This window comes from Pan paniscus, chromosome 23 (assembly GCF_029289425.2).
Source record: "Pan paniscus chromosome 23, NHGRI_mPanPan1-v2.0_pri, whole genome shotgun sequence".
Lineage (NCBI taxonomy): Eukaryota > Metazoa > Chordata > Mammalia > Primates > Hominidae > Pan > Pan paniscus.
In genome coordinates this window covers 46,593,238-46,663,873 of record NC_085927.1, presented here as the reverse complement: position 1 = coordinate 46,663,873, position 70,636 = coordinate 46,593,238, and the positions used below count along the sequence as shown (strand labels likewise).

The window sequence follows — 70,636 nt, the reverse complement described above, 5'->3', positions numbered from 1 at the left end:
GTGCCAGGCACCGTGCTTAGCATTTCACTCATTTAATCTTCCTAGCTATCTCTGAAGTGTATACTATTATGATTCCCATTTTATAGATGAGCGCACTGAGGCTCAGAGAGGCTAAGGGCTTGCATAAACCCTTTAGGCTAGGAAGAGAAAAGATCAAAGTCTGAAAGTCGGGTCTTTTGAGCTCCGAAGCACGTGACCTGTGCTGCCTGCTTCATTCATTCATTCATTCATAGTTTAATTTACTATAAGATGATTATATTTATTGACTTATTGCCTATTTCTTTCTCCTCCACTAAGATGTCAGGTCCACTGAGCAGGAACTTTGTTTTTTTCAGTTCTAATCCCAGCACCTAGAATAGGGCCTGGCCCATAGTGGGAGAAAAAGAAAAGTGTATTTGGTTGAATGAATGAATGAATGAATGAACAAGTGCCCAGCTCTGGGCAGCACTGTGCAGTGATGAGGATGCATAACTGCTGTATGTAGTGGGAGATGATCTGCCAGCCAAGGTTGGGGATCTGTGGAGACTTGTCTGTAGCAGGTGCCAGGGAGCCCAAACCAGGGACTGCCTCTCTTCTCCGCTCTGTTTGTCCTTCTGAAGGTGAGTGATACTTATCAGTTTCTTGAAGATCCTGTACTGAAGGGAGGGGGTAGGAAGACAAAGTTCTAATAATAACCCTTTGCATTCCTGTCTCTGGGGCAACTACTTCCAGGAAGCTCAAAGGCTTTTATAGATGTGGTTGATTGATTCTCAAAGGCCACCCTAAAAGGCTGGTGCAGAGCTGACATGGGGAGGGCTTAAGGCTGAAAAGGAAAGAGAAGCTAGAAAAAGAGGTGAAGGGTGCCAAAAAAAAATCTTTGTTAAAGCACCTGCAGTTGCAAAGCCCAGGCATAATAAAAAGCAGACAAAGCAGACTATGTGGCAGGTGGCTTTTCAAACACTTCACCTTCACAACAGGTCTCCAGCTGGGAGCGGGTGTCAGCATCACCTGGAGGGCCTATGGCAACACAGATGGCTGTGCCAGACCCCAGGAGTTTCTGATTCCTTAGGTGGAGCCCACACTTTTGCATTTCTTACAAGTTAGCAGATGGTGCTAATGATCTGGCGAACCACACTTAGAGCACCACTGCCTTACAATAATCCTAGGAAGTAGATGCCGTCACTATCCCCATTTTGCAAGTGGAGAAACTGAGGCATCGTGAGAAGTGACATGCCCAGGGTCTCTCTGTAGCAGAGCTAGAACTGAGGCTCGGTGGTCCAGCCAGGACCCTCTGCCATCCTGCCTCACACGAGCATGTGTCCCCAGCCTGGGCCTTCCAAACTCAATACCTGCCCCCGCAGAGTGTGTTGACCAACAGGAATCGAGGTTAGCATTCATCCCCACTTCCTGTGTGCCAAGTACAGCACACAGGCCTTACATCTTTTAACTCATTCAAACCTCCCAACAGCTCTACAAGATATCTTTGTTACTGATACATACAAGGAATCTGAGGCCCAGGGAAGCAGAGCGACTTGCTGTGAAGCCTCAGGGCCCTCTTCAAATCTTGACTCCTAATATCTTGCTGCAGAGAAGATCCGCATGCCCCGTGTGCACACGTGCCTGCACGCAGTCCTAGTTACATTCTTCCTGAAACCCATTCCCGGCAATGGATCCACTGCCCTCTGCTTTAAGTGTGTCTCAACTCAAGAGTTTGGGGTTTGCATTTTGCTTCTGTTGCTGAAACATGTAGTCATCATTATTGCCTAACCTTGCAACCCCCCCACCCCTCGCCACTCACTCACATGCCTGAAGGAATTTGCCTTTTCTGCTTCCCTCTGGCAAAATCTGTTCCCTTTTATCCTTAAGTAGCCTATTTACCGTGAGAGGTAGAGTGGTAGCATAAGGCCTCGGGCTGTGGTGGAGCACCTGATTCAGGAAGAAATTAGAAAGCCAAATGCTGGGGATCAGCCGTGGGAATGGCTGTATCTTTTCCTCTCTCAGGACATCCATTCCCACACCTGGAAAGTGGGGAGAAAAATACACACCTTACAGGGCTGTTGCTCGAATGAAGAGAATGTTCTAGAAATGATTCCTTTCCTCTTATTTTACGGGAATGTTTTGCTCGTAAGCCACCCAAAACCTTTTAAAAGTGGTGGAATCTCAATCCTCAACAGAAAGGAAATTGAGTCTAAAGCAGGAGAAAAGTGAGAGAGATAGAAGGAGAATTTGCCGGTCTCCCTGTAATTCTAGCCCTCCGGCCTCTATGGGGTTTTGATTTCTAAGTAGGACAGGATGCTCATATCAAGGCAAGCCCAGGGTTTTGAGGGCAGAGCCCTAAGGTGCACAATGCTTTGTCCCATCTCATTGCACCCTGGTACCAGCTCAATGAGGTCTAGGGGACACTGTGATCCCCACTGAGAGACTTGAAAACTGAGGCCCCGTAGACAGTAAGTGCCAAAGTCACATAGAAGTCCTTGGCCCAACGGGACCCGGGTCTCCTGACTCCACCACTCCCTCCCCTAAGCTGAGCTGAGACGTTTTAGTTATAAATGGCTTCTGTGCTTAGCAATCTGCTCTTTTTATTCCCGTGTGGACTTTCCCTAGCTCTGGCCTTATGCTGCACTAGAAAAGATTTAGCAAGGGGAGAGGAAGCAGCCTTCCTTACATAACTGGCCTCTTGTGAAAGGGAGCAGCTGCTTGGTGGAAAAAGACATTCCCCTCCACGCAACCCTCTCCTTCTACCTCTGGGGGTTGCAGCTTGAGTCAGAACCAGGACCATTTAACTCCAACCTTTGAGGAAGAGACGCACCCTGGCCCCAGCTACGCCTGTTAGAATCTTCCTAGCTGAGTGACACAGTGACACTCAGCCTCAGTTTCTCTGTAAACAAAATGAAGATAAGAGAGCCGACGAGGATGAAATGGAATAATGCACCGTGCGGTGCCTGGCACAGAGTGAGCCCCAGAACTGTTGACGCGGCCTCCTTGTGGCTGTCTGGCTTGACCCGGAGTGACTCTGCCTCCCAGTTCTCCGGGATGGGAAGGTGATCCCTGTTTGAGATACCAATTTATAAGAAACCGAGCCCGGGAGCTATTTAGAGGTGAGGTGATAAACCAGTAAACCAGGAGGCCGGCTCCTTCATCCCGGTCATCACGACAGAGGGAGGGAAAGAGCCTTCCAGCCGCTGACTCAATGGCCGGCTCAGTTTCGCTTTGGGCCATCGGCGTGTGTTGGTCTCACCTGTCAATAGCTTCTAAATTTGTCCAATCCCCGAGGCCTTGGACTGGGACAGACCTAATTAGGCTAATTTCAGTTTCCTAAGGGAAAGAAAAGAACAGAATCCTCTAGTCCTCTGATCCTCCCTCTGCTGCCTCCTTCCCACCCCCATCCCTACCGTCTTCCTCATTTGTCGCTTTCTGGTTGGACAATGATGACATCTGCAAGCTGGCCCCAGAGGGTCTTGGGCGAGGATTTAGACTGTAAAAGTACTGCTGTCCTTGCATGTCTTAGAAGACAATGACCATTCTGGATGCCTCCAAAGGAAGACTGTCTCTTCTACCTGTCAACACTAAGAGTTGATTTAGTCGCATTCCCACTGTGTGCCAGGCACTGTGCTGGGCACTCCTTCTCCATTATCTTATGGAGCCCTTACCATAACCCTATAAGGAGATAGTCCCAGTATCCCCATTTTATAGATGAGGAAACTGAGGATCAGGAACTAAGTTGCCATGGATGGATGTGCCGGAGGTGGGATGCTAGCTCTGATGGGATAGATGGGTCGGAAACTTGTACCAGGTCAGCTGGCTGCTCTTTAGGCTTTCCGTGCCCTCTGTTTATATCTTCCTTGTCTTGCTTAGTTTCAGGACTTTCGTAGTTAATGTTATGTCAAAGCTCCAACCTGTGTCTGTTGTGCTGGGGAGATCCACACGGGAGGCGGAACTAACACTTATAAACCAGTTACTGTGTGTCAGGCGTACTACCCCATCTGGTCTTTCTAATAGCCATCCAAACAGGCATTATTATACCCACTTTACAAATGAGAAAGCTGAGCCTCAGAGAGCTAAAGTAGTGACTGATGGCCACCTAGCCAGATAGTGATGGAACAAGATTCAGATGTAGGTCCAGGGTTGCTGGATGATTGTAGGTAGGTGCCAGGGTGGAGGCAGGAAATGCTGGGATCATGGAGACAAACAATGGCAACAAGAACAACGATGATGCTAACAAATACCAGTTACAATACCATTTAGAGCCTCCTGCTTCTGCCGGGCAGCAACCAGGCGTTTATAGGCTTGGTTTCAAAGTGGCTCGAAGTACAGAAACACCTTGGTTGCAACACCACCAGATACCAAGAGCTTGCTATGCATCAGGCCTGTGACCGAGAGCTTCAGTGCTGGCTCCTCTGAACAACTTAAGGAAGTGGGCACTATCATGAGCTCCATTTGACAGGTGAGGCGAAGCATCTAGTTGAAGGTCACAGGAACAAGAAATGGGAGCTGGGAGTTACCCCCAGCTTGCTTGCTCCAAACACCATGTGACAGCTGGAAAGGCGTCTTCTAGACCCAACACTCACTCATAAGAAAAGCAAGACCAGGGAGGATGAGGCATCTTGTCCGGGGACAGCAGCAGATGGCAAAGCCAAGACTAGAACCCGACCATTCAAAGCTACATTCCCCATCCTGGGATCCTACCTACCACCAATTCAGCTGACCTAGAGTTTACAGGATCTTTGTGTAGTCTTTGTTGGTTTGTTTGTTCGTTTGTTTTTGAGACGGAGTCTTGCTCTGTCACCCAGGCTGGAGTGCAGTGGTGCGATCTCAGCTCACTGCAATCTCCACCTCCTGGGTTCAAGCCATTCTCCTGCCTCAGCCTCCTGAGTACCTGGGATTACAGGCGCGCGCCACCATGCCTGGCTGACTTTTGTATTTTTAGTAGAGACGGGGTTTCACCATGTTGGTCAAGCTGGTCTCGAACTCCTGACCTTGTGATCTGCCCACCTCGGCCTCCCAAAGTGCTGGGATTACAGGCATGAGCCACTGCACCCGGCCAGTCATTTGTTTTTCTTTAAGGAGAGACCTGGGCATTTTAGAGGAAGGGTTTGGCTAGGAGACCTGTTCGTTAATTGGCTGGCTCCTAAGAGCTCAGCCCTGAGGCAGATAGGAAAGGCACGGAAGGGGTGGCTCCTGCCCTCAATTTATCTACAAAGTCCCCTGTTGAAGGTTCTGAGGGGATAAAATTAGAATTCCTTGTTCTCTGCTGAAGGCCAGCGCATGTGGCTACTGTGATGTCCTGGCTGCTTGAGAACAGATTGCCGGGTGGGCAGAGGGGCTGATTTAAGAGGCTTTCAAAAACCCCACAGCTCCAAAGTAGCTCCCAAAGTCTGGCTCCAAAATGTCTGACTTTCCGTCACCGGAGAGTCCCTCATTGGTGTCCCTGGGTCCCCGTCACACCAGCTGCACCAAATCCCGTCTAGTGCGAAGGTGACCAACGGGCTATTTACCGATGAGCAGCCTGAGAGCCCATAATTTCCAGAGTGAGGATGAAGGGGTCAGGGCAGGCTGGAAAACAGAGATGACCAGCTTCCCCTCTTGACAATCTCTCCATGAGCAGGCGGTGTTGGACAGGCTCATGCATCCTTTATCCCAGGACAGAGAAACTCAGTGCCCCCAAACAGGGAATGCCAGTGCTGGATGAAATGACAGGTTGAAGCTGTAGAGGGTTCATGCTTCTGCCTGAGCTGGGACACTAGCCCTCTCAGGAGTAGCCTCTCCACATTCATGTAACAGGTTCCTGAGGCCGGAGGCCAAGTCCTGGCTCTGCCTCTTGTTTTCCACATGACCCTGACACCTCACCTTCCCAGCCTCCATTTCCCCATCTATAAAATTAGAATCCTCCCAGACTGTCATGTGAATTATATAAAGTAAGTCAGAACTTGTTGACCCCTAAGAAGGACTCGTGAGCTATCCCATCCATCCACCCAACCACCCACCCATCCATCCATCCATCAATCCATCCATCCATCCATCCATCCACCCACCCACCCATCCATCCATTCATCCTTCTCTCCCTTTATCCATCCCTCTATCCATCCATTCCTCATCCCTCCATCCATCCATCCACCTACTCCTCCATCCATCCCTCCATCCACCCATTCCTCATCCATCCATCCCTCCCTCCCTCCATCCATCCATCCATCTACCCCCCATCCATCCATCCCTCTATCCCTCCCTCCATCTGTCCATCCATCCCTCCATCCATCCACCCAGAGCTTATTTATGAGCACCTATTGTGTGCCAGGAACACTGTGGCTGCCAGGAGAACAGTGAACAAGAAAGAGAGAGGCTCCCTTGCCCTCTAGAGTTTGCATTCTAGTAGGGGGAGACTGACAAAAATAAGTGCATAAATAAGATCATTTCAGAGAGTGCCAAGGACTATGAAGTAAATAAAAAAGGACTAATGCGATGGGATGGTGATATTTGAGCTGGGACATGCGTCACTCTATACCAAGGTCAAAGTAGGTCGGAAACTACAGGGATGAAGAAGGAAGCCTAAGAGCATTTCTAGCTTGAATCATGTCTGCTGTGTGACCATGGTCAAGCTACTTAACTTTTGAGCCTCAGTTTCCCCATCTGTAAAATGCAAAGGTGTCTCTCCCATGGAGTAGTCATGAGGATTCAATGAGATAATATATGCAAAATGCTTCCCACATTGGCATTCGATAAATGTTAGTTACTAGCTATAATTAATAAAAGTACTGCTAATAAAAGACATATCAAAATAACCACCTGCCCCACCGAGGTCCTGGAAGATCACAGGCTCCTGGCTGAGAAAGCAAGAACTTTGACGCCTGCCCTATGGGAGGGATTCTGTACGAGTATTTGTTGTTTCGGTATTTATTTGAGACTCCATCCTTGGCACTGCTGTTACCACTCAGCCAGAGAGCCTGGAGATTTCAAAACCAGCTGGTGGACCCTCACTGTCTCCCACCCTGCATCCCCCATATCCAGGTCACCCACTTTTCCTATCCTAGGACAGCCTGGGGACAGGAAAGGATGATGTCTATTTCCTAAGTCAAACCTCAGGAAGGTGAGGCACCCAGGTACGTGTCCCTTCATCTAGCCAGGACCAGTGCCAGGTTCTTTCTTTCTTTCTTTTTTTTTTTTTTTTTTTTGTGAGATAGAGTCTCACTCTGTTACCAGGCTGGAGTGCAGTGGCACGATCTCGGCTCACTGCAACCTCTGCCTCCTGTGTTCAAGCAATCCTCCTGCCTCTGCCTCCCAAGTAGCTGGGACTACAGGTGTGCGCCACCACGTCCAGCTAATTTTTGTATTTTTAGTAGAGACAGGGTTTCACCGTGTTGGCCAGGATAGTCTCGATCTCTTGACCTCGTGATCCGCCCACCTCAGCCTCCCAAAGTGCTGGGATTACAGGAGTGAGCCACCGTGCCCAGCCCAGTGCCAGGTTATTTCTACAATACAGCATGTGTTGGTTTGGTTTTTGTGTGTGTGTGTGTTTTCACTTTTTTATTTTGAAATAATTGTAGATATACAGAAGAATTGCAACGATAGTATAGAGAGTCCTGTACACCCTTCACCCAGCTCCCCCGGTGTTAATATTTTACATAACCACAGTACAATGATGAAAACTAAGAAACTGATAGGTGGGGTTTTACATTTGTATTCCACACAAAGTCCAGGGAGGACGCAGCTCACCTCAAATGAGTCTCAGATACTTTTTGTGGCCTTTTTGAAGCCATTTCACGACCAGTTTTTTATTTGTCTCACCCAAGCAATTATTACTGGCCCCTCTCTTCACTCCACTGACAGATGAGGGAACCAAAACCCAGAGAGATACATTTTCCAGCAAATAGGGCCAGACTAAGCCTGGAAGCCCTAATTTTCAATCCCCAGCCTGTGCTCTCCCCACATCACAACACTCCATTTTCTTTTTTCTTTTCTTTTTTTTGTTTGTTTTGAGACAGAGTCTGACTCTATTGCCCAAGCTGGAGTGCAGTGGCACGATCTCGGCTCACTGCAACCTCTGCCTTCTGGGTTCAAGCAATTCTCCTGCCTCAGACTTTGGAGTAGCTGGGATTACAGGCGCCCGCCACCACACCTAGCTAATTTTTGCATTTTTAGTAGATACAGGGTTTTACCATGTTGGCCAGGCTGGTCTCAAACTCCTGACCTCAAGTGATTCACCTGCCTCGGCCTCCCAAAGTGCTGGGATTGCACGCGTGAGCCACTGTGCCCAGCCAATACAACACTGCATTTTCTAGGGCGATGGGCACTTGCCTGAGACCCTACACTCCCCAGCAGGCTGAGACATGGCATCTCAGAGACACGTAGTGGCACGTGGCAGCAAACTCCTTGTCCTCTCTCATCTCCTGGGGAGAAAAACAGCAGAGAAGTCCAGAAATCAGGACCCTGAGCCTCAGTTTCTTCATCTGTAGAACAGGAACAATGACAAAATGCACCAGACAGGATTATTGTCAGAGTCAAATAAGATATTGCATATAAAGTGTTTCGAATAGTGCCTGGCATATGATAAGCATTCAGAAAACTATTATTATTATTATTGCTATTGTTATTAGTGTAGTTATTATTAATGATTTTGGGTGTGGCATGGCATGATGAAGCAAAAGATATGGTAGGCCCATCATTTCCCACCTCACTTCACTCATCTGCTCATTCATTCATTTATTCATTCATTCATTTTCACACTTACGCTCTGGGGCTGCAGCAGAAGCAAGAACCCAGAGAGAGCACCACCCAGGGCCCCACAGTCAGGTGTGGACAGTCTCTCTTGCATCCCCGCCTCTGACTCACTTTCCTTGTCATTTTGTTCTGCAGAATTCTCCACTCTGGTGGCTGAAAGCTAAGAAGCACTGACTGCCCCTGGTCTTCCACCTCTCTGCCCTGAACACCCAATCTCGGCCCCTCTCGCCACCCTCCTGCATTTCTGTTCAGTTCGTTTATGTTATTTTTTACTCCCCCATCCCCTGTGGCCCTCTAATGACACCATTCTTCTGGAAAATGCTGGAGAAGCAATAAAGGTTGTACCAGTCAGACTCTGCTTGCTCAGGAAGACCCAGGCCTGGTCAGGCATTGGCTTTCCAGATGCATCTGGGCAGGGGGTGGGGGCTGGATTTCAACAGTTAGAAAAGTTGTGATAGGAGGGAATGGAAGGGAACAGTCTCTTTTCTGTTCTAAGTACTAAGCATGGAACTCTACAGAGGTTACCCACTTACTCCCTAAAACCACCCCATAAGGTAGGTGATGAAACTCCCATTCTCTGAAAAACTGAGTCTCAGAGAGGGGATGTGATGTGTCTAAGCCCACAAATACAGGATTTGTTAGTGTTGGGGTTTGAATGCAGGTCCGTGGATGGGTAGGTGGATGGATGGATGGATGGATGGATGGATGGATGGATGGATGGATGGATAGATGGATGGATGGGTGGGTAGCTGGGTGGGCGGATGGGTAAATGGATGGATGGGTGGGTGAATGGGTGGATGGATGGATGAATGGGTGAATGGGTGGGTGGATGGATGGATGGGTGGATGGGTATGTGGATGGATGGGTGGATAGGTGGGTGGATGGATGGATGGTGGATGAATGGATGGATGGATGGGTGGGTGGATGAATGGGTGGGTGGATGGGTGGGTGGATAGATGGATAGATGGATGGGTGAGTAGATGGGTGGGCAGATGGGTAAATGGATGGATGGGTGGGTGAATGGATGATGGATGAATGGGTGGATGGGTGGGGGGATGGATGGATGGATGGATGGATGAGTGGGTGGATGGATGGACAGACACATAGATGGATGGATACCATTAAGACTTTTTGTTACAAATGACAGAACCCCAACTCAAGTAACTTAAGCTAAGAAGGAAGGAAACAAAGGACTTGACTGGCTTATGTGCCTGAATAGTTAAGGGAAGGTCTTCAGGAACAGCTGGATCAAGGGACTCAAGTGATATCATCAGGACTAAGTCCCTCTTTTCCTCTCTCTGAGTACTGCTTTTCTTTGTGCTGAATTTGTTATCAGGAGGGCTCCCTTCATGATGGCAAGATTCCCCCAGCAACTCAAGGTGAACATTCAGCATTACCAGCAAAAACAAAAAAAGAACTTCTTGTTCCCAGCCACTCTATCAGAAGTCCCCAGATTTAGTCCCATTAATACTAGTAGCTAACGTTTACTGAGCACTTACTCTGTGCTGAGTCCTTTACAGGATTCCATCTGCACAACAGCACTGTGAAATGCATGCTATTATTACATCCCTTGTATAGATGAGGAAGCTAAGGCATGTAGAATTTAAATGTTGGCCAAAAGTCACACAGCCACCACGGGGAGGATCCAGGACCCCAACCCCAGCATCACCTCCAGAGCCTGTGTCCCTTCCTGAGTCAGACACAGAGGCCAGGAGGAGGGATCTTGATTGGAGACAGGTGGAGTTGGTCACACACAAGGCTCACGGCCTGAGAGTGGGAGAGGGGTGTCCCTGTGGAAATGAAAAGTGGGGACAGATGCTGGGGGTGAACATGGCCACGTCCCTACAGAATGGCTTCTGCTGTTCCCCAAGACAGCCCTGGGGAGGTTATTTTAGATTTCCCTGGGTGGAGAGGGGGCATTGGAGTGTTAGTCTCTCTCTCACCAGACCCCATGCCCTGCACCTCCCCTGCTCTCTGAGGTGTTGCCCTTAGGCAGGGCTGTCAGGAAGGCTCTCCCTGAGGGCCCAGCCCGGGGCAGACAGCCCATCAGGATGCAGGCTGAAGGGCAGGAATGGGCAGACCCTCATCCAGGGTGGTAGCCAGGCTCAGAGCAAGCAGGCCCAGGCCTGGGAGAGGACTCAAGGCCAACACTGGAAACTGGGTCAACACAGCAGCAAACCCCAAAGGGCTGCCCTGCCGGGGGCTCAGCCAGGCGCCAGGGCCTGCACAAAGATGGCAAGTGAGCCAGAGGTGGAGCACGTGGGAATGGGCGTGGGAGTGGGAATGTGCATGAGTGTGCATGTACACGTGGGGAGGCGTGAGGGCATTGGTACACACATATGCTCGTGACAACAGTCAGGACCAATGCAGACTTGGGTCTTCATGTGGGGGTCTCAGAGGGCCCAACTCTGGACACTGAGGTGGGGTTGGGGAAGAGGAAGAGGGCCCACCCCATGCTGGGTCTGTGTGGAATGCAGGAGGAGGGGCTGGGGCTGGGGAGCGGGAGCATTTCACCCGGAAACCAGGTCAGAGCCCTGCGAGGGACAGGCAGGTCAGGATGACAGTTGACAGCTGCCCGCTGGCCTGGAGTGGCCTCAGTGCCTCTTGTTCTGCACCTGCATGACAGCCCACACCATGCAGTTCAGACTCAGGGCAGCAAATGGCACGGCAGCCACGTGTCAGAGAGCATGGCCCTTTGACCTCCTGGGGGATGCAGGGCATTAGCTCCAAGACCCTATTTTGAAAAGACTCTGCCTGGGGCCTGGGCAGATAAAGGAGGAAATGGCTTCCCTGCAAGGGCTCAGGGCCCCTGCGCTGTGGCTGCAGGATAACAGAGGCAGCAGTAATGGCGGCCACTTTGGGGGTGGGAGGGTTCTATTTACTAAACCACAACATCTCATTTCGTCCTCTCAACAAGCCTCGGCAATAAGCACTACCATTACCCCCTTTACAGACAAGAAAGCCAAGGCCCTCTGGGGACACACAGCCAGCAAGAGGCAGAGCTGGAATTAAATGCAGGGCTTAATGACCCAACATACCACTGTGCACAGCGCAGGGTGACAGCAGTGGGCATCTTGTGTGGAGGGAGGATGGGAGGGAAGCACAGGAGTGTGGCGGGGGAGGTGAAATGACAAGGGAGAGCCTTGCTGACCCCGGCAGTCATTCACCAAGCCCTCTTCCTCCTGCCTCCCACGTCGTGCTCCACTCGACCGTTTCTCTTGCCCTTGGCCACCACCTGAATCTGGGCCCCATCACGGGTGGGATTGGGCATGACAGAGCCTGGCAGCCTGAGTCTCCCATTTGTAAAGAGCTTCCAATTCAGACACGGGCATCTGTTCAAACGCGGCTAATATCCAGTCAGTGTCTGTAACACAGGTTTGGCATCTTTCTACACTGCAACCTTCACCGTGTCGAGGGGGCTGGCTTCTCCCGGTCTCTGGGAGACACTGGTGGGACCGCCCTGGTGTCCATGGACCACTGCAGTGGTCCCCAGCCTGTCTCCTGGCCTCCTCTCCCCCTCCCTCTCCCCTCTCCACCCAGAGCCCAAGGGCTCTTTCCAAAACATGGATCAAGTCACATTGTTCTGCTTAAATCTTTCCAGCGACTGCCCAATCTATAGAATCAAATCCCAGAGCCAAACACAGAGTTCCTGCCTACGGGCATGACCCAGCCTCCATCCCAGCCCTTCTCCCTCAGCCTGGACCATTCTGCCTCCCTGTCCTCCCCAACCCCCTTTTCCCTGGCTCAGTCCTCTTCATCCTCAGGAATCTACTCTGGAGCATCACCCCAAGCTGAGGTTAGAGCCCCTGCACCAGTCCTGTGAGTGAAATGAAAAAAAAAAAATATGTGACAATCTGATTCCTGTCCACCCCTCCCAAAGACCATGCAATGCCTGAAAGTAGGGCATGTCTGCAGGGGTCCTGCTAAATCCCAGAACCTGGCACCAAAAAGATGCTTCACCCATCCTGATGCACATGTGGCCATAAAGGCCCAACATGGCTTGTGACTCACTCAAGGCCACACAGCAGTGCGGAGCAGAATGGGGCTTGGCCCCAGGCCCCTGCTGTCCCACCCCTGCCATAGTGCCATCCATAGGGACCTGCTAACTCAGTAAGGAATGCAGGCATGACAGGAAGTCCTCCCTGCCCAGCATACCCCTCTGTGGCCTGGTATCACTGGGCTCCAGTTCCTCAGTCTCCAGCCACCCACCGCCCTGACACCTGCACCACCAGCCGCCTCCGGGTTTTCTCATCAGCTGAATGCAGCTCCTTCTCTTCATTGTCATGATCATAGGAGGCTTGCTGTTTATCTCTATGCCTTTTTGTCTGAGAGGCTGGGAGCAGGAAGGAGAAAGCTCAGGCCGGAGGAAGGGCCCCAAATCAATCTGTCTCTGAGTGGTTTTAATAAGAGCTGGGAGCAGCCCAGCTTCATCGAGTGATGAATGATCACTGGCTCCCTGGATGCGTTGATGTCCCAGAGCTAGAAGACAGGGGACTCAGCGGGGAAGGAAGAGCCAGGAGCATCAGAACAAAGACTCCACGGAGAGGAAGGATGGGTGGGAAAGTCAGGATTGAGCTGCCCTCTGCTATCAACCTGACCCTGGATAATATGACTGTGCAGGGCTATAGCTCTGCGGCTGGACAGAGCTGGATTCCAAATCTGCATCTCCCTCCTTCTTGCTGGACAGTTTGCATATACCATCTGCTATGGTCCGAAGGTTTGTGTCCCTCCAAAATCTACAGTCAAAACCCAACTCTCGAGGTGATGGTATTAGAAGGTGGGGCCTTTGAGAGGTGATGGGACATGGGAGAGAAGCCCTCATGGATGGGATGAATGCCCTCATACAAGAGCCCTGAGGGAGGATCCTAGCCCTTTGCCCTTTCACCACGTGAGGCTATAGCAACAGGACACCATCTATGAAGCAGAGAGCCCTCACCAGACACCAAGTCTTCCAGCACCTCGATCTTGGACTTCCCAGCCTCCAGAACTGTGAGCAATAAATTTCTGTTGTTTTTAAATTACCCAGTCTAAGGTATTTTTTTAGAGCAGTCCAAATGGACTAAGGCACCATGTCTTAATCCACACTGCAGCCATCCAAGGAAGAGATGTCTCTCTATTTTATACAGGAAGGTTCAGAGAGGTTAGGCAACTTGCCCAAACCACACAGCCAATAAAAGTGAAAATTGCAAACATGTATTCACTGACTTGACAAATGATTTCTGAGTGCCTACTTGTGCCGGACACAGCTAACCACTTCAGAGGATGACTTCATAGAAGAAATCACTTCTCAAAGCATTCAGCCTCTTTCCCTCTCTGCTTTCCCATTAAAGATTCCCCGTCCCCAAGGCATCTGCGGCCACTCAGACGCATTAGTCTGGGAAGATTCAAATTGGGTGAATCTGATGTTGGTTTATTTAGACCCAGAAGACTGTTTACAAGAGGCGGTTCAGCAAATGGGACAGAGGCCTGGTGTTCCTGGCTCCCTTCTTATCTTCCTGCCTCAGTGCCGACAGAGGAGGAAGGCCTGGGCAGCCCGCCTGGACCCTGAACTGTGCCGCAAAAGGCCCCCCGTCAATTTCCACTCTTGGTTGCCCTGCCCTCCTTCAGTTTCCACTCCCTGTTACCTCCTCAGGGAAGTCATTCGCAGGAATGTGTCCTTTCTGTGTCCTTTATTTGGGATCTTGTGAGGGTCAAATCTGGGGGCTTAGGACACGATCCTCTAGTTTGTCACTGGAGCCTGCAGGCTCCTCACAGCCCCTGTCATACAGATGAGGAAATGCAGCTTAAGTAGCTTTGCTGAGACTCCTGAATCCACTTGTTTGACCCCACTTTTTGCCTGATGGAGAACAGAGCCAGAATTTAAACTGCAAGGAGCCTGGAAGAGTCAGCTTCCCCTGCATCCTCCCGGGGGCCTGAGAGCACTGGGCCTTCTTATGGCTGCCATTCATTCATGAACACTTCATAGCTTTGTTCTTCCTCCCTCTTTTGCAGAGGGCCCCAAACTCCTTTACAGCCCACAAAACCCTTCATGTCTGATCCCTTCCAACTTCACATTTCCCCTTTCTCATGACTCTCCTGCGTTCTCCTCTCTCACCTCCCGCCTTAGCCCTGCAACCCCACATTGATTCACTGCATTCTCTGCTTCAACTACATAAAATGTGCCATTCCTCAAAACTGCCATGTCCTCGCTCTCCTCTGGGCCCTCACATAAGCTATTTCTTCGGCCACATCACTGTTTCTCCTCTGCCTGGCTCATTGCTACACCAGCCTTAGGCTTCAGCTTCAGTGAGGCTCCTTCTGGGAAGCCTTGTTTATTCCCACCCAACATCCAAATGTAGTTGCTCATTTTTACTGACAAATCTTTATTGAGAACCTATTCAGTGCCAGGTGCAATGGGCTCCACCATACATCAGCCAGCTAAGCCTGCTCTCGGGAGCATCTGTGCTGAGGGACTCCTGCCCTGTGCTTCCAACTCCACTTCATACTCATTGCTTCTCTAAGCATCTGTCTTCTCAAAGGGACCGAAATAGTTGTGAATCCTACATCTGGTAAGGATTTAGTATCCTGAATATGTAAAGAACGCCTGCACCTCAACAACCAAAGACAAACAACCTGTGTTAGAGTCCTCCAGAGAAACAGAATAGGCTGTGTGTGTGTGTGTGCGTTTGTGTGTGGGGGCTCACAGGTTGAGTATCCCTTATCCAAAATGCTTGGGAGCAGAAATATTTTGGATTGTTTTGGATTGTGAAGTATTTGCGTTACACTTTCTGTCTGAGCACTCCAAATCCAAAAATTCAAAATTCAGACTGCTCCAAAGAGCACTTCCTTTGAGCATTACAATGACTCTCAAAAATTTTCAGATTTTGGAGCATTTTGGATTTCGGATTTTCAGATCTGAGATTTCTCAACTTGTATATGTACGTGTGTGTGTGTGTACACACATGTATATAGTGCGTAAAAAGATTTGTGGCCAGGCGCGGTGGCTCACGCCTGTAATCCCAGCACTTTGGGAGGCTGAGGCGAGCAGATCACCTGAGGTCGGGAATTTGAGGCCAGCCTGACCAACATGGAGAAACCCTGTCTCTACTAAAAATACAAAATTAGCTGGGCATGGTGGCACATGCCTATAATCCCAGCTACTCGGGAGGCTGAGGCAGGAGAATCACTTGAACCCGGGAGGCGGAGGTTGCAGTGAGCTGAGACCACACCATTGCATTCCAGCCTGGGCAACAAGAGCAAAACTCCATCTATTACAAAAAAAAAAAAAAAAAGATTTGTTATAAGGAACTGGCTTACACAATTAGGGAGATGAACAAGCCCCAGCATCTGCAGGATGAATCGGCAAGCTGGAGGCCCAGGAGAGCTGATGGTATAGCTTCTGAGTCCAGAGGCAGGAAAAAAGCCAATGCCCCAGGCTGAAGGCAGTGAAAGAAATTTTCTTTTCCTTGGAGGAGGGTCAGCCTTTTTGTTCCATTCAGGCCTTGAACTAATTGGACAAGTCTCGCCCACATTAAGGAGGGCAATCACTTTATTCAGTTATTTTAAATATGAACTCATCCCCAAACACCCTCACAGAATCACCTGGGAGAATGTCTCATCAAACATCTGGGCACCCTGTGGCCCAGTCAAATTGACACATAAAACTAACCATCATGCAACCCAATTAAAAAGTGGGCAAAGGACTTGAAGAGACATTTCTCCAAAGATGATATACAAATGGCCACCAGGCATATGAGAAGATGCTCAGCGCCATTTGTAATTAAGGAGATGCACAGCAAAATCACAATGAGGTGCCTGTACACCCTCCACGGTGGCTGTCATCCAAAAAAATGAAAATAAGAAGCATCGGCAAGGATGCTGAGAAATTGGTACCCACATATATTGCTGGTGACAGCATAAAGTGGTGCAGTCACTGTGAAAAACAGTTTGGCCATTCCTTAAAAAGTTAAAAGGCTGGGTGCAGTGGCTCATGCCTGTAATTCCAGCACTTTGGGAGGCCAAGGCGGGCAGATCACGAGGTCAGTAGATCGAGACCATCCTGGCTAACACGGTGAAACTCCATCTCTACTAAAAATACAAAAAATTAGCCGGGCGTGGTGGCACACACCTCTAGTCCCAGCTACTCAGGAGACTGAAGCAGGAGAATCACTCGAACTCGGGAGGTGGAGGTTGCAATGAGCTGAGATCACGCCACTGCACTCCAGCCTGGGTGACAGAGCGAGACTCTGTCTCAAAAAAAAAAAAAAAAAAAAAAATTAGGACACGAGTTTCTGGGACATGAGTTTCTATATGTTCCAGAAATTCCATTCCTAGGTGTATATCCGAGAGAAATGAAAACACATACACACAGAGACTTAGATACAAATATTTTTGGTTTGTTTTTGTCTTTTGAGACAGAGTCTTGCTCTGTCACCCATGCTGGAGTGCAGTGGTGCGATCTCAGCTCACTGCAACCTCTGCCTCCCGGGTTCAAGCAATTCTCCTGCCTCAGCCTCCCGAGCAGCTGGGTTCACAGGCGTGCACCACCACGCCCAGCTGATTTTTGTATTTTTAGTAGAGACGGGGTTTCATGATGTTAGCCAGGCTGGTCTCGAACTCCTGACTTCAGGTGATCCGCCAGCCTTGGCCTCCCAAATCGCTGGGATTACAGACGTGAGCCACTGGGCCTGGGCTTGTACACAAATATTTATAGCAACTATTATTCATAATAGCCAAAAGGTGAAAGCAACCCACACGTCCATCAATGGATGAATGGATAGTCAAAATGTGACATACTGTACAATGGAATATTTTTAACTATAAAAAAGAATAAAGTATTGATCCATGCTACAACTTAGGTAAACCTTGAAAACATTATGCTACGTGAAAGAAGCCAGTCACAAAAGATGACATATTAGATGATTCCTTTTATATGAAATATCCAGTGCTGGGCACGGTGGCTCACACCTGTAATCCCAGCACTTTGGGAGGCTGAGGTGGGCAGATCACTTGAGGCCAGGAGTTCGAGACCAGCCTGGCCAACATGATGAAAACCGTCTCTACTAAAAATACAAAAATTAGCTGGGCGTGGTGGCTCATGCCTGTAGTCCCAGCTACTAGGGAGGCTGAGGCAGGAGAATCGCTTGAACCCGGGAGGTGGAGGTTGCAGTGAGCTGAGATTGTGCCATTGCACTCCAGCCTGCTGACAGAGTGAGACTTTGTCTTCAAAAAAATAAAATAAAATAAGTAAATAAATACATATATGAAATATCCTGAATGGGTTAGTCCATAGAGAGAGAAGACACATTAGTGGTTTCCAGGAGATGAGGAAGCAGAGAAAGGGGAGTGATTACTTAATAGGTACAAGGTATTCTGGGGTGGTGACAAGTTTTGAAGCCAGAGGTGGTGGTTACACATGACTGTGAACGTCACTGACTTGTACACTTTAAAATGGTTGCTTGCCATGTGAATTTCACCGCAATTATCATTGTCCTCACCCACCTTCCCTGTTTCGTTCTTAGGTTTCCTACGCGCTGGAATCCTTCACCTTTGTAACCCCAGCACTTCATACACTCCCTGGCACAAAGGGGATGCTTAATACATCTTTGTTGAGTAAATAAACACAGAAAGCAAAAAGGAAAGCAAAGCACCTACAAATGGAGAAAATTAAGCCTTTCTATAATTAGGGGCAGGGAGTGGAATCTGAAGGGAAACTGGGTTTATTTTGTGTGATTCTGTGGGCACAAAATCAGGAACAACTAGTGGAATTGAGAAGGCAACAGCTCTTGACTAAACCTAAGGAAGCCCTGTCTACCTTTGGAGCCGTAGAGCAGTAAGACCGGCCATTCTGCAAGGCAGTGAGCATCCCGTCATGAGAGGCATGCAAATGGAAATGAGGGAACTTGTTGAAAGAACTCATGCATCAGCAGGAGAGTTCCCCTAGACAACATGTTCCTCCCAACTCGGAGACGCTGTGATCTGAGATGACTTACAGTCATTAAAAACCCATTTAGCCTCCTGCTGGCTCCTTGTTACCTTGTTGAATCAATCATTCACCAGATTATCTACTGAGCACAGGTATCAACGGATGGATCCAAAGAAAGTGCCACTTCCTAAAGAGGCAGAGAAGTTTCCATGCCATTGTTTTTATTTTCTGCTTCCTGACCTGACCCAGGGTTCAGAACGCCAGCAGGGTTAAGGCTCTGATGTGCTGATGTCACTGGGTTCAGAGATGAGTTGGCAGTTCACGTCCCTCCTGTGGGCTGCTCTGCCTGAGCGGCTGTCCCTGCAGTGTGCCTGCCACCTCCTGGCTCTGATGCTGTCTCGTAGTGGTGGCATCACCACCATCTGCTGCTTCTGATGCTGCTCCTCTGGGCATACCTTAGTGCCCATACCTGGCCCCAGCCTCCCTCAGGGCCAGGCGGCGGCGTGCAGACAGGTGGCGGCGTGCAGACAGGCAGCTGTGGCAACGCAGGAAGGGCAGAGCTTGAGAAACGTGATGGGCATCCACAAACATACTATCACGTGTCCTTTAAAATACTGAGGCTCTTCTGTAGTGACCTGGGGACATGCGTATGCTGTGGAGTTTAATTTTTTATAGGTGACATTACATATTATTACCCACTGATCATCACTGTTGCCTACTCACCACTAATTCTCACCTCTTTCTTTCCATCAGAAACCCATTTGGGGGCAGGGCAGCAATGTGCCCTGTGGAAAATACTCCCCTGACCAGGGGACACGGTTTTGGTCTATGGGTGTCCACAGGCAGCCCTGGGTGGGGTTTGCACGGAAGCCTCTGGCCTTGGTCTTCCTCCTTTGCCACGTCTAGGATACAGACTTGGTGCCCAGAGACGGAGCTGCCTTCCTATAACCACAGAAACTAAAGACGTAGCTGAGGACAGCGGCATTAGAAATCCAGGAGAAGCCTGGGTCCCTGATGGCTCTTTAAAGCCCTCCCACTGGCCTGCAAGCTGCCAGCCTAAGGGTGGCTCGTGCCCATAATCCCAGTACTTTGGGAGGCCGAGGCGGGAAGATCACTTGAGCCCAGGAGTTCGAGACCAGCCTGGCCAACATGGTGAAACCCCACCTCTACTAAAAATACAAAAATTAGCCAGGTGTGATGGTGCACACCAGTAATCCCAGCTACTCAGGAGGCTGAGGCAGGAGAATCGCTTGAACCCAGGAGGCGGAGGTTGCAGTGAGCCGAGATCACGCCACTGCACCCCAGCCTGGGCGACAGAGCAAGACTCCATCTCAAAAAACAAACAAAAACAACAACAACAAAAAAGAGTGTCTGTGACAGGAGGAAAACAGGCCCCTGTTTGGTTAAGTTGCTGCAGTCTGTACCTGAAACAGAAGTAATTCTAACTAATGCCATAGAAATCAAAGAAAATTTACAACACGTAGTGTAGTGGGTTGAATAGCACTCCCCAAAAGACAGGTCCTCCGGAGCCTCGGATTGTGCCCTTATTCAGAATAAGGGTCTTTGAAGATGTGATTAAGGTCACAAGATGAGATCCTCCTTGATAAGGGTGGGCCATAAATCCAATGACAGGTGTCCTTAAAAGAGACAGAAAAGGAGAAGATGGGCAGAGGCCCAGAGAAGAAAGCCCAGTGAAGGCAGAGGTGGAGACGGAGGCTGGGGTGATGCTGCCACAGCCAGGGACCAGCAGCCGGAAGAGGCAAGGAGAGAGTGTTCCCAGAGTCTTCACAGGGGGACTGCTGACGCCTGGATCTCAGACTGCTGGCCTCCAGAAACATGGAAGAATAAATCTCTGTCCTTTTAAGTCACCTAGTTTATAGTCACTTGTTACAACAGCCCTGAGGAACCAATACAGGCAGAAAAAGGTGCCATACAGGGTGCGTTGGCGTCCACCTGTAGTCTCAGCTCCTCCAGAGGCAGAGGTGGGAGGATCGCATGAGCCCAGGAGTTTGAGTCCAGCCTGGGCAATGTTGAGAGATCCCGTGTCTCTAAAAAAATAAAACATTAAAAGGTACCATAGAAGATGTGTCATCTAAGTTGGGCATTTGAAAGACAGACCGTTCTCACGTTAAGAAAGAAAAGGGCCAGCTGGGCGCAGTGACTCACACCTGTAATCCCAGCACTTTGGGAGGCTGAGGCAGGCAGATCACCTGAGGTCGGGAGTTCGAGACCAGCCTGGCCAACATGGTGAAAACCTGTCTCTACTAAAAATACAAAAATTAGCTGGGCATGGTGGCATGCACCTGTAATCCCAGCTACTCGGGATGCTGAGACAGGAGAATCACTTGAACCTGGGAGGCGGAGATTGTGGTAAGCCGAGATCACACCATTGCACTCCAGCCTGGGCAACAAGAGCAAAACTCCATCTCAAAAAGAAAAGAAAAGAAAAGAAAGAAACAAAGAAAGAAAACAAAGAAAGAAAGAGAAAGAAAAAAAGAAAAGAAAGAGAAAGAAAATGGACGAACGGAAGAAAGAAAAGGAAGGAAGGAAGCAAGGAAGGAAGGGCCCTTCCAGACACATGAGTAGCAAACTGTAATAATAATCGCCTCCTGCCTTGAGCACTTCCTCCGTTGAGTATACTTTCCATCCAAGCCTGGGTGATGGATCTCATATCCCAGATACTGGGGGGCCTGCACCCCCATCCCCCTTGCCCTGAAGACCTAAGCCTCTTGTCCAAGGGCTGTGGGAGCCCACTCAGCCCCTGCACAGGCCAAGGCAGAAGCGCCCGAGAGCAGTGCCCTGTGCAGCCCTCAACCAACACAGAACAGTGAGCTGGATCAGAACACACCAGCTTCCTCCCCTCTGTCAGGATGATCTGAGGTCAGCTCCAGGCAGTCTCCCAGAGCCCGGGCAGGCCTGAGCCTCTGTAGACCACAGGTGGTGGTGGTGGGCTCATTCGTTCCCCCTTCCGCCTTCCTCCTTCTCCCTCTCTCACTTGTCCACTCCCCTGGAGGTGCTTTGGGAATCACTTTACAATAAACCACTTGTACTCTAGTCCTTGCTGTGGATCGGCTCCCGGGGAAGCCCCACCAAGCCAGTGTTGGAGTTGGGGATTGTATGTGGTTTATCTAATCCTGGAGCCCGAGCTAAACTGGTCTATCCTGTGGGGTTATTTGCACCACAGTCACGATGCGTGTCCAGTATTCAGGGACACAAACTAGAAAGCAGCCAGCTCTCCGCAGCCCAGAGCAAATGTGGCAGGGAAGCAGTCGCTGCGGGACCAGTCCCTTGAACATCGTGCTGTGGAAACAGAGTGTGCTCTGATGCTCTCTGTATTCACCAGAGAGCCTGTGGGGCCGCCTGGGATGCGCTCCAGCAAGAAGCCTGTGCCCTGCTCTTACCACCCCGGCTTCTCCAGGTCTTGGGCCACTTGTCACCCTCTCCTGTAGCGCTCACATCTGTTAACTCTCGAGGAGCGAAGAGAAGGCAATGGGCAGAGTGTTTCAGAGACAATTCTGGGATGCCTGCAAAGCTCACTGGGTGAGCCAGTGCCAGATGAGAAATTGCTATGCTCCGGCAGTTTTGCAAAATTCAAAGCTTTTTGCTGGAGCAGAGGGTCAGTTCTTGGAAGGTTTCTTGCATAATCATCCAAAACGTCACCTTGTCAGCATCACCAGAGAGACCATGTCGGATGATCTGGGGCCAAACCTTTCTCTGCATTTGGAAAGATCTTCAAGAATGTGAATCACAGAGGAAGCGAGGCCCAACTTTATTGCCATCAAAAGGAAATTGCCTACACTTCATGGGCTTCTTGCAAAGAAAGCTTCCAGTCCCTGGTAGAGAAAAGAGTGCATTTATTTATTCATCCACTCCTCTATTTATTTAACAACTGTGTGCCCTAAAGTAGTAATAACCGGGGGCATTCACCCAGTGTTTACTCTTCGGCTGGGCCAAGTGGTTTCCATGTAAGAATCCCATGTAACCCTCACAGCTCTCAGAGGTAGGTTTCATCATCAGCCCCACTTTACAGATAAGGAAACAGAGGCTCAGAGAAGTTCACGAGCTCTCCCGAGATCACCCAGCCAGTAAGCCAGGGGGTTCAGGTTTGGAGAGAGAAGATTTCAATTCTCGTCTCAGTCCTTCTTCTTATTAGCTATTTCGTGTCCACGTGTCATTTGATGCATTTGGCTGAGCCTCAGTTTCCTCCTCTGGAAAATGGACGGAGCCCAGGTAAGAGTTACCAGACCAGGTGAAGTCCAGCAGTCGGGGAGTATATTACACAATTCAGAACCCACTCTCCAGCTCGGCATATCCCAAAATTGTGTTTTCCCAACAAAGATTAAGTCGGTAGGGTGTTCAAAATCTTTCCCAGCAAGCCAGATGGGGATACTGAGAGTAGGCCACAGACATGTTTTTTGCTTAGACTTTAAACTCAGATCTGTTGGCTTAAATGTCTGCCCTCCTGTCCCTCTACCGGGTGCTCACATCACTGGGCACACCACCCTCGGGTGGGAGAAGTTGAAAGGGTCTGGGTTGCTTTGCATCTCATCAGCTTCCTCTTTGACAGTGGGATGCCTCCTGCCAAAACAATCACGCCTGTTTACAGCTCTAAGAGGCTCGGGAGGCAGCCTGGAGTCCTGACCCACTGGCCCAGTCGGATAATGCTCTTCTCTCGGCCAGCCTGCGTTTCCCCTGCAGTTCCATTGGAGAAAGGCCCCCCCAGCTTTATAGCCTGAACATCTAACGGATATTTTCACAACCCATTAGGCGGCTTCTGAATTCCAGCTCCCAGATGCCACATATGGGTGCTGACGACTTGTGCCAAAAATATTTGGAGGAGAGGATGAGGGAACCAACCTCTGAACGGAGCTGATCATGGTAACAGTGACAGCTGTTACCTTTGTCCAGCATTCCACAGTTTGCAAAGCACGCTTAGGCACTACATGGTGTCAGTTTTGACCCCCGTGGTAACTCTTTAAAGAAGAGGGAGGTTACAGGTATTATTGTCCCAAGCCCAGCCATATCAAGTGGACTGCTGTCTGTCAAGTGACAGAGAAAGTGCTCCCCAGGAAGCCCCTGGAGGGAAGGAAGGGTCAGGATGAGCCCTAGGGGAGTCACTTCAGGAGCAGGGAGCAGAGAAGCCTCCAAGGTATGGGAGAAAGCCCAGTGGAGGGGGAAGCGGCAGGAAGAGAAGCAGGAGAAGAGGGGTCTCCAAGCAAGGCAGAGGAATGCCAGGAGGAAGGAGAGGCAGTGCCACCTCTGCAGAGATGCTCCATCGGAGATAGTGTGGCCAGTGGCTAAGAAGGTGGGTTCATGGCTAGTATATTGCTAAACGTCCCTGTGCTTCAGTTTCCTCATCTGTAGAATGGGCATAATGATAGTCCCCAATTCATGCAGTTACTATGAGGCTTAAGTGCTTATTCCAGGCCTGGCACATAGTAAGCGCAAAGTGTCCCCTATCCTAAAGCCTGGCATTGGACTTAACCACCCAGCCATGAGTGATTTTTTTTTTTTTTTTGAGACAGAGTCTCACTCTGTCACCCAGGCAGGAGTGCAGTGGCGCAATCTCAGCTCACTGCAACCTCCACCTCCTGGGGTCAAGCGATTCTCTTGCCTCAGCCTCCCGAGTAGCTGGGATTACAGGCATGCCCGGTTGATTTTTGTATTTTTAGTGGAGATAGGGTTTCATCATGTTGCCCAAGGCTGGTCTCGAACTCCTGACCTCAAGTGATCTGCCTATCTCGGCCTCCCAAAGTGCTGGGATTACAGGCGTGAGCCACCGCGCCTGGCCATGAGTGACCTTTGACGCAGGTTTGGGATAAGATGGTTTGTGGCATATCATGGAATAAGTGGAGGTGAGGGAATGAAAGAGGGCCTGGAAAGTCCTTGGAGGAGCCATACTTTCAAGGATGAAATGCAGGAATAAGGGATGGTCTCCCTTGGAGATGTGGGAAGGGCTCGAGCTTGTGTGGGCAGCAGGGGTGGCAGAGGGCAGCAGACGCGGAAGGCTCAGAGGGGATAACAGTCAGGGCACTGGCTGGAGAGGATATCAGGGGCTGCAAATCCTTAATTAGATGGATTGGTTTGGGTAGAACAGCCACCTCTCCTCTCTGAGAGTCCAGGTGTAAATCAGGACATGGGCTGCAGGGTTGGAGGTAGGAGGAAGGAGGGGCATTTGAGCTGGGTCTGGACACCTGCCCAGAATAGAATTAGGCAGAGCCCCTTCCCCTAGTCACAGAGATAAGCATCTTTGGGTTAAGACAATGTTTATCAAATGTTTATTGTTTCCTAGAAGGCTTCCTGAATTTGACTCCTAGCTCTGCTACTGTGTGACCTCTGACAAGCTACTTAATCTCTTTGTGCCTCAGTTTCCTCACTTGTAAAATAGGGATCTTGAGATCATGATGCTACCTGCCTGTCTAGATGGTTGTGAGAGTGAGATGACACAATCTAAGGAGAGAGCCTGGCCTGGGTCAGTGACGGCAGGCTGTTAATTTTTTTTTCTTTTCTTTTCTCTTCTTTTCCTTTCTGTTCTTTTTTTCTTGAGATGAAGTCTCGTTCTGTTGCCCAGGCTGGAGTGCAGTGGCGTGATCTCGGCTCACTGCTACCTCCACCTCCCGGGTTCAAGCAGTTCTCCTGTCTCAGCCTCCTGAGTAGCTGGGACTACAGGTGTGAGCCACCACACCTGGCAAATTTTTGTACTTTTAGTAGAGACGGGGTTTCACCATGTTGGTCAGGCTGGTCTCGAACTCCTGACCTCAGGTGATCCACCTTCCTCGGCCTCCCAAAGTGCTGGGATTACAGGCGTGAGCCACCACACCCAGCCTGGCTGTTATTATCATGTTATTAACTAGTATCATGAGCGGCTCAGTTTGAGAACCAGTGGGTTAAGACGATGATTCCTACAGAGACCCGTACTAAAGTGCAGTCATTTTGACTCATATTTATAGAATTCCTACTATCAACCAGGCACCAGGATATGATGGCTGCCAAGGAGACATGGTCCTCCCTCAAAGATTTGCACCAGCAGGTAGTAGAGGCTTGCTCTGGCCAGTCATTTAATCCCCACTACAAAACCCCAGGACCAGGGATCTATTCATGCTCCCATTCCACATGGGAGGAAACAGGGACAGAGAGGTGTAGTCAGCTGCCTAAGGTCACACAGCAAGGAAGTGGTGGAGCTGGGATTTGAACCCCAGGGGTCTGTCTGGCTCTAGAGCCTGCAGTGGTGTGCCCCGACAGTAACTACAAGTGGTGGTGACTGCCACTGGTGTCCAGAGTGTGCAGGACATGGAGGGCAAATGATGTTTGAGCTGAGAAAGGCATACAGGAGTTAACTAGATGAGTGAGGACAGCAGGGCTAAGGCCCTGAGGCAGAACGGGCAAGTCGAGTGTGAGGATGCAGACAGCCAGCTGCTGGGCAGATGAAACCTACCAGGGAGGAGGCACTGCCCACTCACCAGGCCTGACAGCTCCGTGGGAAAGGTGGACTTTCCCCCAAGCAGAGTGGGAAGCCTTTGGGGGACTTTCAGTGGAAATGCGGTGATATTTAGAAGTATCACTTTTTACAGCTGAACGGGACTCAGCCACACAAAAGACCGAGGGCACTTTGAGTACAGACATGGGGCCACTCCAAAGTACATTAGATGGAAAAGCAAAATGCTGGAGTGTGGGTGCTGGCTTCTATTTGCAGAGGGAAGAAGGAGAGAAAGAATGAGAATGTGTATGTGGCCAGGCACGGTGGCTCACGCCTGTAATCCCACCACTTTGGGAGACCGAGGCTGGCGGATCACCTGAAGTCAGGAGATCGAGACAATTCTGGCTAACACGGTGAAACCCCATTTCTACTAAAAATACAAAAAATTAGCCACGCGTGGTGACGGGCGCCTGTAGTCCCAGCTACTCGGCAGGCTGAGGCAGGGGAATGGCTTGAACCCTGGAGACGGAGGTTGCAGCAAGCCGAAATTGCGCCACTGCGCTCCAGCCTGGGAAACAGCAAGATTCTGTCCCAAGGAAAAAAAATAAAAAATAAAAAAAAGAATGTGTATGTGCTTTTGTGCTGGGATATATGTAAAATCTCTCCGAAAGGGTACATAAGCAACTGTCAGGGGCGGGACGGAGGGGACGTTCTCTGTAGATTTTCTCTTTTAAATGTTGAATCTTGGGGTGAGATTACCTATCCGAAATTAAGATTTGTAAAGGACGATGCTGGCCGCTGGGTGGAAAATGGAACCCAGGATGTCTACGGCGTATTCCAGGGCATGATGCGAGAATGAAACTGGACTGTTAAGTTTCCAAGTGCATGAGGTGAGGAATTAACTAAGATGGGCCCTGAGTGTCGTGGGTGCAGCTGCCGGGGGAGGGCTGTTCTGGGAAGGGCACTGTGTCGCGCAGCTGCAGGGTGTTATATGGAGTGGGGGCCGGGGAAGGGAAAAAAGGGTAGAGTGTCAGGGACCCACTCAACTTTGCCTCTAGCAGAATTTGACATAGCTTCAGCCTGGGGCACCCAGAATTCCTTGGCCCTCCTTGAACACAACCACCCAGGCTTTATGCGTGAAGTGTGGAAAGGGGGCAGTGAGGGAAGGCGGCAGGTGCGAGAAGAACTCTCCAGCAGGACTCAGGAGCCCTTGGCTCTGGGATGTAAATCAAAGCACCGCGCCTCAAAGAGAGGCGCCCAGGTGATGTCTCAGCCTCTCATTCTCAGTTGGCGAGCAAACGGACAGAGATGCACTAACGTGGAACGTTCTGGAAAAGCAGCTCTTGGCTTCTGCAGATGGAGTATCTCGGGCTGTTAAAGGGTGTCTCCGGGTGGCTCTGGAGGGATGATTTGCTCAACTTTAAATAAAGGCGGCAGCAAATAAGTCAAAAGGCGGCAGCCCTTCTGCCCTCCTGCAGCAGACATTTTCCCGCCTGCTGCTGCCCCCTGCTGACAGAATCAGGACATCGCGGCCTCCGTGCCCCGCCGAGGCCACAGCTCAGGCCTCCACTTTGCATTCCGGGCGCACAGAAGGTGAGTCAGTTCCATTTCCTCTGCCGTTTATTGAGATGGCCACCGCCAAGTACTGTATCAGCGGAGACATAAACAACCGGGCCCACGTGAACAGTGGACAAAAGAACAGCAAAGGTCATTACCGAGAGAAGGCAGTGCACCAGATGTGACAGTGCGTTATAGGAAATTGTAAAACAGAACTGCAGCACCGCATTATAAATCCTCCTCCAGGGACTCATGGCCACCCCAGTGGCTGTTCATCAGAAGTGGTGCTCACTGAGTCTTACCACGTGTCAGGCATGCTGGGGACCCCTTGCATGTGGCCACTCTTCTGAGCCTCAAAGCGCCTACTGGAGCAGGTGGGAGGAGACTGAGACATAGAGGAGAGGTGGCAAGACAAGGATTCAAGCCCAGGAAGCCCAAGGCCCAAGGCCTTGTAGATTGCAAGTGCAAAATCAATATCCTTTATTCAGTGGGTTCATACATCTAAATCAGTGCTTCTCATCCGTGGAAGATTTTGCCCCCCAGGGGACATTTGGCAATGTCCGGGGACATTTTTGGTGGTCTCAGCAAGGGAGCTTGCTCTGGCATCTAGTGGGCAGAGGACAGAGATGCTGTCTATATTGCTCAGGACAGCCCCCATAACTAAGAACCCTTCACCCCCAAATGTCAATAGTGCCGAGGTAGGGAAACCCTGATCTAAATACATAAAATTTCTACAAATCTATTAGCACTCTCTTTTTGGCATTGCCTCTGACATGAGGGCATTTGAGCAAATCTGCTTTAATGTATGAAAGATATTCTTCTTGAGAATTCATGCAGAATCACTCTCAATTATTTAATTTCCCCTAAAATCTCCTATTTACCCAATTGTTGGATTCCATCCAACAATTCTGCTACTACACCCTATAAATGAAGGGGCTGTGATGGGGCCCAGGCAGAAGGAGAACCCCCTGGCTGTCACGACACAGTGGCAAAGGGGCTTGGGCCCTGCACTGGGGATGATCAGCCCAGGCGCTGTGCGTGGAATGTTGCTGCTGTCCCTGGCAGGGAGCCGTGGCTCATCCGCATGCTGCTCTTCAGGGATGTCGGGACGTGTTCAACCCCAGGATGATTGAACAATTTCTGGGAACAACTTGCCAGCAGCTGCCCCTCCACTCCCCTCTTACCCAAAGCCCCAGTAATCAGCCCCAACAGTCTAGTCCCTGGCTTTGGGAAGCAGCACTGTTAATCCTTCCTCTTCCACAGAGCATATGGGTGTAGCTAGGGGTGCAGGCTAGGGGTGGGAGAGGACCCAGGATGAGGTTACCCCATCTGAACCGTCATTGCACATCTCTCAGTAATAAGCCCATTGCCTGCCCAAAAATTGATATTCAAGAGTTGGTGCTTGTTGAATGAATGAATACACAACCGGAAGGGTAAACCCTATGAGAGTCATTCATTCATTCAGAAGTATTTACTGGGTGCCTCACCATGCAGGGGACTGTCCTAGATACTGGGTGAACAAAAGAGACCAAGTGTCAGTTCTCATGAAGCTTACCTTCTAGTGGAGGGCGACAGATACCATATAAATAAACTAATAAATATGGAATATAGGTGGCCCTCTGCATCCACGGGTTCCACATCTCTGGATTCAACTAACTGGACATTGCAAAAATAAAAAAATAACAATACAACAAGAAAAATAATACAGATAAAATACAGTATACCGATATTTCTATAGCATTTCCATTGTATTAGTTATTGAAAGTAATCTAGAGGTGACTTAAAGTATACAGGAGGATGTGTGTAGGTTTTGTGCAAATATTACAACATTTTATATAGGGGACTTGAGTAGCCCTGGATTTTGATATCCGTGGTTACCAATCCCCCACGGATACAGAGGGACAGACTGTGTAATCTCTGGTAGTAGTGAACGCTATGAAGAAAGTAAAGTAAGTCAAGGATATTGAGACTGACAGATTGGGGGCAATGCTTAAATTGTGTGTTTGGGAGGGCTCCCCGAAGGCATGACATTTGAGCTGAGATCTGAAGATCATGAAGGAGAGTCATACAGCCTCATTGGGAACAGTGCGTACAAAGGCCCTGCGGTGGGAACGTTCCCGAGGAGCTTGAAAAACAGTAAAATGACCCAATAGAGTAGATAAAGGTGGGTCCTGGCATTAGCTAAGAAAAGCAGTTCTCAACATGAGCTTGTGTCGGAGTCACCAGGAGGCCTTATGGAAGCAGATTGTGGGCCCCACCTCCAGTGTTCAGCTGGTCAGGGGTGGGGCCTGGGAAAATGCATTTCTTACTAATCCCCAGGTGATGCTGGTGTGCCAGTCCAGGGATCAGAGCATAGGGTATTTGTTCTTTCTGCACCACATCCTCCCCTATTCAACATTGACTACATGCAATCATAGATCATTATTGCTTGATCATCTGCCGCTCCACTGGGCTAGATGGTTCTGTCCACCTCTACGTCCTAGTGCTTAGCAAGCACTCAACAGAATATTTGTTGAATTAATTCCTCAAACAAGGGTTCTACTCTGGGTCTTGCCATTCCACCGTGTGTTCCATCTGCTGCCCTCCCAGAGCTCTGAGCCTTTGCATGTGCTGACCCATCCACCCAGCATTTGCCTTCCCCTGTGTCCACCTCGCAAATTCCTACAAGGCTCTCCTTTCAGAATATCCTTCCCGACTCCCTCTCCATCCACCCAGGGTTAGGAATGCTCCTCGAGGTGTACATAGGGAGTCCCATATCCACCTGTGGCACAGTGACTTGTCCACATGTTGGTCTTCCTTTCTTTACCAAAGATCGTAGATGAGCAGCCCCCAGGTTGAACCGGTCAACAGAGGTTTCTACTGCAGCTACAGTGTTTTAAATTTAAGTTCATTGCCAACACTAACAGGTCAGGGGATTTCACACAAAAATCCAGATTCCTGGCTCCTCTAGAAAAGTGTGCAACCCTGGGCCCGTATTCCCACATTGCCGTGATATCTCACCCAGAGGTAAAGCCTGGGGCTCTGTCATCCCCACCCTTCAGTGGATCCAGCAACCAACACCATGCCTGGCTGATGGTAGGCACTCAAGAAAAGATAATTAATGAAAATGGAGAGACTATGCTGGATAATGGGGGAAAACAAAGAAACAAACGTTGGTCCCCAGAGTCAAGAGATCTGAGGCTGGTTCTGGATCTGGCTGACTTGTTGCATGACCTTGGCCTCTCTGTGGCTCTTTCCTTTCTTCAAATGAATGAGAGTTTCCACTTCCCAGGGTCATGGTTTCATACAGGAGAGAGGATGTGAAGTGCTTAGCAGATGCCTCACATCTAATGCTCAATCAACGCAAGTTATTACAGCAAGGAACTCAATAAGTATTTGCTCTTTAGGAAGGGTGAGAGGGAGTTCAAATCCATCTCTGCTACTCACTAGCTAGGTGACCTTCAGTGTTTCACTTAATCTCATTTGGGCCGTAGTTTCCCCATCTATCAAATGGGGATGATACATGGCTATTGTGAATATCAAATGTAAATGTGAAATTAAACTAATTAATCCCTAAAATCACTTAGAACAAGGCCAGCCTTAAGTCTGTGGTCAACATAGGCCAGCTGTGACTATTAGAGCTGCTCAGAAATGGGATAACTCGAATTTCTCAGGAGCCCCCATGGCTCCAAAATTCTCTGACCACCTTAAACCTAGTGACTCTCATTCAGCTTACCTTCAGTCACAGAAATGTATAGAAGGCCCTTGGGTCCATGAGGTGAAGGGGGACAGAATTCACCATACAAGTGTTTACCATCTCTCTAGAAAGTTCTACAATGCTCTTATGATAATGCTGACTAAAATCACACAGAGTAGCAGCAACAAAAGGGAGACAGTGGGTGGGGAACAGAGAACAGCCCTGGGAGGGAGGTGTGATTATTACCTGCAAGAGTTAAAGAAAGAGGCAAGAAACATGAAAAGTGGCTCAACAGTTAAATACAGGTTTATTTTGGAGCATAAACCTGAGAGGGGCTTCTGGTCAATTTCAGTCAGGAGTGCTCTCTCTTACAGACTAAGAGTATTTAAGGGTTTAGGGCAAGAGAGCTTATCACAGGCTTGGAATGTTTCTGTGTGGAGGAGAAGTTTACTGTGGGGTTGGAATGTCTCTGGTCTGAGGGTGGGTTATGTTGGGGCTGACATCTCTCTGACCAGAGGGGAGGTTATCTTGGGGCTGCATGTCTCTGGTCGGGGGGCGGGTTTATCTTAGGGTTGGAATGTTTCTGATTGGAGATGTCACTTGTGGTTTATGGTCATTCTGACATTAGCCATTAGGCTGATGCCCTTTGGGTTGAATTTAGGCCGTTTTTGATCAAGGAGAACTTTAAAATGGCAGTGCTTGTCCAAGATGGCTATGCTCCGGCTCTGTCATTACCCACCTCGCAAAATGAAGGAACCAAGGCTTCGGAGGCTGCCCTGATGTGTGTCTGTGTCTTAGCTACGTGGAGCTGCCTTGGGAGGGTGACTCACCAAATGGGGTCCTTTAAGGGATTAACAGGGTCACTCATGGTGAACAGGTTGGCCTGGAGGGGAGCCGGCAAGAGGAAGGCAGAAGACCAGAAAGAGGCTTTTTGCTCACTCAGACCTGGATGTCTGAGACAGACTCACGTGATGTCACCAAAGAAGAAAAGCAGTTACGAGAAATGAAGGAGAAACAGACCTTTACCATAGCGCCAGGAATGAATCCCAAGGAAAGAACATCTCAGACAACTTGCATTTACTCTGGATTCGGGACTGAAACCATCAGTCATTCATAGAGTGTGTATGTTTATTCCCCCACACAAGGCTGGCAGCCACTCTGAGATGCAGAGTGGCGGAGAGGTGGAATGTTCTAGGTGTCTGGAGGGAATGTGGAACTTTCGCACAGGCACCTTTGCTGAGGGGCTGCTCTTCCCTTCAGCATCAGCCATCAGAATCCCAGGGGCCCTGAGAAAGTGAGAACAAGGGGTACATTCGGCCAACCAGTGACAGTGATGATAAACCAAATCTGTCCAGACAAGCTTCCGCTCTCCCATCCACCCCACAATCACGTGTGCACCTACTATCTCCCAGGCACTCATACGTTTCTCTCCTTCCATCCCCACAACCACCCCACAAGGCGGGTTCTCCTAGGCCCATCCTGAGGCTGAGGGATGAGGTGACTTGTCCAGGCCAGGGATTTAGGTCTCTGACCCCCTAACCACGTGCAAGAGGCACCCCCAACCCGGTAAACGCGTACAGAGAGCCTCCCTGGGTGACGGGCAAACGAGGTTAGTGATGCATTCTCCTTTTGCAGAGAGTAAATGGACTAAGAGCAAAGTACGACTTCAAGTTTCCGAGTCTCACCGCTTAGCCCCATCAAAGTGTATTTGTTCTCCCTTTGTTCACAAACATCACTTTAATAAAACACCTTCATATTTTAGATTTTAACGCTCATTACATCTTTGAGCTTTTAAAATGAGATTTCCCTGCGGGATGCGGGGCAAGGACTGCACTTCTCCATGCACTTTAATAGCCGCGCTGTGCAGAACCTGGGAACCGGGGAAGCCGCGAGAACCGCGCGAAGTCAGAGCAAGTCAAAACGACCTCTACAGCGGCGGCCTGGACCACTGCGCAGGCGCCGCTCCAGACCGCCTAGAGCCCAACCTGCCCCATTGTAGGCGAACCCACTTCTAGAAGGACAGCGGGAGTGGCGAATCCCTATTCCTCCCGAAGATGGGTCAAGCCAGACTCTGACCAATCAGAAAGCTTCTCTTGTCACCGCTTCTGACTGCTTGACGTGGAGGCTTCTTTATCTCGGGACTCTCAGGCTCAGCGGGGGCGGGATATAAAGCTGGTTGACGTCAATTACAACCACTCGTCAAGCAGACTGAACTTGGAAGAACTGATAACTCTACGAATTGCATCTCAAGAAAAGGCTGTTATCCCAGCTCTCTACTCCCATTGGATTTTTGTGAGACCTTGAGGGTGGGAGCTTTTGGCGGCAACCAATCGAGGGTCAGCGAGGAGGAGGAGGAGGCGGGGCAGGTGGGCTATGGTTGCTTGGAGAGTGCATTCGGCCCGGTACTTGTGATCGGAGGAGAGCCAGATCGTCCTTCCTTGAACCCTCTGGGTAGGGCTGTGCTGAGGGGCTGGGCGGGGAGCACAGGCCGTGTCCGCTCGCTTGCACCTTTTCAGACTGCCGTGTCAGGCCTCGAGCCGGGCCCACCTGAAGCCCTCCCCTGCCCACCCGCCCCCAGCGCCCGATATCCGCCCCCAGCCCAGAAGGGCCGGGCTCGGTCATCCCCAGTCCCGTCGCGGCCACTGACCCTTGAGATCAGCCCTCCCCTCCCCACCTTCCCGTCCCAGGCCAGCCCAGGGCCCGAAGCCCACCCACTCGCGTCTCTAGCAGCCGCTCTTGTCCTCTGGGTACGGCTCGCGGGAGTGTTGGTTACCATGGTGAAGCTGGCAGCCAAATGCATCCTGGCAGGTGAGTCTGAAAACTTGCGCTTGAATACGGTGGTCTCTGGAGTCCAGAGCCTTCATAATTCATCCAGAGCTTTTGTTCACCTAAATTGCCTACCTTTTCCTTTCTCTCTCCCAAAGGCGAGTTACTGCAATTACTGATACAGTAAATTACGTTAGGCGTGGAAGAATGATCTTCCAGGGCACTTCGCAGCTCCAGTGGATTTCCCCCTGCTGCCTGTCACATACTCTGAGACCACCTTCACCAGTTGAGCTGACTCGTTAAAAAATCACTAGTTACAACTCTGGAGAAGCAGACTTGTTAAAACAAAACAAAACAAACAAAACTTAAGCAAACCTTGAGTGCTTCAGCTAAACATATACTGTACCCCAAAGTTAGGCATCAGTGACTTTGGTAGTCTTTACTATGGGATTTTTTCCCCCGACCTCACCCCCTCTGATAACGGTGACCTGAGTGTAGTGACCAGAGTTTGCAAAAGGCACTTGTGTGTTGTCTTTAAGACCCAAAGTTACTGTGCTGCCCCACTCCAAGAAGGGCATAAATATTGAGTCTCCCAAAGGCAGGAATCTTTGTTTTGTTGACTGATACATCCCAAGCACCCAGAACAATGCCAGGAACATAGTAGGTACTCAATAAATACTTTTAGAATGGATGAATATGTGAATATGTGGCATGCACATTTGTAGTGTACCCCTTGTATCAGTCTGCACATTTAGAAAAACAATATTTTGGATTATAGACTGCGAAACACATATGCATGTTACTGAGTGCTTACTGCATGTGAAGCACACATATTTCATGTAATCGTCTCACCATAGCACACTGGGCTAGGTACTGGATTGTTTTTCTTTCTTTTTTTTTTTTTTTGAGACGGAGTCTCACGCTGTTGCCCAGGCTGGAGGGCAGTGGCGCGATCTCGGCTCACTGCAACCTCCACCACCCTGGTTCAAGCAATTCCCCTGCCTCAGCCTCCCAAGTAGCTGGGATTACAGGCGCAAGCCACCATGCCCGGCTAATTTTTTTTGTATTTTTAATAGAGCTGGGGTTTCACCATGTTGGCCAGACTGGTCTCGAACTCCTGACTTCAGGTGATCCACCCACCTCGGCCTCCCAAAGTGCTGGGATTATAGGCATGAGCCACTGCGCCCGGCCAGGTACTGGATTGTTCTGATCTTACTGAGGCACTGAGAGATGTCAGCCAAGATCAACCCCTAGTGAAGGCCCTATGCAGGATTTCAGCCCCTAGATCTAGCCAACTCCAAAACTCTTAACTCGTGTTTCTGTTGAAACCTGTGACCTTTCCAGGCTTCCCTGGCCAGCTCAGGAAAGAAGTGGTGAGAAATTATATACAGAAAAAGAGATTCCTGTTTTAAAAAATTCTCCTCTTCCAGACTGAGAATAAATGGTAATATTTTTAATGGCTTTTATAATTTGAAAATGAAAGGGTCACACAGAAAGATGACTGACAGTAGTAACTGAATCATACTGGAGCAAAATCAATTAATGGTTCTCAGGAGAGTCTCCAGTTTCCAGAGCACCAGAGGAGGCAGTGTTGTGTAACAAAAGTAATTTTGCCTGTTCCTCTTATTGGCTGTGTCATCTTGGATGAAGCACTTTTTGAGCTTTAATTTCCTTATGGATAAGGTGGGAACATTATTTTCTGAAGTTACTTTTTTTTTTTAAATGGGCTTCTCTCTGTGTTCTTTTTAAATTCGGTTTTCATCATGGAGCTAACTTACTGGCGCTTTGGGTGCATCAGCTCTGTGCTAGACCCTCAATACAGGTGGTCCCATTGAATCCTCATAGCAACCCTGTGGGATTGGTATTATTGCCATCCTCATTTACAGATGAGGCAACTGGGGCCCAGAAAAATGAGAACATTTGCCGTGGGTCACAGAGCTGGAAGTGGCAGAGCTGTATGATCCAGACCCTGGGTCCCAATCTGATTTCCAGGGCTTTAGCCCAAGCTACTCTGTCCTCAAGCAGTGCTCCTCTGTGTCCTTCTATTTTTTTTTTTTTTTTTTTGAGACGGAGTTTCACTCTCATTGCCTAAGCTGGAGTGCAATGGCACAATCTCAGCTCACTGCAACCTCCACTTCCTGGGTTCAAGCGATTCTCCTGCCTCAACCTCCCAAGTAGCTGGGATTACAGGCGCCCACCACCATACCCAGCTAATTTTTTGTATTTTTTAGTGGAGACTGGGTTTCACCATGTTAGCCAGGCTGGTCTTGAACTCCTGACGTCAGGTGATCTACCCGCCTCGGCCTCCCAAAGTGCTGGGATTACAGGCGTGAGTCACTGCGCCCGGATCTTTTTTTTTTGAGTCGTGATTTCACTCTGTCTCCCAGGCTGGAGTGCAGTGGTGCACAACCTTAGCTCACTGCAACTTCCGCCTCCTGGGTTTAAATGATTCCCTGCCTCAGCCTCCCGAGCAGCCGGGGATACAGGCACATGCCACCATGCCCAGTTAATTTTTGTATTTTTAGTAGAGATGGGGTTTCACCAGTTGGTCAGGCTGGTCTTGAACTCCAGACCTCAAGTGATCCACCCGCCTCAACCTCCCAAAGTGCTGGGATTACAGGCGTGAGCCACCCACTGTGCCCGGCCTCTTTGTGCCCTTCTTTACCCCCAACTCCCTTGGGTAGTTCTTTCACCTGAGTGCAGCCACTGCCTAGTTAGTGGCTCCTGAACTCCAGCCTGCGCCTCCATCTGCAGCCTCTTTTCAGGGATTCCACAGCATTTCCTCTTGGAAGTTTCCAGGGACCAAAAGACCTCAGCCCAGAAATCAGCCCCCTCTGACACCTCTCCACCCACCCCCGCCACACACATGCCATTGGTTTTATTTTTCCATCCATGACCCACAGCCCTACTGTTTAAACTGAGTTACTCCGTTTTTTCTCTCACATAACTGGTCATTGAAGGACCTGACGTTCAGTTCAAGTGTTTATGCATTGAACAGATACTCGCTGAGCACCTACTATGTCAGAGTCACCGTACAAGGTGCAGTGGGCCTGCAAGCATGAATCAGTTGCACTCAAGGAAGAACTAAGATCCGTGTGATACGTTCTAACACAGCGAACACAAAGCGAATGCCCTTTGTGTGCCAGATGCGGGGAAATGCCTCCAGGCACAGCTGCTACTTGTTCTGGTTCTGGAGAAGAAAGAAAACAATATCTGACATTGATCTGTATTTTGTTTACTTTTAAAAAAAACACTTAAATAGTACTTATATATGCCAGGCACTGTACATATTAACTCATTAAATCCTCATAACAATTCTGCGGGGTAGGTGCTATGATTATCTTACGTTATACATGTTGCAGCTGAGGCACAGAGAGGTTACGTAACTGATTTAAACTCACACAGCTAGAAAGTGATGGAGCTGGAGTCTGGCTCCAGAGTCTGTGCCGTTAAGTACCATAATATGCTGCCTCTTGATATACATGGAGATGGTAATAGAGCCTCCTGGGAGGGTTGCTCTGACATCACATCGTGCGCTACCACTGAGCAACGATCCACGTCAGCCACACAGATAAAGACGAAGGAGGGAGAGATGGCCTTCAGAGGCTGTGCAGGAAGGGTATTCTTTGAGCTTTCCTTGCAGAGAATGGACAGGATTCGAATTTGGTCTAGGGGTACCTGGAAGGAGGTGGCCTTGAGGAATTTCCAGGGACTGGGCGAACAGGAATGCAGAGCCCAGATTTGGGGTAAGGGATTACTAGGGAGAGAGTGGGAAGGTGGGTTAGGGCTGACCGTGGAGATGGGTAGGCTATGAAGGAATCCTCAGTGGGGTTTGTGTGAAGGTTTGCCAAGATGGAGGCACTGTGTTACAGGGGTCCACCTGTTGATGCCACGCACTGGGCGGATTAGAGCCGGGAGAAAAAAGAAGAGAAAAGAAGTGTTGAAGGCACAGTTGGGAAGACAGAAAACGCAGTCGTCATTTCAGCAGAGAAATTTTAATGTATGGAATTGCTTCATCAAGTGTTGGAGAACTGAGGAAGCAAGAAGGCAGCATTGAGATGACACAGAGTGGCAGGCAGAGGTCGGGGGTGTCAGAAGCTTGAAGAGACCCAGGGAGCTGGGATCCGGACCCCTGAGGAAGGGGCCCCGCCCGGCTGGTCCCGGCACCTCAGGAGTCCAGTCACCTGCCGCGTGACCCCAGCACATGCCACAGAGCACCAGGACCCATTTCCCACTGGGAGGAGCCCAGCCCTGTGTTCAGGGCAAGACACACCAGACCAGTTCCAAACCATCCTGGAGGGTCCATGTTTTAAGACCACTCCTGGTACCAAGGACTACATAAGTCAGGGGCCAGGCAAAAACCAGCAACTCTACTCGGCATTTCAACAGTGAGGATTTCAGTAGGATGTGAATGACACCGGTGCTAGAGGACTGGAAGAGGAAAAGGGGGAGACTGAGGCAGCACGGGTAGTAACTGCAGGAAGGAGCACCACCTCTCGGGCTGGGGAAGCAGAGGGAAGCATGTGGGGCTCTCAGCCCAGAAGCAGGGAGGAGGGGCCCTGGGAGCCAAGGTGTGGATCTCTGAGAAGAGGGCACTGCCCGCTGGCGCTGTTTCCTCTGGGGGCAACAATAAGCTGGTCTGGGGGTAGGGAAACACACACACACACACACACACACACACACCCCAAGACAGGAAGCAGTTAGTGCTGCTGGGGTGCAGGCCATTGCTAGGGTAGTACTAAGAAAAAGGAGAAGCAGGCGGGAAGAGCAGTGTCCTCTCCCCCGACTCCAGCCTTCCCTTCTTCTTCCAGAACTCCCATTGGCAGAGCCTAACAGGAAGCTCCTAGCAAGGGAGAAATGTGTCTGCAGAGGCCCCTCCCTTGCACACTGTGGAAGGATGGGCTTGGGGCTGAGATAGAAACCCAGCAGTGAGGCTGAGCTAACTGGGGCGGGGTCAGCAGGGAGGGCCAAGCAGAGGTGGGCTGAGACTCAGCCAAGGATGTGAGGAATGCAAGGGAGGCTGCCTGAAGACGGGAGGAAGGAGGAAGAGCAGTCAGAAGTGACCCGTTGAATCTGGGGACGATGAAAACACACGGTGGCATCACAAACAGAAAGCTTGGGTGATGGGGGCAGCCCACTCAGGACCGGGGCATGACGGAGCTTGGCTGTAGACAGACTGAGGTTGGAGGAAGGTCCTTCATTCTAGTGGCAACGCACACGGGTTTTTGGATATACAGACAAAGCTTGGGAGGGAGATCCTGCCTTCTGTCAAGGTGACGAGAGTCAGTGGGACGGAGTGGACTGGGAGCAGAGCGCCACCGATGACAGGCCCATGGGAATGCCCACACTCGGGGGGCAGAGGGGCAGGCAGATGGCAGGAGAACCAGGCCAGGGCAGGGTCACTGAGGCCACGGGGACAGTACTCGGGAAGGAAGGGGTCACTTCAGGCTGACTCACATCCTTCAGAGACGTCAAGGAGGATGAGAACCAAGAAAAGGCCATCAGCCTTGGCAACTGTGAGGTCACAGGTGATCTCGCATCGTGCCCTTGCAGACGTCATCCTCTCTGTCCTGCAGCGCCCTGCCTGCTGTCGCACCCAGGCCCAGCCCTTGCCCCTAGGGAAGCCTCCCTCCCCAATGAATCCTCTCATTCATTTCTTTTCTCGATGCTCCCCAGACGCCTTGCTTCTCAGTTTGTGCTATTTGAATTTGCACTTGTCATCCTGTTGCTCTGCAAATGTGTTTATCAGTTATTTCACCTCCCTGTGCTTCTGAGCCCTCATAGCCAACACAGGCGGTTTCCTGTAAGTGTTGGTGACTCTGACTGACAGTCAGAGGAAAGATTTATGAAATTAACCAGAACAAATCTGTGGGGAATCTCATAAGCAGGAGGAGCCAACTTCCAGCTGAATTCAGGAGCAGAGCTGAAGTCGGGAGGGCGGGCGCAGTCAGGGCCCAAGGAAGGAAAGCGATGCGCTCTGTTTGCTCCGAGATGGGTGGGTACCCCATGACAGTCTAGGCTGTGGTTGCCCCAGATGTCATGGAAGGCGGTGAGGAGGGCCTGGAGGGACAGCATTAAAAATGGGTCAGAACTCACTTCTGTAATCCCAGCACTTTGGCAGGCAGATCACCTGAGGTCAAGAGTTTGTGATCAGGCTGGCCAACATGTGAAACCCCGTCTCTACTAAAAATACAAACATTAGCTGGGCATGGTGGCATGCACCTGTAATCCCAGCTACTCGGGAGGCTAAGGCAGGAGAATCACTTGAACCCGGGAGGCGGAGGTTGCAGCGAGCCTAGATTGCACCACTGTACTTCAGCCTGCATGACAGAGACTCCATCTCAAAACAAGAAAAGTGTCAGAAGTGGTCCCTGAGCTCTAGGAGAGGAGCAGGGCCTGGGCAGAGCGTGAGGTTGGAATCCTGGGCGAGTTACCCAGCCTCTCTGAGCCTCAGTCTCTTCATCTGTCAGGTGAGGTTAATGATACCTTGGCGGGGAAGGAATGAATGGGATTGTGTGAACAGGTCCATGAGGGGGGCTCAGCACATATTGGTTCCCTTCTAAGGAGTGATGACAAATAGAAAAGCAGGACCTGAATAGCTCACTCAAACCTGGAGGAGTTCACATAAAATGAAATGCCACAAGCATTGAAATAATTGTCTTACAAGGGAAAATTATAGGTGGGAAAAGTCAAAACTGAAAAGTGAACAGTGGCAGACTGTTGAGAAGTCGAGGAAAGGAGTGTTGAAGCCGACTGTAAAATGGGAAGCAAAGGTGAAGAGATGGTACCAAGTGATGTGAGTTGGAAGCCGCGGAGTGCGGTGCTGATTTTGCTAAGGATCCAGAGGATGAGAAGCAGAAAGCACGTGTTCTGCCAGGACCTGGACGGTGGAGTGCAAGTCCACGTCAGACTCAGGAGGAAAAGAGGCTGCAAATGGAAACAATCAGCATCAAAGGAGGCTCAGCAGAGCCATTAGAGGGAAAATGGGGAGGGCAAAGGGAATTAAAGATGGGCAGGGAGAGCTCCCAGCACCCGTGACGGGCACGGGAGGAGCGCTCGATTAAATGGCTCCCAGCAGTCTTGTGAAAGGCTCAGGTCTCAGACTGAAAACTGCGACATAAACCTTTAGTTCTGAGGGACCAGTTTCTGGGGCTGTTGACCAGCAGAGGAGAGGGAGATAAAGCCAGTAGGTGAGAGATGAGCTTGGAGGAGGTGACTGCTATTGCAGATAGAATTGGTGGAGAGGCCCCTGGGAAGATGAATCCTTGGGTCGCAGACAGGTATTCTGCGATGGAGATGGAGCATAGCATTTGGAAAGAGATTTCAGAATGATGAACACAGACTCAGACTTCTTGCTTCCCACAAATGCAGAGACCCTTCCACCCCCCACGCCCCACACAAAAAAGTATTCAGGTGGAAGCTGTCAACCCAGGTTGGGTCAGTTGGACAGGTGAGTCTGCCTGTCAGTGCCAGTCACACTTCTTTACCTTCAAGACTTCAAAGTAAATTCCAGTTTGGAAGTGACAGCTTTTCCCCATAGGGCATGTTTCAGTGGAAGAGCGTCAGTTCCGTTTCCAGGGCCCCAAAGCCCTCTGTAAGCTCTGTTACCTTCTGGGTCAGTTCCTGTGGATAAAAGGCTTAGCCGTGCAGAAATGTGCTCTGGCTGTTGTGAGGTTTGCAGATCAGTCTCATGGACCTGTGCCCTGCCCGCGGCCTCAGAACAAGTTCCCGTGAGAGGCAAGTACATCTCTCAAAACTCATTGAAGTTTTTGGTTTCTAGACTAATGTTCTGCAGCGGGAGATTCTCAAGTCAGATGAGAACTAAGGCGTTCTTTTTCTTCTTTTCTGATCTCACAGGAGACCCAGCAGTGGGCAAGACCGCCCTGGCACAGATCTTCCGCAGTGATGGAGCCCATTTCCAGAAAAGCTACACCCTGGTGAGCTGGGGTGTCAAGACCTGGCCACAGCTTAAAGAGAAGTGCTCGGTTCACCATGATGAGTGACTGTGAAGTTCCTTGAGGGAAGCCTTAAGACAGCTGATGAAAGGCTGCTCAGAGGGCCACGTGGAGATCGTTTTTTTCCACTAGCCCAGGGTGAGAGGTCGGCTACAGAGCAGAATGGCCACAAGTAACTTGGCCACCACGTGTAGCAGCTCACGTCAGGGCAGGGAGGTGGAGAGGACTAGTTGGTCCCCTCTGACTTCTGCATGCTGAGCTGCTTCTCACAAGAATGAGTCCAGAACAAACCCTTCCACTGGAGATAGCCCTCCTGGGATCGGGGTGCTTGTGTGTCCTCCTGTAACATGCTTTCCCTTTGGGGGCCCTCAATGCTAACATTCTTGGTGTCCCTCGGCAGACAACAGGAATGGATTTGGTGGTGAAGACAGTGCCAGTTCCTGACACGGGAGACAGTGTGGTGAGTGATGCCTTTACCCAAGGGAACTCAGGGCTCCCCCAGCTGGGCCCAGGGTCTCTGTGGTCACACCATCCTCCCTAGGAGAGATGCAGTGCAAGGCTGTGGTCTAGACTTGGCTGAGCATTTCGGAATAGAATCGGGAAGCATTCAAGGGAGGGACTGAGGAGGTGCAGCAGGAAGGAAGGAAGGAGGACTAGGAGATGGGCCTGGCCCTTGAGGAACTTATTCTCTACTATCAAGGTTCTTGAGTCTCTATGGGAACCTGGGGCTCTTGAAAGTGAAATGCAAGATGTTATGTTTGTGTGTGCTTTTCTAGAGAGAGGGTTTGTAGCTTTCACCAGATTCCTAAAGAGGTCTGCGAGAAAAAAAAAAAAAAAGTATAAGTACTTCTGATGAAGAGAAAGGTGAGTTCCCAGGTAACCAATATGCAAAACAGACAATGGTACTGATGTTTAGACGGTGTATGCCGGGGATCAGAGGCCAGCCAGGAAATACCCAGTGCCAGGAGGGAGCTTGTGGGGGAGCCGAGGGGTGATTTCCTAGAGGACCAGCCCTGGGGGCCCTCACATGGGCTGGGGAAGGTTTGGACAGGGCTGGAAGGGTCATCCCGCACCCTCTGTCTGCATCACACCTTAGCCATCCCAGAAGGGTGACAGAATGTCCTACTTTAAACACCTTCCCCAGGCCTACTCAGTGACCTCCTTTAGAAAGAATCGTTCTAAGATTTGAAAATCAATTTGGTTAACAAAGTGCAGAATGACCTTTTGGAAACCAGAGCACTCGCCGGCCTGTTTAGCATTCTGTTCTGCCAGGTGGGAAGTCAGCTTGTTCCTGGTATTTTTGCACTCAGGGTTACAAGAGGTGAGACTCCACACAGGAAGTGCTGGTTGGTGCGAGAACCCGTCGTACTGCCTCTCTAAGACTCTGGAGTTCGCTACTTTCCCCTTCATCTTCTCTCGTGCCTGGGAGAAAAGACAGAGCATGTGTGAAGATGTGGGTGCCCGTATTTCACCCCTAAGACAAGTCCAGTGTGAGTTGAGAGTGATACCAGTGACTCGTAGCTTGTGGTTTTTCCACGTGGAGACTTTTCTTGCTTTTCTGATTGTAGGAACTCTTCATTTTTGACTCTGCTGGCAAGGAGCTGTTTTCGGAAATGCTGGATAAATTGGCAAGTAGCACGTGGTCTTTTTCCTGACTGTCACCACCTCCTGCCAAAACGTTTACCCCTGACAGTGCTCACACAGCAGTTTCCCTGCACTGTGCTGTTGGGAAGCTCCCATGGCATTACTCTTTAAGGGGCATTCCTCCCAGCCCAGGACTCATGGCTACTTGGCAAGAAGGAGTGGCTGATGCGTGTGACTGCCCGGGCCCCAGCTCTGGGGTGCCCAGGATCCAATGGGCCAAGAGCCCTGCGGCTCGGTCCTTGCAGCCCTCCCCCTGTGAGGCCTCCCTTCTTTAGAGCAACACTGTCCTTTCAGATGGTGTCCCCTACCTCCCAAGACAGTACAGACTGCCTCCTCCCCCTCTGGGAAGTGCTGTAGAGGCCTCAGCCTATAACGAGGCTCACTTTCTGCCGTTCCACTGGGGTTTGCTCTGGAACATGCCCCTGCTGCTGCCCGGGCCTCACCATGCCCCATCCACCCCCGTCCCACCAGCCTCACAGGATCCACTTGCTGTACCTTCCACGGTAACAGTCTCACTAATCTGGGCCAGTGAGCTAATTAGAAGGTTTGAGTTCTCCAGAGCCCTCCCCTGCCTTTCCAAGAACAGCCACATTTTAATGGGAACAGTTTTCTGCCCCTTTTTTTTTGTTGCCTAAGAGAAGTAGATCTAATGATAGTGATTTCATACAGGGTTGGCTTCATGCGTCGGTTCACGACGTTCACCCCAATTGCCTACTGTGTGCATGGCCTGGCACTGGGGCTGCCATGCCCAGCAGAAGGGAAGATGTATTTGGGCAAATCCAGGCCATGTGCCACCCGTCAGCTCACACCCTCCCCTCCAGCCAGCCCTGACTCCTGGTTCACCCGCTCTGGCTTTAGCGTGATGCCAGGCCTCTCCAGGACCCCCTCACTGAAGCCTGGAAGAAGGAGGGTTTCTTGAGTAAAAACCACGCTGAAGTGTCTCCTGCGTGCATGTAACAGAGCTCAATGTGTTCTAGCAGGAGTTCAAGAGTTAATCTGTGGAGTGAAGGGTTCATCAGTTTAGTCCACGGTCCTCCCATCCCTGACACTGCCAGAAGCCAGCACAGCCTTGTAGGGTGAGGAGGAGCCCTCCAGAGTGGACTCTGGGCTGGCCTTCCAAGGATCTGAAAGGGAATCCAATCTGGAGGGAAAAGGATTCTCTTCTGTACCCTGGGAGGTTACTGGCACCCCGGAAATAAACCGGGTCCTAATTGTGCGAGGTTGGGGGATCCAGAAACCAGGGCATGGCCAAGAGTCACGAGCACCAGGGCGCGCACCCACAGCCTGTACAGGGCCATTCTACATCCAGGGGCAGGCAGCAGGACATCCCAGGACTCTGAGCAGCCCCTGAAGGCGACAGCCCCTGAGAGTGTAGCCTTGGCTCTTAATTGGGTCATGGAGCCCTGTCCAGTTGTCAGTGTGGTTTGGATTAGGCTGATGCAGAGATGGCAAGAGAAGCAGAAAGTGCCCTCTGCATTTTAACAAGCCAGCCCTTATTAAGAAGATGCAAGCAAACAAGCTTCCCAGGCTGGCTAATGAAGAAAGAATCTTCTTTCAGGGCTGCAAAGCACAAAAATGTAACTTGCATGGTGGTGGGCTCTTGATAAGAATGAGTGGAGAATGAATGAATGAGGCCAGCTGCAGGTGAAAGCAGATTGTTGGGTAGAGAAGAACTCAGTTGTCCCCCATCTCTGTCATCGTTGTCTTTGTTTTTAAAGCCTGTCAGGCCTGGACAAGTCACTTACCCTCCCTGAATTTGGTTTCTTCAGCTACAAAGTGGGAATATTCAGACACTCTACTGAGTTGGGAGGTTTCACAGTGAGGCACGGAAGTGCCCAGCAGAGCCTGGCCCAGACATGAGCTCTTGTCCTTGGCGGCACCGCCCCAGCCCTGCCTCCTGCCACTGAACGTGGCCCTCCGTTCATTCCTTTGGGGAAATTGTTGGACATCTGTGGGTGTGGCTGTTTTCGTTTCTTGTTTCCCTCTGCTCCCCATACCCTTTCCCTTGGAAGGCCAAATTGTCTCCCAGCCTTGAAGTCACTTTTCCTGTTACTGACCCATACTCATCCTGTCCCTCTTGCACAGTGGGAGAGTCCCAATGTCTTATGTCTCGTCTATGATGTGACCAATGAAGAATCCTTCAACAACTGCAGCAAGTGGCTGGAGAAGGCTCGGTCACAGGCTCCAGGCATCTCTCTCCCAGGTACGGGCTGCAGACACCCATGTTTCCCAGCGGCATCTCTGTCCTTCGGTTCAAGAGCACAAGGGCATTGCAGAGGTAGCTGGGGGTGGAGAAGGGGCCCTGGGCTTGGACTTTGATGGCCTAAGGCATACACTGGCCCTGCCGCTTAGCAGCCATGCCAACCTCGGTGAGTCACCACACACACCTCTCCCAGTCTAGGAAACGGGAATGAGGACACGCACCTGGCAGGGCTGTGGGGAGACTCAATAACGGGAGGGTGCTGTAATATCAGTTGTTAATTCCAGAAAGCTAACCCCAGGGAAGAGTTCCTAATTTTCTCTTGTATATGGGGTACAAGTAAACATTCAAGTCCTGTTGTCACTTCTGAATGCTTTAAATCAGTTTATTTTTCGTCCCTATGTGAGATCAACAAATTCTCCTCATTATAGACCGGGGAAAGTGATCTCCAGAGACAGGCTCAAAAATTAGCTGCAGCTGATGCAGCTGGGAGCTGAACTAAATTACCTCTGAATCCCTGACTCCGAGCCGAGTCCTTAGATTACTATTAATGACCAGTTTACAGTTTGCTCCGTGTGCTCAGAATTATTACAAAGGCTCACATAAATTTGGCCCTCGCCTTCAGGCGTTTGCAGCCCTTTAAGGAGGCAAGGGAGACAGATACACTTGAGGTCTAGAAAAAGATCTAGCAGAAGCTGTGCATGAAAAGCCAAGCCCACCTGTCTCTCTGTGGCCCTTGGGGCCATCACAAGAGACCCCCGGCTTTCCCTGTGGGGGCTCACCACCTCGAGTCAGGCAGCTCTCAGAGGATGCTTTGCACCCCTCAAAAATAGTGCTCTCATCTCGCCCGCTGTCCTTCCAGACTGTGACAGTGAAGTGCCATATTTTGGTTGTTTCTTCTGAGTAGGTGTTTTAGTTGGGAACAAGACAGACCTGGCCGGCAGACGAGCAGTGGACTCAGCTGAGGCCCGGGCATGGGCGCTGGGCCAGGGCCTGGAATGTTTTGAAACATCCGTGGTGAGTATTTCCACTTGCCTCGTCGCCAAGTCTGGAGTGGGCCTCTGCTGGCAGCGGTCTTGCACATGACCTCACGTGCAGGGAGCTGTTATTCCACCATATGCAGAGTCTCATTTGGAACTGATGTTTACATTCTTACCCAAGATCTCTTCTCAGTATAGCAGTAGCTGCTCAGACATAACAGGAAAGCAGATCACCCAGCCAACCCTGGGAAAAGGTGTATCTCAACTAGTAAGAAATACAAGTGCTTTGTGTGCGGTGATCATGACCCTCGACGTTTGCATGTAGTATTCTGGGTTCAGATGTTGTTGGAACATTGTTTCATGTGGCCCTCACAACAAGTCCTGTGAACCAGAAGTTGGCCCCACAGTTCCCATTCCAGTTTTGAGGAGCTCAAGTGACTTGTCCAAAGTCCCATGATTAGCGAAGGGTGGAGCCAGGATGAGGACTCATGGCCTCTAATTCCCATCGGTGCCACCCATCCTCACCTTGCTGCAGCCCCAGGGTGACTCCAGGCCATAAAGTGCCTGCCAGTTAAAAGAGCAGAAGACCTCATTACAAAAAGCAAGTGATTTGTTGTCAGCATCTTCAGTACACTTTTCCTGGCAAAAACTGCAATTACTTTTTGCACCAACCTAATGTATCATGATTTTAGCTGTCCAGCACTGAGGAACCTGCTTCCTGTGTTTGGGAGTTTTAAAGTCCCATCCTCCTTGAGGCCAAGATGCAGCCATGTGACCCAGGCTGCACCAATCAGACCCCTCACGTGAGACTCCACTAGGAAGGGCATGAAGTGATGATCTGCCCTCTAGGAACAGGTGTGGCCCTGAACATCCATCTCAGAGCCAGCAGGGGCCCGAGTGTTGGTTGCCCTGCCCCTCGCCAGGGTTGCTAGCTGGGGAGATCACCAGGCCTGGCACAGTCATGGTCGTAACGTGGACCTCACCTTGTGGCCTTTAGACCTGATTCTGTGGCCCTCAGAATTGAGTCATGGGCTGGTTAATGTTCTGGAGGTCATCTTCTCATGGGCTGGTTAATGTTCTGGAGGTTATCTTCTGCTCCAGCTTGACTTTGGCTCTAGGCACTTCCGCTATTGCATCTAGGAACCTTGACCAGTGCTGTCCAAGCTTACAAAACGCCCCCAAAGTAGCATGCTTCCTTAGGGAAAGTACAGCAGTAAAGGCAGGCACTCTGACCTCCCATGGTGAGTGGCAGAACTTGCCGTGGGAACCTGGACATGTTATTTCACCTGTTGGTGGCTCAGGCTTGTAAAATGAGGATCATAAAATATATCCCTTATCGAGTAATAAATATGAGAATCAAGTAATATGTCACATATAAAACACGGATCACAGAGTCTGGCGTCCGGTAAACACTCAGTAGATGTTAGCTTTCTTAAAGTATAAATATTGCCCCTAGAATCTTGTTTATACTGTTATTACTTACTAAATCCTTGTATTCATGGCTTGTGCAGAGATAAATATCACCCTTGCCTCTGCTCCAGTTATCACAAATGCTAAATTAATGAAGTCCAAATCAGCTTGTCCTGTATAGAGGGTTTGCCATCTTTTCTGCAGCACAGCTTTGTGCAAAGCAGTAGGCGGTAGTGCCCTAGCAAACAGGATTTCAGTATTCTCCCTTCCTCCATACATTTGTGAAATTGTCCCTGCACCCCAATATTCCATATTCCCTAGAACGCTTGATAGAACTCAGAAATTAAAACCCACCCCAACCTCCAAAACATGAGTCATCAAAGGCCAGTGGGCTACGGGTTAAAACTCTGTTGAGGTGTTGAAGTGGGTGGGTGTAAACTACGCTTGAAGAGGCTGCAGTAAGCACTTGCTATTATCTGTGCAAGTTAACTAGTTCCCCCTGAGTTGAGGCTCACAGAAGCACCACTGGCAGCTAGGTTAAGAAAGCTGTAATTAAAAAGGAAATATAACCAAACGCAGCTTCAGACGCAGCCAAGGCCTGACACCAAGCCCATCTCCTCCTCTCTTCTGCCTAAACACCGCAGTGACCATCCTGCCGATCCAAAGGAGGTCCCTACAAACAAGTGCAAGAACAATCCGCGCTGATCACTGCCCTCCCAGGCAAGCGAGGAGTGGGGAAGTAACGTCTGATGAGGGCCTACTGTGTGCTAGGTGTTTTGCACACATTATTTGTTTAGGCTTCATAACAGCCCTACAAGGTAACACTCCTGTGTTGTATAGATGACAGACTCAGAAAGGTTGTGTAGCTTGCCCTGGTGGCATAGTTAAACGAGGGCTAGAAACAGGACTAGGAGTCAGGCCTGTCCAGCTGGAAAACTTGGGTTTTCTAGAAGGGGTACCCTGGCCTCCTGTGGAGCCTGCTGTGGGACTCTGCAGAACACAATTCAAGGCCAGACTGAACACTAGCCTGAACCTGCCCTGAGAATCCCCCTAAGCCGACCTACTTCACAGCTGTCCTGACTGTGTAAGCGACATGATGATTAGTGATCAGACGAAAGGATTCCTGTCATTGGTAACCCTCTCAAAGTATTTGGAAAACAGTTCAATTTTCATCTATTTCAGAAGCACGCCGTGGTGTCTATTGAGGCTCACCTGCATTGAATTCCTTCCTTTTTATGTTGTGATCTCCCAAGATTGCATTGTGGAGTGTTTTCGAATCCATTTTGAAATCCCCGTGCGTGCGCTATGCAGGCCTCCGTCTTTTTCCATTCCATTCTTAACTCTACTTTCGACGGAAGCAGTGTTTTACCCCGACACTGGCTTGCCTAGGACCTTGTGCTCTGCACAACTAGCAGGGCCCGGCAGGATGTACTGAATTCTTGCTCTCGTGTCCAGCTGGAGGGTGATGGCTTTCAAGTCCTTGGCTGTTGGGAGCTTACTATAAATGTTCGTCTTGGCTACAAACTCTCCACTCTTTCCTCGGCACTCTCTCAGCATTGCCACCACTGTCTTTCCTCTTGGCCAACTGTTTTCTTTGCTTAGGCTTTCCCTTGCTAGAAAGTCCAGGTAACTTTCTCCACGGGACCTGGTTTCCTTCGCACATCCCAGCTGGCCTCGAGGAAAGGTAGCTCTTCCCAAATCAGAGAATCTGGATGCTGGGCTGGGCTCTGCACCAACCAGCTGGGCCGCTTCACCCCCTGGGCCCCAAACTACTCATCTGTGAAGCGAAGGCACCGCGCTTGATGCCTTCTGCAACGTTCTTCAGTTTGGAAATCCTTCTGTTTCGCTGGGGATATTTCACGGCCTCTTCTCAAGGTTGCACTTTTGCCGGCTGCCAGGGATCGTCTCAAAACAGGTTCTTAGTGCATTCATAGCTTGAGCTGCTGTCTTGAAAGTAGTACATTCCTTTTTCTGCCAACTTTTTTCTGAGACAGTTTTTGAATGCACACGTGCACCCACAGAGTGAGAGTGGCTGTTAAGAGAGAGGGTGCCATTTCCTTTCCCCTCCAGCCTGTCCCTGTGCACCCTGGAGGGGCCCGTTTTTTCCACCGCTTAGATAAAATCTAGGGCAAGTTCCTGAACTTCTCTTTTCTCTCTCAGGTAACAAAAATTCTTTTGGGCTCCTTTAGTCACAAAGATATTCACGATTTCAGGTATTAAAGTGCCCAGCCCTGGGTGATTGTCAAAATTCTGAACTTGATTTAAAGCCGCACCTCCTCTCACAGTCTTTGGGAGGGAGAGACCGGAGCCAGGAGTGCAGCGTGTTTGCTGGGGTCTGTCGTGGCCCACTCCACACCTGCTGGGTGGATCCGGCTGGTGCCCCATGGGCGCCTCTGAGATGCCCCTCCCCACCCACCCCATCAGTGGCGCTGTCTCACCTGCAGGCTGCTTCTCACAGGTGGTCCCCCCTCACTCCTCCTGCAGCCCCAGTTCCTGGCTGTTCATTCTTATTGGGACCCGTCACCCTCCTGGAGGCGGTCCCAGCCGAGCCCCCTTAAGACAGCACCAGGCTGGCTCCACTTGGCCCCCGCTGGTTCAGGGAAGTGCTGCTGCAGCCGTCTAGTTCGACAAAGGAGGCAGCGAGGCCGTCTCATTGGTAGCCCTCTCCTGGCTTGCCCAGCTACCACCTCACCTCGATTCCTCCCAGGCCTGGGTCCAGCACCAGCCTAGGAAGAGGGTGCCCCATGCTGTCTAGCTCTTCTTTGGGATGGGGGGCTCCAGGTTGCTTGGTATTTTGCTTTGGCCTTTGGAGCCTCAGTCAAAACTAAGCGAGGAAAGGTGTCATTTTCACATCTCGTCACACGTACAGTGACTGCAACTAAAAGCACAGGCTTTGTAGAAACAGACATGGGTTCAGGCCCCAGCTCCACCATTCACAAGGTGTGGGGCTTCCTGCAAGGTACCTTCATCTCTGAGTTACCTGACTCCATCTGAGTTTCCTTCTTGTAAAACTGGCATCCATGAAAGTGGCTACCTCGAAGGGCGTGAAGATGAAATGAGGTGGAAAGTAGGTAGCCCCCGAATGAGGGAAGCATTGAGTGAGAGCTGGCCCTCTGACCCTTCTAAAAGAACACAGCCAACTTTTTAAACTGTCTTTCCAGAAAGAGATGGAAAACTTCGAAGCCCCTTTCCACTGCCTTGCCAAGCAGTTCCACCAGCTGTACCGGGAGAAGGTGGAGGTTTTCCGGGCCCTGGCGTGACGAGCTGGAGCAGATCGTGCTGCACAACCGGAGAAGACAGAATTACCTCTGCTCTTTTAATATATAATGATGGCTTTAAATAAAATTAGGAGAAAATGTCGAAGCAGCAGCTCCTTCCACTCTTGGCCTGGGTGGCCCTAGTTCCACTGTACACTTTGGCCACTGCGTCACTGCCGGTTCCAGGGCAGCCGGGAGCCCCACTCGGGACCCTGGCCCTCCCTTCTGTGAGGCTGGTGCTTCGGGACGTCGCCTTGCTCGAGGGGGTGGTCCTGCCCACTGCGCGGCAGGGTGCACCAGCTCCCTAAAGGGCCTCCCACTGCAAAAGCGAAGCCCGCAGTGGGTATTGAAAGGGCCTGGCCCAGCGTTTGCTTACGGTTTCCCACAGCTGAAATGCCCAGCTCAGAACCTGTCCCAAGGCTGAGATGGGGCTGATGGCCCCCTTATTCTGACAGAGTCCATTCTGCTGCTTGCTCCTGGCTAGCCAGATGCCAGACCTCCCTGGAGGTGGTTCCTGTCACTGGCAGAACAGTGCCCTCTGCCGGCCTTCCTTGGTGCCTGTCTCTTGGTGGCAGGTCCAGCCTCTATGGCTGCAGGGAAGGCTGAGCGCAGGGAGGCCAGGGCTCCTGCCTGCCTCGGGGAGCTGGGCAGCTGGCATCATTATTTGCACTGAGCTTGACTGTTCTCCATCCTCTCTCTGCTGCCAGATTAATCTTCTAAAACACCACTTTCATCATCTCACTCCCCTGATTAAAGACCCACAGAGGTGCCTCACCACCTTTTACATCAGGATGCCGGCCAAGGTCTGGCATCCAAGGCCTTCCCTGACTGTCACCTTCCCCCAGGGGTCTCGGCTTCTTTCAGCCCCCGTGCCCCAGAGGACTTCATCACTCTCCCTCCACAGGAGCTAGGGGCGTCATGCAGAGTGCCAGCGTTGGGGTGGACCAACCTGGGCCTGTCCCAGTGATAATGGCAATAATGGAAATTGCCCTGGTTCCTGTTTACAACCTGCCATGTCTCTACATGAGCTAAGCACATGTCATATATTCACTAATTTAGTCCTTACAGCGCAGAGTCTTACCATCCCCCTTTTACAAATGAGGAGCTGGAGTCAGAGAATTAAGACACTTAGCCAAGGGGTGGCCGAGCCACGATCGTGGATGCCAGAGCCCGGCTCCCAGCCGCCGTCCTCTTCTGCCTCCTCCCGAGCTTGGCTGGGAGCAGGTGGGGGTTAGGCTGCCTCTCAAGGTCACTGTGAGAAGTGAAGTAACGGGTGTGCAGGGCATCTGGGCACACGGTGTCAGCCAAGGTCAGGCTCTCGCGTCCCCCTTCTTTTCCTGTTACTCAACATGAAGCCACTGTAGCGGCCGCGTCATGCCTTCAGCAAGTAGTTACCAAGGGCCTACCATTTGCCGGGCATTTTCCTAGGCACTAGCAACGCCAGGCTGCTGGTTTCGTGTCACATGTTCCAAAAGGGAAGGCTCACCATAACCAAGGGGATGCAGCGGGGACATTTCCGGTTGCCCCAGAATTGGTTACCAGGGCCACAGCTGTGGACAAAGATGCTAAATAAACCACCTCCTAAAGAGATCATGGAAGCTTAGGGCCAGCCCCCTTCCCCATGGCCCTAGTAGAGGCGGAAGAATTGGTCCTGCTGCTGTGAGCTCCCCTTCCCCCTACTCCCCACTCCTCCCTGTCTGTATAAGATTGGAATGGTCAAGAGAGATGGGAGTGAGGGTGGCCACTGTGTTGGTGAGTGGGTGCCCCCCCATCACCCCCTTGCCCCGCCAAGGGAAGGAGGCCCAAGAGGATCCTCCTGAGACAGGATGCTGCCAGGAAGAGGGGGCTGGCACCACACCCCCAGCCGGATGCTCTCTGAGCTGCAGAAACCTGGTGCCAGCTGCAGCACAGGGTGGCGAGGGCACCCTTGGGAAGCTCAGCACACATCCCCAGAGCTGTTTGGTCCCCTCTGGGGGGCGTTCCGTGGGGAGAGGCTTGGGGAGAAGCCTGCACCAGCAGCGGGAAAAGCAAGGACCGTGTCTGGAAGGGCGGCACGGGTGTTCCACGGAAGGCTCCTAGAAGGACCCACATGGAGTGGAGTCATGTGACCAGCCAGCCAGGTACTGACAAAGGGAGCTGTTTCCTACCTGGAAAAGGGCAGGGGGCCTCTTCCCCTGGCAGGGCTGGAGGGGAATGTGGCTGCCCCTTCCTGAGGAGACCCCAGCAACAGAGGAGGCTCAGCCCCAAAACAACCAGGTACCTCCCCCACCCCCTGCCACCACAGAGATAACAGATGGAACCAGACCCAGAGGAGGCCTGTGGAGAAGACACGCAGCTCCTCCCTGGCCCCTCTGTTCCAAGTTACTCCAGAGAGAGGAAGAAAAGATCTTGCTCCCCTCCCCACCCTTCTGGAAAAGAGATTTGAACAAACACTTTGGAAGCTTTGAGCTGGCCTGGCCTCCCTTTCAGTGACTAGGATGGTCTGAAACATGTCGGGATCAGCCTGCTAGGAAGACCCAGCAGGAAGGGGACCTCTGCAGAGCTTGATGGAAAAAAGTAATTAGGAAAAAGTAAAATGGTTTTGTTTCAGAGCCCATGGATTTGAGATTCTCCAATAAACTGGTTCTACAAGTAAATAAATGATCAAGATAATTTCAGGCAGTGCAGATGACAAAATGGAGCTGAGATGGGTGTTGATTTATGGGGTAACTGGTTTGGGGGGATAGGAAGGACTATGAGAAGAAGGGACATTTGCACTGAGATTCAGCAAGAAGGTCAGCAAGTGCAAAGGCCCTGAGGCACGAACAAGCTTGGAACATGAAGGAACTTAAGGCCGGTGAAGACATACCCTGGTGTGTGCCGGGGAAGGAGAGGAAGGTGAGATAGGGAGGGTCCACAGTGGGAGGAATTTCTATTTTATTCCAAAGGCAACAGGAAGCCAGAGGTGGATGGACATCAGAGCTTTTTTTTTTTTTTTTTTTGAGAGTCTCGTTCTGTCACCCAGGCTGGAGTGCAATGGTGCAATCTTGGCTCACCGCACCTCTGCCTCCCAGGTTCAAGCAATTCTCCTGCCTCAGCCTTCCGAGTAGCTGGGATTACAGACATGCACCACCACGCCTGGCTAATTTTTGTATTTTTTAGTAGGGATGGGGTTTCTCTATGTTGGCCAGGCTGGTCTTGAACACCTGTCCTCAGGTGATCCACCCACCTCTGCCTCCCAAAATGCTGGGATTACGGGTGTAAGCCACCGTGCCCAGCCGGACATCAGAGATTTTATATCCTCACAGTGCCCAGCACTATTTGGGAACCTCACAAGTGGCTATTAATTACTTCACTTGCCTAAAGAACCCACTCTCAATGAGCAAACATTGACAAAATGCATGCTGCGTCTGCAGATTTTATTCCTGAATGAAGGCATTTGCTGAATGAATGCTTGAATCAAGCAGTTGCTGAGCACCTACTATGTGCCAATCCCTGTTCTATATCTTGGGATTTTGTCAGTGAGTAACACAAAAATGCCTCCCCTCAGGGTGCTTACGTTCAAGGGGGGTGAGCGAGGTGTTTGATTGAATAGGTAAATTTTGCAGTCTGTTAGGTTGCAATAGAGCAGAGGCTTGCAGAGGACATGCCAGGGTGGGGGCTGCAATATTAAACAGGGAAGTCGGGAAGACCTTCCTTGGAAGGTGATGTTTAAGCAGGATTTGAAGGTCATAGCACCTGGCACCCTCTAGGCATCATTGGCTCATCAGTGACCCCTCAGAGGCGGAGCTTGACCACTTTCTTTTCCTAGTGCCCAACGCTGGACCTCCGTAAAGTCCGATGAGTGTGGGAGGTGTGGATGGACACCAGAGATGCATACCCTGCCCTAGAATCACCTGCCATCCATAGAGGAGAAAAAGGAGCCGACTCTTGATTTCTAAACTCCAGTGGAACCCAAAAAGCGTTGATCTTTCAAATCCTGAGGGAGGTTAGAGGAACCGCCCCTCTGTCTCCTTTAGGATCTCAAAAGAAGGTTCTGTTTGTTGTCCTCCACCATTCTTGCCTTCTGTAAGAGCGGTTTGGCCCAGGACCTGGCCTCTTGTCCTCTTCCATGGCTCTGGGCTGGCCATTCCGCAGCATCTTTTAGAGCTGCCTCTTGACATCACCTGATTCAGCCAGAAAGGGCGGGGAAGCCGAGGTGACTGGGAGGGTGGACACACTGTGGGGCCGGTCGTGTTTGGGGTGGGTGTTCAGAAACAGTTGCCCAGTTCCAAAGCACTGCCTCTGTGACACCCAGGCCCTTCCCTGCCGCATCCATTCAGATGTGGATGGGGTAGGAGAAGCCCGCCAGGCAGGTTTCCCTGGACGGTGTTTCTGCTGTGAAAGGAGCCCTGTAGTTTTCCGTATCTGGGAAACACGCATTGGATAGACCATCTTCTGGAAGGAGAGATGGGGGCAGGAGGCAACCTGCTTCCATGTCTATAAATAAAATGCATTCATTTTGGTGCTAAAATGTTGTGGTTTTAAAAATGGAATACTAAAAACTTCCTGGCCCAAACTGGAGTGGCAAGAAGCACAGATTCAGTTGATCCCAGGATGGGAACTGAAATTTACACTAAGCCACATCTACTGGACGATTGGTGCCCATCCTGGAGATGCGGAAGGAAGCCTTTGGTTTTGCACCTGTGCTTCCCATTCCAGCATTCATCTCTGTCCAGGGTCCTGCCCTGCATTGGAGATCAGGGAGGACTGAGGAGGTGGCCTGGAGGAGCTCCAGGTCTGCTGCCTAGGAAGGGTTTCCAGGGACCTTGCAGGGAAATACCTGATGTTAGCCAGGGAAGAGAATTCCAGACAAAGGGAAGCATATGCAAAGGCCCTGAGGCATGAAGCTGGAGGCCCTCTTGGGGAACCGTGTGCATTGTAGGGTTTGGGGAGAGACAGGTGCCCAGCAGGTGAGGTCAGAGACAAGGATGAAGCAAGAACATGGAGCTCTTTGTACCCAGAGCAGAGGAGTTGGACTTTCTCCAGAAGGGAGTGGAGAGCCATTATCAGAAGTGACTCACCTGGATTTTTGCTTTGGAAAGATCAGCCTGGAGGAATTGGAGGGTGGAGTGGGAGAGAAGGTGCCTGGAGGTAAGGAGACCAAGAGCTGATGGGGATGAGGGGTAAGGTAGGACAAGGCTTGCACCATCTCCAGCATTTGCAAAACTTGGGGAAATGTATTTTCAGCCCCTTAGAGTTGTCCTCATTTCACACACCCATCCTTTTTGTTCAGAACACCAATTGATTTTTAAAGTGTGTTATCCTTTATTTACTTTAGAGACAGAAAACACAGAGAGAGTGACTTCTCCGGGTTGCAAATTGTCAGTGATGGAGCCAGGATTAAGAACTTGGGCTGGCCAGCCCTCTGTGGATCGTATGATGTTTATGTATACGATGCCCGTTCACTCTTCTGCCCTGCCAGCAAACAGAGCTGATGAATATGAGGAGAATGGCAGCGAAGAGCTTGTTTCCATTCTAAAAAGGCAAGAAGCCTAGGAAGGCTCATTAGGAGAAAATATTGAACGGGCAGCTTTCGAGTTTCACCTGTGATCTGAGAGGGAAAGTGTATTTTCACCAAAGCCATTAGGTAACTGGTTCCGGGGGGCAGAGAGGAGTGACCAGAGAAGAGAATGAGGGCAAGAGACCAGGAGAGCAAAGACAGGGTCACCATCTAGAGGGCAGGGGCTACATCTGACATCCCCTGTAGACCCTCTGGATGCAGCCAAGGTTTAGAGGTTAGAGCACTGCTTTCATATCAGACGAGTGGAATTAGGATTGCAGCGGTGTGTCCTTGGACAAAGCACTGATCCTCTCTGGCCCTCAATTTTCTTGTTTATGAAATGGGAATAATACCACTAACCTTACCAGTTTTTGTGGGTGGATGGAGATATATAAAACCTCCTTTTAGAAGGCATGATATATAGTAAACGTTCAGTGCTTTATAGGTGATTTCCAAATCATCTGTAGTAACTATTGGCTTTTTTACAAGCATGGAAATAATGTGTGTTTATTTTAAAAAAAAGAAACTATTACTAAAAAGCATAAAGAAGAAAGTAGAAAATATTCAAATCCTACCAGAGATAGCCACCCATCACATCCAGGCATGTGCACCTCCTCCCTTTCTCCTCCACATGTACAAATATGTACATATTTTGAAGCCAAAAACAAAATGTGATAATGCCATATATGAAATTTGGAACTTATCTCTTTTCATTTAACAATATCTGGTGGGTATTATTTCAGGTCAGAAAATATGATTTTAGGCCAGGTGCAGTGGCTCACGCCTGTAATCTCAACATTTTGGGAGGCTGAGGTGGGCGGATCACTTGAGGTCAGGAGTTCGAGACCAGCCTGGCCAACATGGTGAAACTCCATCTCTACTAAAAATATAAAAATTAGCCAGGCATGATGGTGGGCAGCTGTAATCCCAGCTACTCGGGAGGCTGAGGCAGGAGAATCTCTTGAACCCAGGATGGGGAGGTTACAGTGAGTGAGACTCTGTCTCAAATATATATATCATATATATCACATATATATGATATATATGATGTATATGATATATATCTGATATATATCAGATATATGATATATCATATATATCAGATATATGATATATCATATATATCATATATATGATATATCATATATATCATATATATCACATATATATCATATATCATATATATCATATATATCACATATATATCATATCTTATATATCATATATATCACATATATATCATATCTTATATATCATATATATAACATATATATCATATATATCATATATCATATGATATATGATGTATATGATATATATCTGATATATATCAGATATATATATCAGATATATCATATATATGATATATCTGATCTATATATCATATATATGATATATCTGATCTATATATCATATATATGATATATCATATATATCATATATCACATATATATCATATCTTATATATCATATATATCACATATATATCATATCTTATATATCATATATGATATATATATCTCATATATGAGATATATATATCATATATGATATATATATCTCATATATGAGATATATATATCATATATATCATATATATCTCATATATCATATATATCAGATATATATCAGATATATCATATATATCATATATATCAGATATATATGATATATATGTGATTTTACATGGTCATTTTATTTCTTTTTAAATCATGAGAATTGTAAAACCTACACAAAAACAGAACAGCATGATGAACGCTCATTTACCTGACAGCCAGATTCGGAACTTCCAAGATCCTGCTGCACTTGCTCTGTCCTGCTCCCTTGCCATGATGGTGGTGGTTACGATCGTTTAAACCAAATGCCAGCCCTCCAGTCACTGCCTCTAAACCAACCACAAAGCCATTATCACACCACATAAAATTAACAGTAATTCTTTAGGAGCATCTACTGTTCAGTCCACAGTCAAATTTCCCTGATTTACCCCCAAAGGTTCTTTTGCAGTTGGTTTATTACGTGACCCACGCATAATGATTTCCTGTTGAAGGACACCAGGTTTCCAGGTGGTCACTCAGGAAAACAGCCAAGGACAGTGTCCCCTTGCACATATCTGTGGACCCCTGTCCAATTATTTCTGCAGGACATACATTCCTAGAAAGGGACATTCCAAGTCAAAGTCTACGTACTTTTTAAAAAAAGCTTTTAATAGCATTTGACAAATTGCCCGCCAGATAAATCGTACCAGTTTACACACCTAGGAGTGGGGACTGGCACCCTGGACAGCTCTGGGTCGTTAATGAAAAGAAATTAGAGAGAGAGAAGGCAGGTGGAGAGAAAAAGAGAGAAGGAAGAGAGGGCTGGAGTGAGAGGGAGCAGAGTGACACTGCAGAGCTCTGGGTGCCCCCTGGGTGCCAGCCTGCCCGAGCCAGAGAGGAGATCAGAGAACCAAGGGTATCAACCAACCAGCGGCTGCACCAGATTAAGCCCTAAAGCAACGATTCAGTCGAGACCGAGAACAAAGCTGAAGCAAAGACTCTTCGATCCATTCTAATTAGGAGCTGCCTTTCCAGAGAAATCAAGAGCAGGCTGCCACGGCAGAAAGCAAAAAAAAGAAGGAAAAGAAAAAAACTGCTGCAACCCAGCTGTGCGCGAAGCTTGTCTGTTTTCTTAAAATCCCAAGAAAGAGCTGGTCTACTGTGCTCACAGTCCAGGGGGACCCTGTTGTTCTGAGGGTTGTAGGATCCCACTAGGAGCAAAGATCTCTACCACCAAAGGCCAGGGTGCGTTCAGCACTGGGACCTCGCTAAGGAGAGGGAGAGGGCGGGAAGGAGACCCATGTGTGGGAGCAATGACCTTGCTGTGGCGGCTGCTGCTGCACTGTTTGTTTTTTTTGTTTGTTTTTATTTTGTTTTGTTTTTATTTTGTTTTGTTTTTGCTATAGCTAAAAACTAAAATTTATTTCAGGTTTGAGAAAAGCAAATAAAATTAAGATACATTTGAAGCATGGAACTACACACAAAAATGGAGAACAGGCTGGTTCTGGCCCTACAGCCTGTGCTGTTGGAGGTTCCCTCTTGGGTGGACACCATGATGCATTGCTTACCTTCAATGTACCCTCTCCGGTTCACACTAGTATATTTATATGTTGATTACAAGTACCCAAAAAAGAACTAGTCCGTGGATAAAAATGACCTAATTTTTTTTTCTTTTTTTTTGAGATGAAGTCTCATTCTTGTTGCCCAGGCTGGAGTGCAATGGCACAATCTCGGCTCACTGCAACCTCCACTTCCTGGGTTCAAGTGATTAGCCTGCCTCAGCCTCCCGAGTAGCTGGGATTACAGGTGCCTGCCACTACACCAGGATAATTTTTGTATTTTTAGTAGAGTTGGGGGTTTCACCATATTGGCCAGGCTGGTCTCGAACTCCTGACCTCAGGTGATCCGCCCGCCTTGGCCTCCCAAAGTGCTGGGATTACAGGCGTGAGCCACTGCACCCGGCCCAAATGACCTAATTTTCAATTGACCAAGCCATTCCAACAGTAAGCATCAAGTACTCTGAGATAAGGACTGTACTGAGTTCATAGTGCCAAGTCCAGAAATCCCCTGGTCACCATATCATTTATCAGATGGCATTTAAATTAAAAGCAGACAGTCAAAATATCACATATACCCCCCCAAAATATGTACAACTATGATATATCAATTAAAAAATTGTTTAAGGCATGTACGCTCTAGATTATGGTGGATTCTTGCAGTATGAAAGGAAGTTTTTAAGCAAAGAAGAAAGTTGCATGAACAAGTAACCTATTATTTTCAAAAAAAATCAGCAGCTTATACATTGTATCTTGATTTTATTTCACCTGGCAACTCTTTAAAGTGGCTGTTTGTGTCCCACTGCGCAAAAGAGGAAAATGCACCCCAGACAGATGACATGACACCTGGCTGCTTCTTGTGACCTCGGGCTCCTTCTCGACATCTGTGAGTCTTTTTTGCCTCCTGGCTCATTGCGTCATTGTAGATTCCAACAGCAGCAACCTTGCCCAGGGGCAAGCTGAATGCAAGGTACAAGCAGGGGCTTAACCCCTGTGAGCCACACTGTGCTCCCAGAATCTCCCCCAAAGCCTCTTCCAGCGTGTTTCCTCTCACTCAACCTTCACAGCCACCCCAGGAAGACAAGGCAACTGTTTTACGTTATGGCTGAGGACGCAATGGGCCCATGACCTGCGTTCCCCAGTGCAGGCTCCTAGCGATGCCACAGCTACCGTCAGACTCTGTGAATCTCAGGAAACCTCCAGAGGAAGGTCAGGCCCTTCCCAACCACCTCCCTGCAGGTGCTTGCTGATCTCAGGGGAAGAAGGTGGTGACGGTCGAGAAGCAACGTGGGGCGGTTTCACCTGCACGCGGCACCCAAGGCTTTGGAATCACACAGCCTCTGGGTGCGAGTCTTTGCTCAGCTCTACCTCACTGAGTGGCCTTGGACAAGTCACGTCACCTCTCTGGGCCCTAACATCACCTACTTCAGATGTTTGCTGAGGGTTCACAGCCTGGCGATAGCTGCAGACTCCCCAGCCCCTGCTGAGTGGAGCACTCGCCGCTCACCCTATTGTTTCAGTTGTTGTTGCTGCTGCTGTCACCCTATCCTGGATAATCCCAGGGGGTGGAGTCTGCTGCCCTCCACCCTTCGTCCAAAGGAGCTCTGGGACTGGGAGGCCTGGGTCCCCGGTGAGTGACCCGTGGGAAGAGTGGCCTGCCATGGCCCCAGAGAGGACTGGAGAGAGGCCCAGCAGGGGCTAGGAGGCCTGAGCCCTGTCGGTCTCTTGCCCTGGCTGAGAGCGCCTTTGCCTTGGGGCCTCTGGCATGACACGAGTGGGCTAGCAATCCCTGGAGTCCTCGCGTCTTTCACTTCTTTGGGTTTCCACGCACAGCGTGCAGGCAAGAAGCGTTTAAGGAGCAGCCTCGACACAGAGCCCCTGTGTCTCAACAGGCCCTGGCTTTTTGACCACCAGCCACCGGCCAGGCCCCGCTGTAGGTGCAGGGGCTTAAGAGCTGGACAGGGCAGATGAGCCTCCTACTCCTTGCTCCATGGAGCACACAAGCTGGTGAGGGAGAGAGACAATAAGTCAGTTTGCAATCCCGTAGAAAACCACAGGTTGTAAAAATCACTGGAAAGAAAAGACCAGAACCCTCTGTACAAGACTCCAAAGGAGTCTTAGCAGGGAGGAGGTGTCCAGCAGCAGCCTCTCTGTGGAGACATGAAGGAGCAGGAGTCAGGCAGTGAACGGGAAGTTGTATATCAGCCAGAGGAAATAGCATGTTTGAGGGTCCTGCGGCAGAGGAGGTTGGCCCACAAAAGGCCAGAACTCCTGGGCACTGAGTGAAGGAAGCACGGGGAAAAGAGGTTTCCAGCCGAGTGCAGTGGCTCACACCTGTAATCCCAGCACTTTGGGAGGCTGAGGCGGGTGGATCACTGGAGGTCAAGAGTTCAAGACCAACTTGGCCAACATGGTGAAACTCCAACTCTACTAAAAACACAAAAATTAGTTGGGCGCGGTGGCGGGCGTCTGTAATCCTAGCTACTTGGGAAGCTGAGGCAGGAGAATTGCTTGAACCTGGGAGGTGGAGGTTGCAGTGAGCCGGAATTACGCCACTGCAGTCCAGCCTGGGTGACAGGGTAAGACTCCATCTCAAAAAATAAAATAAATAAAATAAAATAATAAAATAAATAAGAAGAGGCATCAGAAGCCCAGCCAGGGCTTGGGAGTTACCTGACGTGCAGGGGGAGGCCGCTGAAGGGTATTGGTTGAGGGAGGGGTTGATGTAATTTTGGAGTTGGAGTTAAGGGATTGGGTGTCCTCACGGTTTCCCTCATTCATGCCTTCACTCATGAGACAGTTACAGAGCACCAAGGCTCAGTGAGGTGCAGGACTGGCCTGGGGCGGGGGGTGAGGGGAACCTGTGCTGTCTGACCCCCCAGCAGCCTCTCCAGGGCCTCCTCGGCTGGGCTGATAGACCTGTGTTTTAGCTTGAACCTCTGTCCACCACCCTTCAGGGAGGACCCCACACACGCCTTGGCCGGCGTGTGATGGGCACTCCCAGGAGGCATGTGGTGTGAGCCAGAGTCGGATTGGAACTCAGGATGGTAACAGCGCCTGCACAAGGAGAACGTCCATAAACAGCTGCAGAAGACCGAAAGGGAGGGGTGGAGGAGGGAGGCGGGCTTCACTGGAGTCCTCCCTCCACCATTGCTGTTGTTATGACCCTGCCACTCCCTGGGGGCTCACTCCCTCTGGAAAATGGTAGGTTAGAAAAGACCAGTGATTCTCTCTCTTTCTCTTTTGCTTTTTTTTTTTTAAGAGACCAAGTCTCGCTATATTGCCCAGGCTGGTCTTGAGCGCCTGGCCTCAAGCAGTCCTCCTGCCTCAGCCTCCCGAGTAGCTGAGATCACAGGTGCATGCCACTGCGCCTGGCTTGACATTGATTCTATGATAACAGCAGCCCGTGGAATGGTGGAAGCAGCCAGACACACTTGGGGATTACCTTGGGTGAGTCTATTGGAACCTCAGCTTCCCCATCTGTAAAATGGGATGGTTGTTCCTCCCTTGCTGGGCCACTGTGAAGGTGAGACGTGCCGTAGGAGCATGCTGAGCACACAGTGGGGGCCTGGCCAGGGCAGCTGTTCTCACTGCATTTCAGAGGGGGTGGCTACAGCAGTCCCCAGCCTGCAGCAGGAGCTCTCAGCAGAGTCCCCTTCTCTGTCCTCACCCTTCTGGAGTTGCCACATGTTCCCTTCTCTTGCAGGCTCTGGGACTCCCAACTCCCGAGAGAGTGGCAGACACCAGGATATGGCGGTGTTGCCCAGGGCTGAGCCTTGAGGTAAAGTAGGGATCCCACTCCTCCCCTACACAGCATGGGCAGCCTTGGGGCCTCATGCAAGACGGGCCCGGCACCAGCCCCTACCGGGTTGCAAAAGCAGTGCAAAGGCCCAAAGAAAGGTGAGTGATGGAGGGAGGGAGAGCCACGTGGGTCAGGGGGGCTCCAAGATCCCTGGACTGCCAGTGCTGGGTGGAGCGGGGAGATGCCTTCACCTACCCAAACCTCAAATCACATGGATGGGAAGATACAGGCCCAAGCTGTCCCAGTGCACAACCCTCACAGCTCACACACTATGTCAGCTTCCCTTCTCTCCCTCCCTTCCTTGTGCAGGGCAGGGCTACTTTAGGGCTGAGGCAGGGAGGCTCAGAGAGGTGCAGAGACTTGCCCCAGCCACATGGCTGGCAGTGCGCCTCTGATCAGCACTTCCTCTGTGCCAGGCTTCCACCTCCTTCATCTTCTTTAATCCTTGCAACAACCTTTCAAGGTGGGAGTGATTTGTTTTTTGTTTTTGTGTGTGTGTGTGTGTGTTTTTTTTTTTTAGACAGAGTCTTGCTCTGTCGCCCAGGCTGGAGTGCAGTGGCACGATCTCCGCTCACTACAACCTCTACCTCCTGGGTTCAAGTGATTCTCCTGCCTTAACTTCCTGAGTAGCTGGGACTACAGGCACATGCCACTGCGCCCGGCTAATTTTTGTACTTTTAGTAGAGACGGGGTTTCACCGTGTTAGGGTCTCGAACTCCTGACTTCAGGTGATCCGCCCGCCTCGGCCTCCCAAAGTACTGGGATTACAGGTGTGAGCCACCGCACCCGGCCGGTGGGAGTGATTTTGCCCATTTTACAGATGAGGAAGCTGAGGCTCAGAAAGGTGAAGCTGATTACTCTCACAGGCAGGGAGTGGGACTCGCATAGAACCTTTATTCATTTGCTCACAAAGAAGCAGCTCAAGCAGACGAGCAGGTGCCTGGGAAGGACCCTGCAGCTGGAGATGCTGGAGGAAAGGCCTGCAGAGAAACTGCTGTCCTTCAGGGCCTGTCCCAGGGTAAAAGGAAGACCCAGGTCATAAACACTGTGAACCGGGGGAGCTGGAACCCCTAGCCTGGAGGGTTGGAGAAAAAGTCCCCCAAGAAGGGTGGAGGGAGGGCTTCTGAAGTGGGGCAAGGGGCCAGTAATAACCCAAGGAAGCAGCTACTGAAGACCAGGCACATAGTAAGCCCCCAGCAAATTCCAGTTCCCTTCTGCTCCTCCCTAGGGACACCAGTCCTGCCGACACCTCAAGCCACACACTCAGGGGCTCAACGTGCAGTCAGGAGCTCCCTGAGGTGACTGCAGGGTGGCCAACGCCCCTTGCCACTCTCCTACCACTTAACCCCACACCAGTCCTGCCTCAGCTTCACCAGAGCCCCCAGGATCCGTGTCCCCTGCACCCTGCATGACTGGACGCCTGGGTCATATCACACCACAGTTTGCCACACCTGACTGCACGGCGCCCCCGGCCAGCCAAGCTGGTCAACACCTCCAGGACAGCGGCCAAGGCAGTGGAACCCAGCAGAAGTGGAGGAGAAGGTGGGACCAGCAGACCCTCCTGACCCTGTTCTGATCGCACTCACTTACAAGGCCATCTGCTCGGCAGCGCGGCGAGCTCAGGGCACTGGGGCAGACAGTGGCACCCGCCCAGACACGTGCTCGCCTCTGGGGCCTGGCCGGCTGCTGGTCAGGAGGTCTGGCTGGCCTTCTTGCTGCAGCTCCCAGCCTGGCCAGGCTGCAGGGGTGCCTGGCTCCCCAGCCCACACCGTCCCCAGGCCAGAGACCCTGAGGCGGGAGTATGGAGGGTCTCCATGACCTAAGAGGAAGGGGAAGGGGTTTGGGGAGGGGAGGGACAGAGGCAGGCAGTGCATGTCCTCCTTAGGACACACACTGTGCCCTGGTCTGCATGTGGACCCCAGGGCTCTGGAGATCAGGAAAAGCTCAGTGGCCCCTGCCCGGCAGGTCCCCAGGGCCCCCTAGAATGACCACCGAAGCCTCCTAATCACCTCCTTACATCTGCTTGGACCCTTTTAATCCAGGTTCGCCTAGGTCTCCAGGGTGCCTGTGTTCTCACGTCATAACATGTCACCCTGCCTGTCTAAAGCCTTCAGAGGCCTCCCGTGCCCCTAGTTAGTGACCCAAATCCTTGCCCTGGTGTGCACGCACCTCACCAGCCTCATCTTGCCTCACTACCCCCACCGCCATCTCCCGGCTGTCTGTGTCACACACACACACACACACACACACACACAACTTTTGGCACTTTCATTTCAAAGACCTTCCTTCAGTTTTGTTTTTCCTGGCTACTCTGTGTTAACTTCTTTGCGCCTCAGTTCCTTCATCCAGCAAATGGGATACTTAATAGTTTCTTAGTTTTGTTTCCTCCAAAGACAGACCCTGAGATAAGTGTTCAGGGACAAGTAGTTTCTCTTGGAGGTTGCCCCAAAAGTAGCATGGAGGGGTGGAGAAGTGAGACAGGGATGGACCAAAAAAAGCCAACAAAGTGTGCACTGCTCTGGGGGTACCCCTGCAAGCAACAGGGCCTCTATCGTCTGAGGGCCTCTGAGAGGCAGCATTAGCAGGAGACACCTCAGATCTGCCAGCCGTGGGGCAAGGAAGCTGGGGTATTTACACTCCAGCTCCCATCCGTCATTGGTGAGGGGAAGCAACAACTCCCAGCACTCCCATCCTGAGCCTCTCAGGCCTGCAGAGTGACCCAAGATGCTGGCAGCAAGCAGAGAACTGTCTTCAGGGTGCCCCTGGGGTGGGCTGAAGGAACATGGGCAGGACATTAATAGCCTCTGCTGTTGTTAGCTTCACTCTCACAGTGTTGTACAAATTATAGTGCTTACCACGCTGTCTGGCACCTAGTAAGTATTCATTGAGCCTCAGCTGGATTATAATTAATAATAATAAGGGCCTGTGATGATTAAGGATTAAGTCATTATGTTTCCTCCCACCTCAGGGCCCTTGCCCAGGCTGTTCCCCCTGCCTGTCCCTCCTCTGCCCAGCTTCTCTCCACCTGGTGAATGAGTTATTCTTCAGCTCACAGCCTAAATGTCACCTCTTCCGGGAAGCATTCCTGGCACCACTGGTTTAAATCAGGTCCCTCCCGCTTAGATGTGCTCAGAGCTCTGACTCTGCCCCTTTTCTTTTTTTTTTTTTTTTTTTCTTTTTTTTTTTTTTGTGAGACAGAGTCTCGCTCTGTCGCCCAGGCTGGAGTGCAGTGGCGAAATCTTGGCTCACTGCAACCTCCGCCTCCCGGGTTCAAGCAATTCTCCTGCCTCAGCCTCTCAAATAGCTGGGATTACAGTCGCCTGCCACCAAGCCCGGCTAATTTTTGTAGTTTTAGTAGAGACGGAGTTTCACCATGTTGGTCAGGCTGGTCTCAAACTCCTGACCTCAAGTGACCTGCCCGCCTTGGCCTCCCAAAGTGCTGGGATTACAGGCGTGAACCACCGCACCTGGCCTCTGCCCCTTTTCTCTCGGAGCATTTCATCATCGCAGTTGCCACATTTCCATGGCTGGCTGTGATGATTTGCTTGTTGCCTGTCTCTCCTGCTGGACCAGGAGCTCCATGAGGGCACAGGCTAAGTCTGTTTTGTTAACGAAGACGTGTCTGGGGAGGAGCCCAGTGTCAGCACGCAGGGAGAGCTGGACCAGGCACTGGTGGAGTGGAGAGAGAGGAATCTGAGGATCAGTGGGGGAACAGGCACAAACTGAAAAGAACACAAAGAGGTGAATTCTAGACTACAGCCATTGTGAACTAAGTAGCTTTAAAAAAAAAAAATTTACCCCCATCTCAGGGGTTTCACTCTGTCACCCAGGCTAGAGTGCATTGGTATGATCTTGGCTCACTGTAGTTTCAACCTCCTGGGCTTAGGTGACCCTCTCACCTCAGCCTCTCGAGTAGCTGGGACTACAGGCATGTGCCATCACACCCAGCCAATTTTTTGTATTTTCGTAGAGATGGGGTTTTGCCATGTTGCCCAGGCTGGTCTCAAGCTCCTGGACTCAAGTGATCTGCCTGCCTCAGCCTCCCACAGTGTTGGGATTACAGGCGTGAGCCACCACGATCGGCCTAAGTAGCTATTTACGATGTAAATGGACAGACAAGGCTATGTGTCTGTGGGACCTACTTCATTTTCCTCCTGAGCATCCAGGAAGACTACATTTCCCAGCCTCCTTGTAGCCTGCTGGGGTCATGTGACCATCTGTGACCAATGGAGTGTGGGAGGAAGTGATGTGCAGCATCACTCCCAAAGGACCCTCCACACACTCTCTTTCCAGACTTACCAACCCCAGAGCAAGTATCAGCACACCTCTTCTGTAAACACTCGAGGGCAAATATTCTGTTTTCTGGGCCACACAGTCTCTGTCGCAGCTACTCAACTCTACCATCGAAGTGCTAAAGCAGCCCGTGTAACTGAATGAGTGAGGCTGAGTCTCAATAAAACTTTATTTACAAAAACAGGTCATTGTTTGCAAAATTCTGTGCTACAGGATGGTGGGGCCACTGGACAGAAGGAACATGAGCCCCCATGTAACTGGGGAGCAAAGCCCACCTGCCTCACCACAGCCAACTCTCATTCAACTGAGTGAGAACTAAAACTCTTGTTGTGTTAAGACACTGAGGCATTTGGCATTGTTGTTATAACCATTAGAATATCCCAACTCATATGGAATGTCACAGAGGAGGTGACAGTCATCTTGGGCCTTGACAGATAAGTAAGTCACGCTCCAGGTGGACAAGATGAGGAAGGGCATTCTCAGGGAAGATGGAACCCATGTGATCCAACCGATTGAAGGGTGGAGTGGAGTGTGGACGATATCAGAGGGCTTGTGCTACAAAATGACATAAACAGTGGTTATAAGGGAATGGAAGTAGGAACCGAATGTGTGAAGGACAAAACAAGGGAGAGAGGGATGGAAAGGGATCGTGCACTTGGCTGCCTCTGTCTTCTAATGCACCTTGCATTTCCTACCATTTCTGTGTCTTCATCCATGTGGCACCCCTGCCTGCCATGCCCTCCCTTCTTCTACCTGCTGAAGTCCCATCCTTCCTTCAGGACTTGATGAAATCACTGATGGCTCCATGTGCAGAGAAGCAACAGGACCTTTCAGCAAGAGTGCAGGCTTTGAGGCCAAATAGTCCTGTGTTCAAATCCTGCTCTGTCAATAAGAGAAGCTAAAAAATGAACTATTAAATATAAAGGAACCAAGACTTCCTTGGCTTGAAAACTTTCTTCCTTCCCAAAATAAGAAATGACTTCCAGGCAAAGATTAAAGCCAGGGTCATTAATAGGAAAATAGTTTAAAGATGAATCCAAGGACATAACTATAAAGCCTTTTATTAAGACCTTAGAAAGATTTAAGGTGGTACCTCATAGACCTTTTCAAGCAGACAAAGGCCTTCTAAGGATCTTAACAGCATATGTTGAAGACCCTTTCTATTAAATAATAGAGCTTCTAAGAATCATAAAGGCAGCCTTGCCAAGAGCCCAAGGTGAAAAAGAGATTTGTGGATATGGCTTTTGTCTAATGGAAGGGATTATAAATTGACTCATAAGATAAGAAACCTACACAATTTTTAAAGGGCCTGTTTTGGCTTTGAATTAAAGGGTTAGAGAGGGCACCAAATGAAAAGGGAGATTTTGGACCATAAAATCTCCATGGGCAGAAAGCAGGTTAAGAAAAACTGCTCAGCTGCAAACACTGGACATTTCTTACAGAAACCCAAGGGTGGTCCAGGGGAAAGAACCAAGAGGCCAGAGTCAGGAGCCATGTGGGGAATCTTTCCCAGGCAGTTGGACTGAGGACTATTCCAGGAACTGGCAATATGTGCCATAATAGTTCATTTTTTAGCTTCTCTTATTGACAGAGCAGGATTTGAACACAGGACTATTTGGCCTCAAAGCCTGCACTCTTGCTGATGAGTCCTGCTGCTTCTCTGCACATGGAGCCAGCAGGGATTTCATCAAGTCCTGAAGGAAGGATGGGACTTGAGCAGGATGGATTTCAGAATTGCTCTGGGCCAGTGACTCCCTGTGTGTCTCCTGCTCCTCCACTTTTAGTTTGGGGGTGCCTATGGTGTTAATAGTTTTCCTATGCCTGAACCACCATTGTGGAGTAGGAGGGGGAGGGCAGATAACTCATTTCTTTAGCTCACAGGTCTTCCTATTGAATGAAGTGGCACTCAAGGAGCTGTACCCAAGAAACGCCACCTGAGGAGATGCATTCCCACCTGCACCTGGCTGGCTCCTGGCCTTTGAGCGGCTGCCATACAGATCTCAAGGGAAAGGAATGAATAGGTTTTGCATGTGGGGCATGTATTCCTCTGCTAGGACTGCCATAGCAAAATTCTACAGCCTGGTGGCTAAACCAACAGGAATTTATTCTCTTGCTGTTCTGGAGGCTGGAAGTCCAAGATCAAGGTGTCAGCAGGGTTGGTTTCTTCTGAGGTCTCTCTCTGGCTTAGAGTCAGCTGCTTCCTCCCTGTGTCTTCCCACAGTCTTGCTTCTGTGTGTGTCTGTGTCCCAGTCTTTTTTAATAAGGACAACAGTCATATTGGATTAGGGCCCATGATAATGACCTCATTGTCATTTAATCACCTCTTTAATGAACCTGTCTTCAAATACAGTCACATTCTAAGGTACTGGGATTAGGGCTTCAACATATGAATTTTTGGGGAGACAGAGTTCAGCTCATAATAGGGGTGGGTATGAATCATCGTGAATAGCTGTGGCCAGAAGGCAAATTGCG

The 70,636-nt window shown here is 50.2% G+C and overlaps 2 protein-coding genes across 4 annotated transcripts in view; both read left to right on the top strand.

The window, feature by feature from the left end:
- The window catches only part of PVALB (parvalbumin), a 16,489-nt gene extending 7,445 nt beyond the window's left edge, over positions 1 to 9,044 (top strand). The window contains exon 4 of the mRNA XM_008975015.5: positions 8,827 to 9,044. Within this exon, the coding sequence (XP_008973263.3) occupies positions 8,827 to 8,855 (29 nt within the window). The 3' untranslated portion in view covers positions 8,856 to 9,044. The remainder of the gene's footprint in view (positions 1 to 8,826) is intronic.
- A 24,548-nt stretch (positions 9,045 to 33,592) lies between these two features.
- Positions 33,593 to 51,563, top strand: IFT27 (intraflagellar transport 27). 3 transcript variants are annotated; one of them, XM_008975014.4, is made up of 8 exons: positions 33,593 to 33,696; positions 33,933 to 34,053; positions 41,869 to 41,948; positions 42,367 to 42,426; positions 43,535 to 43,594; positions 45,696 to 45,813; positions 46,718 to 46,827; positions 51,362 to 51,563. In XM_008975014.4, the coding sequence occupies exons 2-8, from the start codon at positions 34,020 to 34,022 to the stop codon at positions 51,458 to 51,460; spliced, it is 561 nt and encodes a 186-aa protein (XP_008973262.1). In that variant the 5' UTR covers positions 33,593 to 33,696; positions 33,933 to 34,019; the 3' UTR covers positions 51,461 to 51,563. The 3 variants fall into 3 exon arrangements, 2 of the variants coding, with proteins under 2 accessions (XP_008973262.1, XP_063459508.1); XR_010111826.1 differs by lacking the exons at positions 33,593 to 33,696; positions 33,933 to 34,053 and adding exons at positions 37,800 to 41,748; positions 48,845 to 48,920 and having other exon boundaries at positions 51,362 to 51,376; XM_063603438.1 differs by lacking the exons at positions 33,593 to 33,696; positions 33,933 to 34,053 and adding an exon at positions 37,823 to 41,748.
- The last annotated feature ends 19,073 nt before the right edge of the window (positions 51,564 to 70,636 follow it).

What these genes read in the sequence shown, in the direction of transcription:
- IFT27 (XM_063603438.1), top strand. Translation starts at nt 41,664, where the DNA reads ATGTGCTCTGGCTGTTGTGAGGTTTGCAGATCAGTCTCATGGACCTGT. An exon ending in CGGAAATGCTGGATAAATTG is followed by an intron (nt 43,595 to 45,695) that starts GCAAGTAGCACG and finishes CCTCTTGCACAG; the next exon opens with TGGGAGAGTCCCAATGTCTT. An exon ending in AATGTTTTGAAACATCCGTG is followed by an intron (nt 46,828 to 51,361) that starts GTGAGTATTTCC and finishes CTGTCTTTCCAG; the next exon opens with AAAGAGATGGAAAACTTCGA.